Genomic DNA, 72,089 nt, shown 5'->3' with positions numbered 1-72,089 from the left:
TTTCAGGAAAATAGTCAAGCTGCATTATGAGCGTTTGCTGAAGCTTCATTATATCTATTGGAAACAGAGGTGCACCATCAGATACATTAAGGTGGGTGAAGAGAATTCGAAATTCTTCCATGCTATGGCATCGGAACGCATGCGAAGGAACTCTATAGCCAGCTTGAAAACTGCGGGAATGGTTGATCCGGTTTCGGACCATGAACAAATGGCGGGAATCCTGTGGGCTTCTTTCAAAAACAGAATGGGCCAGGCCCAAGGGATATCTATGGGCTTTGACCTAGCAAATCTCATCCAGCCCATCCAGGGTCTGGAGGAACTGTCTCAACCTTTCTCTGATGATGAAATAAGGAAGGTTCTGAAAGAGTTGCCCCCTGATAGAGCACCTGGCCCAGATGGATTCAATGGCCTATTTGTTAAACGCTGTGGCCGATAATTGAGCAGGATTTTCGATGTCTTATCAAGGACTTCTATGAAGGAAAATTATCTCTTGAGAATATTAATGGCTCTCTCATTACTCTCATACCCAAGATGCTCTCTCCTGAGGGGCCAGATGATTTTTGGCCTATTTCTTTGACTAACACTTGCTTGAAATTTCTTACTAAGCTGTTAGCAAACATGCTGCAAAAAGTGATCCTTCGTTGTATCCATAAAAATCAATATGGGTTCTTGAAGAGTAGATCAATCCAGGACTGCTTAGCTTGGGCCTTTGAATACATCCACCAGTGCAAACAGTCAAAGAGACCCATCATAATTCTCAAGTTAGATTTTGCAAAAGCATTTGACACTATGGAGCATGAGGTTGTGTTGCAGATGCTTAAACACAAGGGGTTCGATGACAAATGGATAAGTTGGGTCAAAGAAATTCTATCTACAGGATCTTCCTCTGTTTTGCTTAATGGCATACCAGGCAAGCAGTTTCAGTGCAAGTGTGGTGTCAGACAGGGTGATCCTCTGTCACCTCTGCTATTTGTAATTGCTGCCGATCTCCTGCAGTCAGTGGTCAACCAGATGTTCTCGCATGGAACCCTAACTCTCCCAATTCCTTCACATGACCAGGATTTCCCTATAATCCAGTATGCTGATGACACTGTCATCTTTTTGACTGCCAAAGATGAGGAGTTGGTGGCTCTCAAAAATATGTTGCTGACTTTTCAACAGTCCACTGGGCTTCGAGTTAACTTTGCAAAGTCCTCCATGATTCCTTTAAATATTGATGATGTGGAAGCTGCCAGGCTAGCTGCCTTGCTTGGATGTAAACTTGGACAACTGCCGTTTACTTATCTGGGTCTGCCACTTGGTACTACTAGGCCCAGAATTGTGGATTTTATGCCTTTAGTTGATGCCTTGGAGAGGAGACTGACAGCTAGTTCCTCCATGCTAAACCAAGGCTCCAGGTTGCAGCTATTAACCTCAGTTTTGACTTCCGTGCCCATATATTTCCTCTGCAGTCTACAACTCCCAACTGGTATCATTAAGCAACTTGACAGGATCTTCAGGTAGTGTTTGTGGAGAGGAAATAGTGATGCACCAAAGCAATCTCTGGCTGCATGGGATCTGGTCTGTAGGCCTAAGGACAAAGGAGGACTTGGAGTGATTAACTTGCATCTCCAAAATAAGGGCCTCCTACTGAAGCATCTTCACAAATTCTTCAATAAGGCAGACATCCCATGGGTTACTTTAATCTGGAATAGCTACTATGATGATGGAGTTCCACATTCTACAGTCCCAGTTGGGTCATTTTGGTGGAGGGATATACTCAAGCTCTCTGATGCATATACTGCAATCTCCACAGTTCACATCAACAGGGGAGACTCTGCCCTTTTCTGGTCTGATGCTTGGGTAATTGGTGGCTCTTCAAGACCTCTATGTTGGAGGTTACCTAGGCTTTTCTCCTTTGTTATTAATGACAAACTCTCTGTGAATGAATTCCTCATCTCTCAGGACCTATACTCAATGTTCTTCTTGCCTTTGTCACATGAGGCTGCTCTGGAGCTGCAAGTTTTGGAAGCTTGGATACTGGACTTACATAGAGACATCACTCTGCCAGATGTTTGGCTATGGCCTGGAAAATCTGGTGAATATTCTGCCAAGAGTTTTTACACTCTTATGCATTCTCATTTGCCAACCATATTGCCATGTAAGTGGTTGTGGGATAGCAAGTGCACCATGAAGATCAAAGTCTTTGGTTGGTTGTTGTTTTTTGATAGACTCAATACCAAGGACTTATTAATTCGTAGGCACTGGAGATCACCTATGGATGACAATCTCTGTGTTATCTGCAATGAGCTAGTCTATGAGGATAGGTTGCACTTGTTTTTTAACTGTAACTTCAGTCGCAGAGTATGGAATTATGTTTCCATTGACTGGTCCAGGGGCTCTGAAATTCAGCAATGTATTCAGCATGCAAGATCAAGGTTTAAGCATCCCTTCTTCTTTGAAGTTATGCTCACTGCAGCTTGGAATATATGGATCCTCAGGAATGGCAGGACTTTCAGAGGAGAAAATGCAACTTTTGCTGCTTGGAGATGTAATTTTGTACATGATCTTACTCTTCTAGCTCATAGAATGAGAGTAAATATTAGAGACAAGTTGTATGCTTGGATTAACTCCCTAACTTAGCTATAGGTAGGTAGGTAGGTAGATTCAGTTTTTTCTTCCTTTTATTTCTTGCTTTCTTCTCTAGCTTGTACAGTTTCTACTTCTTTATTTAATAAAGGGATGTGGAGCTTTGCTCTACAGTAAATATTCAAAAAAAACTCCGGCAATAAAAGAATGATCAAACAAAAAGGGAAAGTTGAAAAGAACTATGGGAGAAGCCTTGCAATGATTAGGTGAAGCTTTGAAATGATATAATTGAGAGAACTTGGAACTCCGGGAAAGTATGAAGCACTTGAACCGAGAATTTAATCATCGTGAACAAACTCCAGAAGAAGGGATTAACATATGGATGAAACAAGAATAAGAATTACATTATGCGTATCCTTCACCAATTAAATGGATGACAAGCAATGGATTTGGCATACTACTTATTCTCGTAGAAAAGATTAAGATAGATATAGCGTAAACTTGAGAAGGTCTTCAATGAACCGCTGGTAGGATTTGGAAAGAACAAATGAAGATACTTGAAGGAATTTCATACAAGAGAACGAATAGATCACGAGCTAATTAGAGAATACTTGAGCGATGCACCGGTAAGATTGGTGAACGAGAGCTGAATGCCGAGAATGAATAAACCTGAAATGATGGCCTCCGGAGAATCAGACTGAAAAGACTCCTGAACTGCTCCGGATGGGTGAAAAGAATTCTCACAATCGAAAACAATTATTAGAGGATGGCATCAAGCTTGAACTTCGCATCTTTGGAAGAACGGGTAAGAATTTAAGAGGAACTCTTCTTCGGTCTTCAAATGTTGAGAATGATGAAGAGAAACACCACCTTGAATTGTTGAGGCACTCCGGGATGAAGAATAGAAAGGTTGAAACAATGATGAAAAGAATTTGAAAGATCTTGGAGGAACACATATGACTGATGATAATTCATTTTTACATCAAACTTAGAAATGAATTTGAGAATAACTCCGGGAAATTAGAAGAGTCAGGTAAGATCCTGGGAAAAGACCTGTGGGTTATGGGCCCACTCAAAAGATACACCGTTCAACGATTACTTGAAAGGGAAATTGCACCAGTAAGAATTAAATGGCATGAATGAGATAACAACCTCAAAAGAACTTGAGCGAACTGAGAATGGAAACGGGAATCTTCTGAGACATCTTCAGCACTCCGGAATAATTGAATAGGGAGAAGTGGATTATTAAGAGGTGCACCGGCATGAGAAAGCATTAGAACCGAGCAAAGGATATGGTCGACAAAGCTTGAATTGAATCCACTGGAGAAGAAAAGAGAACGAAGAATGATGAACTTGAAGCTCCGTTAGTATCTTCCTGAGAATTACCGGATAAGAGCATTGAAAGGAAAGAAAGAAGAGACTTCACATCAATAAGATGGATACTTGATTAAGAAAACCGAGTCCTTGAAGAAAAGGGTGGGAGGGCGGGAAAAACAAAGACAACTTGGCACGGATTAAACAAACATCGTTGAGAAGACTTAGAATTGATCTTGCGAATGGGAAAAAATGATAGAATCATCTTGAAGAGAAACGCACCGGTTGGAATTAGTTGACATGGCAATCTCGATGATCAAGAAGGATTATTACTCCCATAGAAATATGAGAATACGCTTAGGAAAAATATGGAATCAACACTTTCCATCGAAGCAATTCGAATACCATAAATAAAAGAAAACAAAGGATTTGGCTTGCAGAATAAGACGGAAACAAACATATGATAGACCCCATATCATATCATGTCTCTGTTGGAAAGAATTCCTACGAGCTACTTGAATTCCCACTTATAAACTCCCGAAACTTTCTGGTTATGCAATCAGGTGTTGGGGATACATGGGAAGCATAATATCTCACCCAAAACTAACAAATCCTACATCCAGTTGTATCCATCCTTCAACACATAACCAAGAAACCTTCGAAAATCATTTACCTCAACCTTCGAAAAGCATCCGTTATACGAGTTATGTCAATACTCCCGAACTCCCGCCCCAGTACTAGGTGGCATCGAGGTTATCTCACCAACAACTGCATAAAGGAGATTTTTTATGGCGGTGAACTCAGATATTCCAGAACTGCAACGATAAAATTGTGACGACAACACCTCGGAGCTCAACTCCCCGGGACACTGCCACAACCCCTAAATGTCAGGAGGCACCAAGAACAATGTTCTCGTCACAAAACCATCGGAACGATTCCGAGATACCCGCGTGATCCTAAAAAAATTCGTGAAATTTGAGGAGAGAAGAGTCAAAACTTCTACGTCAGGAGGCCTCACCAGAGCGACGAAGGGACTGAGGAGTAAAAAGATCCTACTCTCCGATATATATAATCCTAAGACTCAAACATTTTCTTCTAGACTCAACAACGTCGGCGATTCGATCAAGCAGGGGCTCCTAAGTCGGGGAAGGCTCTGATTACCAACTTGTGACACCCACAATGCGGCTATATCTCCCACGTGTCGAGGCACGTCGCAAGAGGGGTAATCTTTACACATCCCATGTACTGAATAAGAAAGGGGTAAAGAATCAGCTTACAATCGCCACTTCACATAATACATAAATATATCATACATCATCCAGAATACAATCAAGGTCCGACTACGGAACCAAAATAAAGAAAGAAAACCCAAAATGCTAGATCCCCGATCGTCCCAACTGGGCTCCACTACTGATCATCCGGAAAAGAAACATAGTAACAACCCGAATCCTCGTCGAACTCCCACTTGAGTTCGGTAGCATCCCCTGAACTGGCATCATCGGCACCTACATCTGTTTGGAAGTATCTGTGAGTCACGGGGACTCAGCAATCTCACACCCTCGCGATCAAGACTATTTAAGCTTAAAGGTAGGAAAGGGGGTAGTGAGGTGGAGCTGCGGCAAGCACTAGCATATATGGTGGCTAACTTACGCAAAAGAGAGCGAGAAGAGAAGCAAAGCATGGTCGAGAAGCTAATAATGATCAAGAAGTGATCATGAAGCTACTTACGTGCAAGCATAACATGAGACCGTGTTCTCTTCCCGGAATCCGCCGGAAAGAGACCATCACGGCTACACACGCGGTTGATTCATTTTAATTAAGTTAAGTTTCAAGTTCTCTACAACCGGACATTAACAAATTCCCATCTGTCCATAACCGCGGGCACGGCTTTCAAAAGTTCAAAACCCTGCAGGGGTGTCCCAACTTAGCCCATCACAAGCTCTCATGGTCAACGAAGGATATTCCTTCTCCCAGGAAGACCCGATCAGTCTTGGAATCCCGGTTACAAGACATTTCGACAATGGTAAAACAAGACCAGCAAAGCCGCCCGAATCTGCCGACAAATCCCGATAGGAGCTGCACATATCTCGTTCTCAGGGCACATCGGATTGTCCAAGATTCCGGTAGGCCAGCCCAGAGTTGTCCCTGGTGACCACCCGCGGCTGACAGGTTGGACCAACACTCAGAGGAGCACTGGCCCGGGGGTTTAAACTAAAGATGACCCTTGAGTCTGCAGAACCCAAGGGAAAAAGGCTTAGGTGACAAATGTTAAAACCAAGGTTGGGCCTTGCTGGAGGAGTTTTATTCAAAGCGAACTATCAAGGGGTTCCCATAACACCCAACCGAGTAAGGAACGCAAAATCAAGGAACATAACACTGGTATGACAGAAACTAGGGCGGCAAGAGTGGAACAAAACACCAGGCATAAGGCCGAGCCTTCCACCCTTTACCAAGTATATAGATGCATTAATTAAAATAAGAGATATTGTGATACCCCAACATATCCATGTTCCAACATGGAACAAACTTCATCTTCACCTGCAACTAGCAACGCTATAAGAGGGGCTGAGCAAAGCGGTAAAATAGCCAATCAATGGTTTGCTAGGAAAGGTGGGTTAGAGGCTTGACATGGCAATATGGGAGGCATGATAAAGCAAGTGGTAGGTATCGCGGCATAGCAAAAGAGCGAACAACTAAGCAAGCAAAGATAGAAGTGATTTCGATGGTATGGTCATCTTGCCTGAGATCCCGCAAGGAAGAAGAACGAGTCCATGAAGAAGACAAACGGACGTAGTTGAACGGATCCTCACAAACGCGACGTTATTGGAACTAACCCGGAGAAGCAACACCGAAAAGAAGCAAACAACATGGTAAACAACCATCCCATAATCATGGCATGATGCACAACCAAGTATGATGCATGTCCGGCTTAATGAGGCATGGCATGGCAAAGTGCACAAACAATACTACAAATTAAGTGAAGCTCAATATGCAACGAGTTGCATATTGACGAAACACCACATCAAATAATTAGTTCTCTCTTGTTTATGTACCCAACAATATTAAATGTTGTTAAACATGGCAAAAGGTGAAGCATATGAAAACTACCTATCTACGCAAGTTTAAATGAGGCCGGAACCACAAGAAACAAGTCCGGAGAAATCCTCATGAGCATATTATGGATTTGGTACTGTTCTGCCCTATACACAATTTTAGAGTTGTCAAACATGCAAAGTAATGCCACCATGTTAAACTAGGCATTTTTCTACCCCATCTACATATATAATTTATTAAGTTTGGAGCTACGGTTATTAAGTTATGAAATAAAGCATTTTAGCATGGCAAGAGGCAAAATATAAGCAAACATCATTTTTAACATTTTTAACATGGATGAAAGTTGCAAATTCTTGATCTACACAAAATTCTAATCATTTTACATATAAAGTTTATTGGGTTCCAATGCACGGGTGAAAAATTATTATATGCATGATGTTGGAGGGCTTTCTGCAAAACCGCAGTCTCTGGAAAATAGGAAAAACATTCTAAGGAAAAAATACGAAATGGGCCGAAATAGAGGTCGGCCCAACATTGCATAGGGGCGGGGGTGCTCACCAGGCCTCATGGGCCGGACAGTGGAGGAAGAAGTTGGACCGTGGATCTGGGCAGGCTGTGGGGCCCATCCAAGGAGGTGGCGGCACTCGCCGTCTCCCACGCACAAGAGGTCGATCAAGGCCATGGCGAGGCCGGCGACGACTCCGGCAACAGGGAGGCCGGGACTGGCTCCGGGGATGGACGCAGGGAACGGATCCAGGCGTGGGCGGCTCGATCCGGTGGAGGGTAGCGCCGGAGGAGGTCGGTGGAGGCAGATCCGGCCGGTGCTTTGCCGGATCCGGACAACTGCGATAGTTGGCGGGACTCGAAGTGCGGCGGCGGAGCTTCCATGGCAGAGAGAGGGAGAAAGGTTAGAGAGAGAAACGAAGGAGGCAGGAGAAGGAAAGAGCACGGGGGCGGCGACCTGTGGGGCGCGGGCGACAAGGCGGAGCACGACGGCGGTGAGGATCCGGTGAATACGACGACCGGCGACAAGGTTGGGGCAGCGCTGGAGTAGGTAGTGCGGTTCGGGGGCTCAGGGAGGAGCCAGGGGAGCGGAGGTGGAGCGCTCGGGCCCGGATGGGCTTCGCGGTGGCGCGGGGAGACCAGGGGGCGACGTGAAGGCGTGGGACTGGCCCTGGGCGGCGGCGCAGGTGGCGGCCGGCCCTGTGGGACGGCGCCAAGTGGCGAGGAGGGGCTGGAGCAGCGCGGAAATTGATGGAGAGGGGGCTAGAGGTAGGTGGAGGGCTAGGGATGCCCAAAAATGGCAAGGGGGCTGTTTAAATAGGGTAGGGGTTAGGGTTTGGTGGGTTTGAGGCCGTTTCTGGACCCTCCGATCGCAATCAAATGTTTCCGGTCAGAGGGGGGTTAGGTGGGTTCCAGGCAGGCTGTGCAGAGTGTGATGGCTGAGAGGAGACTAGAGAAATCAGCCCGTCAACGGTTTCCAGAGACCGAAAACGTCCGATGATAGACCGGCTACTATTGCCGCTATAGTTATCCGTTAGGGCGTCAAACGGACTCCGAATGCGATGAAACTTGGCAGGCCACCTACTAACAAAAAAACAACACCGCACGCCAATTCTCATCCCATTCCAAGAACATTTCCCGTCCAGACGTGCCGCGGGCGCGTGCAAGTGTGTCTGGACTCAGAACGGACAACGGACAGAACTAGGGGAACCCGGATGGATGCATGTTTCGAAAACTTGCAGATGCAATGCGGATGATGACATGGCAATATGCAACACGCAAGCGAATGACATGGCAACGACAACGAATAACTGGAAGACACCTGGCGCATCGGTCTCGGGGCGTTACACAAGGCTACACTCAAGTCGAGGTTATGGACTATGGTGAGACATATGCCCCCGTTGCTAGACTTGAGTCCATACGCATTTTACTTGCTTATGCCAATCACCATGATATCACTTTATACCAAATGGACATTAAAAGTGCTTTTCTAAATGGTGAAATTGAGGAGGAAGTTTATGTTAAACAACCTCCCGGCTTTGTTAATCCTAAGAAACCTACAAACTTCACAAAGCTCTTTATGGTCTTAAACAAGCTCCTAGAGTATGGTATAAATGTTTGACTAAGTTTCTTATTGCCAAAAGCTTTTAAATTGGGAAGATTGATTCTACACTTTTTGCTAAAAGGGTTAATGGTGAATTATTTGTGTGCCAAATTTATGTGGATGATATCATATTTGGTTCGACTAACCCTCACTTTAGTGAAAAGTTTGGAAGGCTAATGTCGAAGAAGTTTGAGATGTCCATGATGAGTGAACTCAAATTCTTTCTTGGTTCGAAAATCAAGCAAACTAAGGAAGGTACCTTTGTTTCTCAAACAAAGTATACCAACAATCTTTTCAAGAAGTTCAACATGCAAGAAAGCAAAGGTATGAAAACATACATGCCTACTAGTGGACATCTTGACTTGACTAAGGATGGTAAACCGGTTTACCAAAAGGTTTACCGCTCTATGATTGGTTCATTGTTATATATGTGCCTCCCGTCCCAGTATTATGCTAAGTGTGTGCATGTGTGCACGATATCAAGCGGCCCTAAAGAATGACATCTTAAGGCTGTGAAAAGGATAGTGAGATACTTAATCCGTACATCAAACTTTGGCATTTGGTATCCTAAGAGGTCATCTTTTGATCTTGCTGGCTACTCCAATTCGGACTACGTCGATGAGAAGGTTGATAGAAAGTCCACTTCGGGTACTTTTCAATTTCTTGGTAGATCCCTCATGTCTTAGTCCTCCAAGAAACAAAACTCGATATCCTTATCCACCGCCGAAGCAGAATACATTACCGTTGGATCATGTTCTGCTCAATTACTTTGGATGACCCAAACTCTTAAGGATTATGGGATATATGTGAAACATGTTCCATTGCTTTGTGATAATGAGAGTGCTATTAAGATTGCTCACAATCCCATGCAACACTCTCAACTAAGCATATTGAAGTTCGTCATCATTTCATTCGAGATCATGTTGCTAAGGGAGATATCACTCATAAGAATGTTCGTACCGATAAGCAATTGGCGGATATATTCACCAAACCACTTGATGAGAAAGTATTTTGTCGTTTGAGAGGTGAATTGAACATCATTGATGCCTCAAACTTGGAGTAGAAACTCCATTTGGATACATGCAAGGCATGAGCCTATTATGACTAATCCTTGATACATCTCCTATGAGGATGATCATATGTCTTGGATCTATATGTGTACCCTTGCATGTTATCTAACCCTTGTTGGTACTTGGATAAGACCAAATCTATGAGATTGTAAGTCACTCACATCTTGAGCAATCTCAACGTCACCAAGTTCCTAATATATGGTTGTTGAATACAAGGAAGCATGAATCCACTCAACATATCCTTTGACAATTTCTATATATCAAATTTCATTTTATATCAAGTTTCATGATTGTCATATTGGATACACAAGTGCTCTTCCTTGCAAAACTAACCCATGTAGCAAGATCAACTCAAACTACAACTGGTGCTCCAAACTCTTGATGAACTACATCAACCTTGAGCATCCAACACAAGTTTGACTACATGATCAAGATCAACACCACCCAAGGTATGTTATTCCATCTTAGAGAAGCATTACTCCAAGTCATGGGTCAAAGCAACTAGTAACTCAACGAGATGTGAATACATCAAAATGCTTTAAAATGGTAACCCCATTTTGAGCTTAAACGATGAGTATGACCTACGATCAAGTGTTATCACTTGACTCCTCAGTCAATATACTCTAACATAGGTGACTTTGTCGCCGACCCCTTCTAGATGAAGTTCTCTAGTGTTTCTTTGTTTACTTACTCTGTGTTTTGCATACGTTTCTTGCTATCTTGTTCCCTTATCAAAAAAACTTCATCTAGATCTCTTTTCTTATGTATGTTTTTTTCTCTGCTTTTTCCGTGTCAAATTAATTGCAAATCTTTCAGAAAATTCATTGCAAATACTTGTGAGATTTAATTTGCCAAGTGAGCTGAGTTGACAAAACTTTTCCTCTGCATTGAACTCGGACTCACGATCCAAGCCTATCAGCTAGACCAAACTACATGAATATCTTGTAGACAGTTGATCGGTACAACCGACGCGGACTAACCTGGTCTACCCGATATGCATCATCTATGGCACTGCCAAATCAGTATCACCGAAGACCACGGATCGGCGTTACTGATTTCACTGCTAAGAATTTTTTTTGCCATTACATATTTCAATTCTTCTCTAGCTCCACCCAATGATTCTTATCCTCTACTCGCATTCTAACCTACATGCTGCTTTGCAGTGTGCCTCAAGGACCAAACCTATTTGAACATGCTCCAGAAGTTCCCTTCTTGGAAATTGATGTCAAAGGGGGGGAGAGAGCACATCAAAGCTAATCATATGGGAGAGAGCACATCTTAGCTCTTCCAGATGCTAGTAAAACAAGAGGAGAGAAGTTACATGTCTTTAAGAGGGGAAAGACATGTCAATATGTGTGTTTGTGTTTGCACCATTTCATGCTCTGATTTTTTTTCTTGCTCTGATTTTCTATTACCCTACTTTCTCCCATTATCCAATATCAGATTCAGGGGGAGAAAGAGTCCATATCTAGGGAAGAAAATTTCTGGAATTCATTGCATATCTTTAATCTTTGGGGACATGTCTATATCCAAATGAAGTACTAAGTACTCACCCATTACATGTCATCCCAGTCTTGGTACTCTTGTGGTTTCCCGAAATTGCTTTAACTAGAATGTTCTTGTGTTATCTAACCCTGTTTTCTCAAGTTCACCTATTCCAAAGCCAGCTCAAAACCACAAGGTAAGTATATGCATCACACTCGTGTGCATGATGATATCTTGCTAATGTACATATTGTTTGCAAGAAGGATTCATGAACATGAAGTTATGTAGGGTGGAACCCTAATCGGTCGATCTTTCATGAAAGGAGAGGATCCCGCGAAGAACACGAAGAACACGAGGGGAAACACAAGGGGAAACACGAGGAGAAACATGAGAGAAACACTAAACCAACACAATAAAGTCACACATGTGCTAGATCCTCGAATACATGGAACGATACACGGTACATGATCAACTAGGGACGATACAATGGTAATGGTCTTCTCCGTGAGGATGTCTTGAGTTCTTCCCTAACAGGGGTCTTGAATCCGCTTGGGGGGTCTTCTCCGGTGGAGGCTCGAATCTCCGTGGAGAAGATAACCAAGTGGATGAGCAAAGCTCTCACACAAACATGACCTAAACCTTTGCTAACCCTAGAAAGTTGGGCGAGGTGGAGTATATATAGTCTAGGGGGAGAAGGGATACACGGGCCTCGACCCTTCACTGTGTGCAGACAGGGGAGGCCGGATGTCCGGGCTGGTCGGGCCGGATGTCCGGGCTTTCAGGCAACGCCGGATGTCCGGGCTGGGGAGGCCGGATGTCCGGGCTGGAGTGGTGGCATTTGTTGCTGTCGGGTTCGGAGGGGCCGGATTTCCGGGCTGGCGACCGGATGTCCGGGGGATCGGGAGAGGTCGGATGTGCGGGCTGTCGAGGCCGGATGTCCGGGGCCTATAGCTTCTGGCGGTTGTGCTGCTGTAGTGGATGACGCTCTAGGGGCCGGATGTCCGGGGCCTTGGCCGGATGTCCAGGGCCTGGAAGATGCTCTTGGCTCCTTCCGTTGGTTCTCCTCATCCGTGGACTTGGGGACTTGTACATCTTCATGCGCATCTTCGGGAGGGTCCTCTTGGTGCCTAATCATGCACAACACCTCGGACTTAGGTAGTAGCCATGTCTCATGCATATAAAGTGGAAGTTTAGAGAGGAGTGAGCTCACCTTATCTTTGATAGCCTTGGCTCGGGCTCGTGTCGTTCGTCCAAGTGGTGTCGTTGGAGGTGTAGGTGCGTCCATGGGGATGATCTTGGGATGCTCCGCATCATCTCCCCTCCCTTGGGGAAGATCCGTCCTCGGATCGAAATCCTCATCACCATGGTAGGGCAAGAGATCTTTGATGTTGAAGATGTCGCTCACGGAGTACTTGTCACGAGGGATGTCGATCTTGTATGCGTTGTTGTTGTAGCGTGCAAGCACCTTGAATGGTCCATCTGCGCGTGGTCAAAGTTTGGACTTGCGTTCTTGGGTAAAGCGGTCATTGCGAAGGTGTAGCCACACGAGGTCTCCAATGTTGAATATCATAGGGTGCTTGTTGATGTTGAGCTTGGTCGCAAGGCGTTGTACTTGGTGGTCGATGGTGTTTCTTGTATCTTCATGCACCTTCTTGAGATGGGTCGCTCGTGCACTTGCGTCCAAATTGATGTGCTCTTGGAGTGGTAGAGGAAGAATATCCAATGGTGACAAAGGGTTGAATCCGTAGACGACCTTGAAGGGGGACTTGCCGGTTGTTGAGTGTCTTGCTCGGTTGTAGGCGAACTCGGCGATAGGTAGGCACTCCTCCCACTCCTTGATGTTCTTCTTGATGAGTACTTGAAGTAGAGCGGAGAGTGTGCGGTTTGTCAGCTCCGTTTGGCTGTCGGTTTGAGGATGGTAAGCCGTGGAGAAGAGTAGCTTGATTCCGAGCTTGGCGCATAGGGTCTTCCAAAAGTAGCTAAGGAACTTGACGTCGCGGTCCGAGAGGATAGTCTTTGGCACACCATGTAGACGCAATATTTCCCTACAAAAGAGATTAGCAACATGTGAAGCATCGTCTATCTTGTTGCAAGGAATGAAATGTGCCATTTTTGAGAAACGGTCCACAACGACAAATATGGAATCTTTCCCATTTCGAGTCCTAGGCAAACCAAGTACAAAGTCCATGCTAATGTCTTCCCATGGTTGGTATGGAATTGGTAGAGGCATATAGAGGCCATGAGATTGAGCTTTGGACTTAGCTTTGCGACATGTAGAGCATCGGTTGGTGAAACGATTGACGTCCCGAAACATCTTGGGCCAAAAGTAGTTCTTCGAGAGCGTGGCGAACGTCTTGTCGCGTCCGAAATGTCCCATTAAGCCTCCTCCATGAGATTCCTGCAAAAGCAACAAACGAAGAGAAGACTCGGGGATGCAAAGTTTGTTAGCTCTCATAAGATATCCATCTTTGATGTAATAGCGTTCCCAAGATGTATGCGACAAACACTTGGCATAAGGAGTAGCAAAAGTTGCATCATGCTCATACAAGTCTTTGATATGCTCGAAGCCAATGACATCTAACTCAAGTTGTGTAACAAGCATGCATATGCGGGAAAGAGCATCCGCTACGATGTTTTCTTTACCCTTGATGTACTTGATGACATAAGGAAAAGACTCAATAAATTCACTCCATTTAGCATGACGCTTGTTCAACTTGGTTTGACCCTTAAGATACTTGAGAGTCTCATGATCGGTATGAATGATAAACTCATGGGGACGAAGGTAATGTTCCCATTCATGCAAAACGCGGACTAAAGCATATAGCTCTTTGTCATAGATGGGGTAATTGAGTTGCGCTCCGGAAAGTTTCTCACTAAAGTAAGCTATGGGGCGCTTCTCTTGCGTTAACACACCTCCTATGCCATTACCACTAGCATCGCAATGAATCTCAAAAGGCTTGTCGAAGTTGGGTAAAGCAAGCACGGGAGCATGAGTAAGCAAATTCTTAAGCTCATTGAATGCGGTATCTTGGGATGGTCCCCAAACAAAAGGCGCATTCTTCTTGCTCAAAGCATGCAAAGGCGAAGCAATGGTGCTAAAATCCTTCACAAAGCGACGATAGAAACCCGCAAGGCCAAGAAAACTACGCACTTGATGCAAGTTGGTTGGTTGCGGCCAAGTCTTAATAGCATTGATCTTGGACTCATCAACATGAACACCCTTAGAAGAAACAACAAAACCCAAGAAAACGAGCTTATCAACACCAAAAAGGCATTTCTCCATATTAGCATAGAGGCGCTCTTTTCTAAGAGTTTGCAAAATGGTGCGGACATGGGTGACATGCTCTTTGATAGATTTGCTAAACACAAGAATGTCATCGAAGTAAACCACAACAAATATACCAATGTAAGGGCGAAAGACATGATTCATAAGGCGCATAAAAGTACCCGATGCCTCCGAGAGACCCACAGGCATGACTAACCACTCATACAAACCAAACTTGGTTTTGAAGGCGGTTTTCCATTCATCACCCTCTTGTATGCGGATTTGGTAGTAACCACTCTTAATATCAATTTTGGAAACGATAGTGGCACCGCTAAGCTCATCAAGCATATCATCTAGGCGTGGAATGGGATACCTATAGCAAACGGTGATAGCATTGATAGGTCTACAATCGGAGCACATGCGAAAGCTACCGTCACGTTTTGGCACAAGAATGACCTGGACGGCACAAGGGCTCAAACTTTCACACACATGTCCATGGTCTATGAGATGCTTTACTTGCCTTTGTATTTCTTTGGTTTCTTCGGGGTTGACACGGTATGGAGATTTGTTCGGAAGAGGTGCTCCGGGGATGAGGTCGATTCGGTGCTCAATGCCTCGTAGAGGAGGTAGACCCGGAGGTAGCTCATTGGGGAAAACATCGTGAAATTCCTGTAAAAGAGAAGACAACACTAGAGAAAGAGTGTGAGAAGTGTTAGTTTGTGGTGCATTGTCCTTGCACACGAGGACGTAGTGTAGGACACTAGATGGGTTCTCACACACTTCTCTTATCTCACGTTTGGTGGCAAATAGAACTAGGTTCTTGTTTTCGCTCATCATGGAGGCACTCGATTTGGGCTTGTGGCGCTCACTCTCTTTTTGGTGGCTCGCTCTCTCACTATGATCTCCACGATGGGTGGCTTGCTTGTCAGCGATCACTTGACTTGGCGACATTGGACGGAGGACGTACTCCTTGCCCTTCATCTTGAAGATGTAGTGGTTCGTTCGGCCGTTGTGGACGACTCCTCTATCGAATTGCCATGGCCGTCCAAGGAGAAGATGACAAACGGTCATTGGAACGACGTCGCACTCCAAGGTGTCTTCGTAGGCGCCGATTTTGAAGGAGACTTGTACTCGGTGCTCGACTTGGATGGTGCCGGAGTCACTAAGCCATTGCACTTTGTATGGATGTGGATGCTTCGTCTTGGGCAATTGGAGCTTGGAGCAAAGTTCTTCACTTGCAAGATTATGACAACTCCCTCCATCGATGATGACCTTGACGGATCGTCCATTGATGCCGGCCTTGGAGTGGAATATGTGGCATCTTTGGTCTTCTTCTTGGTGATGTTGGAGAGTCAAGACTTTGGAGACAACAAGGGCGGGACTTGAGTCTTCATCGCAAAAGACTTGTTCTTCTTCATTGTTCACTTGGCGGTGCATGGCGACTTGCTCAAGGGCTTCCATTTCGCCTTCACTCATGGAGTCATAAGTGCCATCGTCGTTGAAGACCATGGTTCGCTTGTTGGTGCACTCATAGGACTTGTGGCCTCGGCCTCCGCAAGTGAAACACTTGAAGGAACTCGTCTTGACGGTCTCATCGGTTGGGGTTGATGATGATGAAGCTCTCGGCTTGAAGTTGCTCGTAGTAGGATGGCTTGTAGTTGACGAAGCTTTCTTGGAACTCGACTTGTCGATGTTGGTAGTAGAAGGCTTTGTAGTCGGTGTTGGAGTCGTTGAAGCTTGGTTGTTGGAGAAGCCGTAGGACTTGGATGAGAACTTGGCATACTTGAAATCATCTTGCACTTGGCGTTCCGCTTTGGTAGCTTGGTGCACTAGCTCGATGAGATTTGAGTATGGTTGGAAGTCGGCGATCTTCTTGATGGGATGATTGAGTCCATTCAAGAAACGTGCCATTGTTTGCTCATCATCTTCCGTGACATTGGCTCGTATCATTGCAATCTCCATCTCCTTGTAGTACTCTTCAACGCTCTTGTTCCTTGCTTGAGTTGTTGGAGTTTCTTGAAGAGGTCGCGGTTGTAGTAGGTAGGTACGAAGCGTGCTCTCATGACATCCTTCATTTGCGCCCAAGTAGTGATGGGTGGTTCACCTCTTGCCTCTCGGCGCTCTATGATTTGTTCCCACCAAATGAGGACATAGTCTTGGAACTCAAGGGATGCCATCGCGATCTTCTTCTCTTCTTCATAATTGTGCAAACGGAAGATCTTGTCAACTTTCAATGCCCATGAAAGGTACTCTTCGGGATCGTTGCTTCCGTTGAACTTGGGCATGGTGAACTTGAGCTTGCCATAGCGTTGCTCTTCATTGTGTTGGGGTCGGGGATGATGACGCCCATGTTGTTGATGATTGTTCAACTCGTGGTGCTCTTGGCGCGGAGGGTTGTCAACCTCTTGTTGCTCTTGTCGTGGAGGATCTCCATTGTCTTCATGATCTTGAGGAACTTGTTGTTCTTGACGTGCTTGTGGAGGAGCTTGTCGAGCTCGAGGAGGAACTTGACGGTGCACGCGAGCTTGATAAATCCTCTCGCGGACTTCTTCGCGAAGTGCTTCGGCATGTTCATGAGCTTGTCGGCCTCGGTCGGCTACGGCTCGACTTGAATCGCGTAGAGCTTGTTGTGCCTCAAGTACTTGAGCGTCACGGAGTTGTTCTTCTTGACGTTGTGCCTTGACATCTTGAGCATTTTGGTGTAGACGCGCTCACTCTTCCTCTTCATGTTGTTGTTGTCGTTGCCGTTCTCGTGCTAGTGCAAAGGCCTCTTGAGTTTGACGTTGTCGGCGCTCTTGAGAGTCGGTGTCGCGTAGGGGATTGAGGCTTACTTGACGATCGTTGCACGCGGCTTGGCGAAGAGTGTTTGATGTCGGTGTACTTGAGCCGGAGAGGGTGAAGTCGGAGTGGCGGCTTGAATGGCTCCTTCTTGAAGTGGAAGACGAGCGGTTGAGCAACAAAGCATGAATTTCGTCCATCCTTGCGTCATTCTCTTGCTTGTGATCGTCGAGCTTGTGGTCGAAGTAGTCCCTTGTACGTTGCTCAGAAAGTCGCAAGTCGGCGGCAAGGTTGTCGATGCGTTCACTCATAGCTTGTTGCTCTTGATGCAAAGCATGTTGTGCACCAAAGAGGTGACTCTTGGTGACGAAGGAGTTCATGTCGTCGTCTTGCTCCATGAAGAGTGGGTTGGTAGAAGTACTTGGCATATCCATCATTCCAAGACAAATGTGAGTGGTAGAAAGAGAAGAACGAGTACCAAATGTACCTTGACCGAAGTTGAAAGTGGATCGAGGATCACTCCAATGTAGGACAAGGAAATAGCACAATTGGTACTAGCTCTTGTCGGTTTCTCACACCTACACAAGTAAAAGCTTTTGGTGGAGCTTGGTTAGGATGGTGGCACAAAATTTGATGCAATTGTAAGTGAGCTTCAATAATGTTGGAAAAGATTCGCAAGATGCAATGTAACAAGTAGACCAAGCATATAAGGTACACGGAAACACACACGCAAAAAGATAAGTGGGGTCGTGCAACCAAGGTTGAGCCAAAATGTGGAATCCACAAAAATGCTCTTGTTGCACAACACTAGAGAGACGCTAGCGCGATTACACAATAGGCGGATACAAGAACTTGTGCACAACCTACTTAGCAAAAATGCAACGACTTCTATCCCAAGTATGCTCTATGCAAGGTGTTGCTATGATATGATCCAAGATGATCGAGTATGACAATCTTAATGTTGTAAGATGCTATGGTTCTTGCTTAAAAGCTCTTTGCTTATCTTTCCTCTTTGCTTAAAAGCTTGTTTGGCTCTTTGATGGTTGAGCTCTTTTCCCATGCAATGCTTGATGAACCGATATAGCAAGTGAGTATGCGATGACAACTTTGTGACACAAGAGATGATACCAATATATGCAACAATGATATATGGATGATATGAGAAGTATGATCACTAATGTGCACAAGTCTCGTTGCCAGTAATACTCAATGGCTAGTCTCGATGGGTAAGCAACGCAAAGGAAGAAGGCTATAATGGCTATCAATGTAATGGCAAGAGTAATATGTCCAATACCAAGATGAGGTTACCGGTCTTGCTTCCGGTATGGTGTCAAAATGGTGGCACGAATACCAAGGTGTAATCGAGGTGGTCGTTGTTGATGACGATGTAGGACGGCAGTGATGATGTAGGATGGCGGTGATGATGTAGGACGCGTTCGTGGCGAAGATGAGCGGCGGTGATGTCGATGTCGAACCGTACCTAGATAGCCGAAACACAAAAGGATACGGTACCGCAACTCAAATTCTCAAACCTTGAAGTAGCAAATGTGTCGGAGAGCGAAATGGTCCAAAATGGTTGGACTATGCGGAAGCGGTGGAGGTATGAAGAAGTATATGTGGTATATGGTGGGCACCGGAACAAAATTTGGTGAAAATGGATTGAAAACGGGGCGGTGGATGGAGATGTTGCTGCCAGGGGTCGGATGTCCGGGTGGAAGACCGGATGTCCGGGCTTGACGGGCCGGATTTCCGGGCTCTGGATCCGGGTACGAACGGGATGAACACCGCGTGGAGAGGTCAAATCCGGGCGAAATTCGGAGGAATTTGTGGATGGAAATTGGGGGCAAATGGATGGGAAGCTAGATCCACTCAAAACAAAGCAAATCCACGGATCCAAACCAACAAAATCTCAACACACCAACAAATCACAAAAAAAATTGGGGGCTATTTTTGGTGGGGAATTTTTGAATTAGGACGAAAAACAACAAAACAAGGCTAGATACACAACGGGGAGGCTCTGAAATCATGATCAACATGGCTCATGATACCAAGATGATGTAGGGTGGAACCCTAATCGGCCGATCTTTCACGAAAGGAGCGGATCCCGCGAAGAACACGAAGAACACGAGGGGAAACACGAGGGGAAACATGAGGAGAAACACGAGAGAAACACTAAACCAACACAAGAAAGTCACACATGTGCTAGATCCTCGAATACATGGAACGGTACACGGTACATGATCAACTAGGGACGATACAATGGTAACGGTCTTCTCCATGAGGAGGTCTTGAGTTCTTCCCTAAAAGGGGTCTTGAATCCGCTTCGGGGATCTTCTCCGGTGGAGGCTCGAATCTCCGTGGAGAAGGTAACCAAGTGGATGAGCAAAGCTCTCACACAAACATGAGCTAAAACTTTGCTAACCCTAGAAAGTTGGGCGAGGTGGAGTATATATAGTCTAGGGGGAGAAGGGATACACGAGCCTCGACCCTTCACTGTGCGCAGACAGGGGAGGCCGGATGTCCGGGCTGGTCGGGCCGGATGTCCGGGCTTTCAGGCGACGCCGGATGTCCGGGCTGGGGAGGCCGGATGTCCGGGCTGGAGTGGTGGCATTTGTTGCTCTCGGGTTCGGAGGGGCCGGATTTCTGGGCTGGCAGCCGGATGTCCGGGGGCTCGAGAGAGGCCGGATGTCCGGGCTGGAGTGGTGGCATTTGTTGCTCTCGGGTTCGGAGGGGCCAGATTTCCGGGCTGGCAGCCGGATGTCCGGGGGCTCGAGAGAGGCCGGATGTCCGGGCTATCGAGGCCGGATGTCCGGGCTGTCGAGGTCGGATGTCCGGGGCCTGTAGCTTCTGGCGGTTGTGCTGCTGTAGTGGATGACGCTCCAGGGGCCGGATGTCCGGGTCCTAGGAGATGCTCTTGGATCCTTCCGTTGGTTCTCCTCATCCTAGGAGATGCTCTTGTACATCTTCATGCGCATCTTCGGGAGGGTCCTCTTGGTGCCGAATCATGCACAACACCTCAGACTTAGGTAGTAGCCATGTCTCATGCATAGAAAGAGGAAGTTCGGAGAGGAGTGAGTTCACCTTATCTTCGATAGCCTTGGCTCGGGCTCATGTCATTGTTCCAAGTGGTGTCGTTGGAGGTGTAGGTGCGTCCATGGGGATGATCTTGGGATGCTCCGCATCATGAAGGTATTCTTCCTTTATCTACATCATTTGCTCTGTTGCATATAGCCAAGATACATGTAACTCATTGCTTGCTCTAACATGCTCATCCATTCACATGCTCTTATATTCTATCTTTACATGATTGCTTTCCAAAGCTTTACTTGTTACTCTTCATATCTTTCCAAAGCTTTACTTGTTACTCTTCATATACATGTAACTCATTGCTTGGCCTATGCATGTTACATGTCTTTCCAAAGCTTTACTTGTTACTCTTCATATCTTTATCTAAAGCTTTGATGTATGTTGTCATCAATTATCAAAAAGGGGGAGACTGAAAGCACAAGTTCTCCCTGGGTGATTTTGGTAATTAATGTCAACATATCTCTTGTTGGACTAATGTTTTTATCTAGTGTATTTCAGATCAGTTCAACAATGGCATGGAAAGGACAAGAGGATGTGGAACCCCTTTCAAAATGCTAAGGACAAAGATTGGCAAAAGCTCAAGACTCTTCATTTCTATTTTAGTGATCCAAGATCATATTGAGTCCATAGGAAAGCCAATACTATTAAAAGGGGATGAGGTGTTGCTTAATGGTCTACTTGCTTAAAGTGCTTAGTGATATTGCTCCAAAACCCTCAGCCACTTTCTCATTTCCACATATATCCAAAACCCAAAGTCAACCTCAGCCCTACCAATTGGATCTATCCGGCGCCACCGAGTTCATTTGACATAGCCACTTCAAGAAACCCTAGACAATTCGGTCTCACCGATACGAATCTCGGTCTCACCAATACGGATCTCGGTCTCACCGAGATGGCCTTGCAATCTCTCTATTACCTGTTGTAATCCGAAATGTGCAATCGGTCCCATCGAGTTTGTTTGACCAACTCTCTTTTTGCTCTTTGCTGAAATCGGTCTCACCGAGTTCAAGCAATCGGTCTCACCGAGATGAGGTTTTGCCCTAGCCCTAGCACATCGGTCCCCCCGAGTTGATCATGTCGGTCCCACTGAGATTCCTAACGTTCACATTTTGAACTAAATCGGTCTCACCGAGTTCTTCTATTTGGTCTTACCGAGTTGGGTCAAATGTGTGTAACGGTTGGATTTTGTGTGGAGGCTATATATACCCCTCCACTCCCATCTCCATTTGTGAGAGAGCCATCAGAATGTGCCTACACTTCCACTACTCATTTTCTGAGAGAGAACCACCTACTCATGTGTTGAGACCAAGACATTCCAATCCAACCACAAGAACCTTGATCTCTAGCCTTCCCCAAGTTGCTTTCCACTCAAATCATCTTTCCACCATAGCCAAATCTGTGAGAGAGAGTTGAGTGTTGGGGAGACTATCATTTGAAGCACAAGAGCAAGGAGTTCATCATTAATACACCATCTATTACCTTTTGGAGAGTGGTGTCTCCTAGATTGGTTAGGTGTCACTTGGGAGCCTCCGACAAGATTGTGGAGTTGAACCAAGGATTTTGCAAGGGCAAGTAGATCACCTACTTCGTGAAGATCTACCCGAGTGAGGCAAGTCCTTCGTGGGCGATGGCCATGGTGGGATAGACAAGGTTGCTTCTTCGTGGACCCTTCGTGGGTGGAGCCCTTCGCGGACTCGCGCAACCGTTACCCTTTATGGGTTGAAGTCTCCATCAACATGGATGTACGATAGCACCACCAATCGGAACCACACCAAAAATATCCGTGTCTTCATTGCGTTTGCACACTCCAATCCCATCCCTTTACTTTCTTGCAATTGGCATGCTTTACTCTTTCCGCTGCTCATACTCTTGCCATGCTTGCTTGAAATGTATTGTGAATGCTTGAACTTGTGCTAAAACTCCTCCTGAACTTGAAGAACTTAAAAACTGCTAATTTTGCTTGTTGAGGTTCTAATCACCCCCCCCCCCCTCCCCCTCTAGACACCTCTTCTCAATCCTTTCAAGTTGAAAACAAGAGCAAAAGTGTTTGAAAAATAGATAAATTGGAGACGTATCAGGGTTCTTTGTATGGGGCTAGATCCATTGTCTGGCTCAGGGTGTGTCATCGGATCCTGACTTATGGGCAGATCCGACGAGCGATTCTCGCACCTATTCTGGGTCTGATACGTTTGCATCGAAGCGAGTGCATCTTGTTGCTCCTCAGTCTGGTCTAACACCCAGCTTGAGAAGACTAGTTCTCCGCAAGAATCCGTGGTGTACTCCAGGTTGCCGAGTCTGGCGAGTTGGCCTGGAGCAAAGGTCTCAACATGGCCTAGGTGGTCGGTGAAGTCAGCAAAATGGGCGATGTTGCCGAAGACAAAGATCTGGCCCGACACGAAGGTCGTGTCGATGTCAATCTTCTCGCCGATCTTAATCCCCGTCGAATCGCTATGACTACGTAGTGGGACCTGCATGGGCCACCAATGTCGGGATCGAATCCGACAGATGTCGGGTAGAGGGCCCCGAGCTAGTAGTCTTGACATGATGGTAACAAAGAACGAGTTTTTACCCAGGTTTGGGCTCTCCTTAAAGATAAAACCCTACATCTTGTATCGATTTGGGAGGGAGTACAAAGTACATGTGATCTACCACGAGATTGTTGTTTATCGTCTACAAGCCCTGCCCCTCAGTTTATATAGGTACCGAGGGGTCTAGGGTTATAACCTAGTCGTCTACGTACATAGAGAACGTGTTATAGACGACTATATGTCAAGTTTTCGGGAGCCTTCCTTTTATACACCATGGGACACCTCGATGTGGCCCACCGGTGAATGGATATGGGGTCCACGGTTTGGCCGAGAGATGACGTGATGAGTGACCCCCAATTCGAGACACCGTTAGAGGGGTAAGAAGGTTTTGTGGCGTCGCTGACCGGCTTGAAATGGCAGGCGTCCCGGTAGGTGGAGCAGCGGCTTGAATGCGGGCGCACGGAGTTGGCTTTTGTTCGCCTCATGAGGTTGAGTGTCGGGCAGGTGGATTACAGATCAACCGACTTGAATGCAGTATGGAGAACAAGCGGACAAGATGGAAGAGGCGGCTTGAATGTGGGCCCTCAGAATTGGCTTCTCATTCGCCACGAGAGGTTTTTCTGCATGCGTCTGTGTTGTCGAATGCATCGTGACGTCGAATGCATTCGTGACGGACGTCTGCACTTCCCCAAACCGCCCTTTAATTTTGTTCCGATTTATGTGATTTCAAACGTCCGAATAATCTTGACCTCCGTTGGATGACAAAATTGTTCAGACTATCTGGTCCGGACATTTAGGGACAATTTGGTGATCCGTCTTTGAATTGCCCTTGCTGCAAGACTTTTATTTTGCTAGCTTTCTAGTGCCATGTTTCTCCTATCACAAGGCCATGCACTTTTATTTTGCTAGCTTTGTAGCTTTTATTTTGCTATAAATTATGTGCCTTATTAAAACTATATTAGTGAAAACATTTTTTCAATATGAATTTAACGGTATAACTTTTGTTACACATAACTCACATTTAGTTGGTTAAATATTGACCAAAGTAAAATTTTGACACGCCATAATCATTCAAAGGGAGTATGATAGGTGGAGGTGATCCCGCTAGTTGCGTTGTTCCTTTGAGCCTTTGAGCGTCCTGTAAATTTGTTTGCTGACTTCTATAAAAATTATTATGCCAACGGTGTACTCTACAAAAAATATTTACATGGAATTATATGCATAATGAGTGGATGGACATCACTTAATAACCTTTTTGTGTACACTTTCTCTTGTACGCCTAAAAGTCCAGTACAACAAATAAGGTAATAATTGGAGTGTTTTTGTCACGACCCGATCAAGAGGGGATTGAGAGGGGAAAGGAGATCAGGGGAAAGGAGGAGGAGCAGGGTAGGTGAGAGCGAGGGAGACGTGAGGAAGGGGAAAGTAGTTAATCTATTTGCTCATTGCCATCGTCTGTTCACTCACACGGTTACAAGTAGGCTACAGCTGGCGTAGCACACACGCACACCCCTGGCAGGTGGGTCCCAGCCCAGCCTCCCCGCTGACTTGGTCGTTGCAAGTTCAGGTTCTGCACTTGCACTCTTCAGTCCGCTGCAGGTCCATCTGCAGGCGTGACAGTTTAGACAACAATTATGGTTTATGCTGCGCACGAATTGAAGCCCGGGCAACATGATGAGCAGCTGGAGCTTTCTCGTTGATAATAATTTGTTCTGGGAAGTCCACACGAATTGACTTGAACTTATAGCGCTGTTTAACATGGAAGAAAAGACCATGTAAATACTGAGCATAACAGGTTATGAAGCTGGTAACATCACCACAAAGAACATTACTAAGCCATATTTTCCTCGACTACCTTTATTCAAAAACAGTCAAATTACTACTCATTCAGAAATGTGATGTTGATTTAGATTAGTCAAGTGAAAATAGCGTCTTTATATTCATTCAGAAATAGAATTTGTAATGTTTAATAAGGTGTTCATATGAAAAGAATCGTCAATGTTGCATGCTAGAGCCCCACAAAAAAAATGTTGCATGCTAGAGACCATGTCTATGAGACCCAGAACAGCATGTATTGGTGAAGAGGGAGTAAAATGGACAGTAGATTTGTCCCCTCCCCCACGTGAGATTCTGAAATAAACTCAGGTGATTGGGATTTCACAATTAGGAATGATCTTTGTAATCTAGTTGCTGCAGGAACAGGTTATCCGGAGCACGTCTCCTGTGCACTACACGCTGAAGCCCTGGCCATGTTGCACGCTATAAATGCTACTGCAAGAATGGGATGCAGTCAAATCATATTGGAGACCGACTAAAGCAGGTGGTTTCAACTCAAGATTGCAATTCAGCTGCGCTAGGTTCTCTGTTTCAGGAAATAAAGCTCTTGATGTTGTTAAATTAGGTACTTGCCCAAGATCATGTAATGTTGCTGCGCACAATTTAGCTGCGTATGGAGCTGGGTTAGGGAATGGCAACTTTGAAATCTCGGTTGGCCATTTTCCAGACTTTGTAACGAACTCCGTAGCCGGCGACTCTGCCGGCATGTATTAGTTTAATCGAATACTAGTTGTTCCTTTCAAAAAACATGAGTAATGAGAAGAAAAAAACTGGCAGAAGTTTAATAATAGGTTTATGAAGAGTTAACAGGAGGATGGTATCAAAGGTATACCTGTTCTTTCCAAGATATATCTAGGATTTTGTAGTATGGTTCCAGCAGTACCACTCGATCGCCTTCTTTAATCTATGGCATACAAGGATTACACTAGAATGGTTACATAAAATACAGTACCAGCAAGAGCAACTTGGGGAACTTCAATATCGACGGGCTTGGTAGCTATTTAAAATGTAATGAATTCTGGAACAACAAAAACTATTGGCACATGAAGGACATTGGATCATACTCCCTCGTCCGGAACTACTTGTCGCAGAAATGGATGTATCTAGACGTATTTTAGTTCTACATACATCCATTTTTATCCATTTCCGCGACAAGTAATTTGGGACGGAGGGAGTATGTTTTAAGATTGCTCTTAGTAATCCCAATGGCGTGGCACTATAACAGCATAGACACCAGTTTATGTTCCATACATTTGACGCTTAAGCATGCAAGCACAGCTACACCCACTAGGATAAAATCATGACGCAGTATCTCAATTTCTCATATAAAAATTATTCAGAAGTGATATGAGAGATCTTACTGCTTCGTTCTGTAGCCCGTAAACTGATAGTATGAAATAAGACTGATCCAAGTCACATGTTAAATAATACCTGAAAGACCATAAAATTGTTGTCTCAGTGGAGTGTAGCATATAACTTTACGTATGAGATAAAAATCCATGACAATAAGTTACGCGTAAAGAGCGGCCGATGGGCTATGCCACCTGGATTTTTTACTGTGTCGAATAGGAATAGACAAAGGAGGTGAAAATGCATCGAACCATCGATCCTATTCCTGTCCTCGTCTCCTCATTCGCCTCTCTCGTTTTCTCCTCCCTCTAGGAGTGGCGGCTAGGGTTACCGCGACCACCGTTGCCGCCGCCGCCGGCCCATTCCCCATCCCGTGATTCCTCTCCTTCTCCCTCGTCTGCCGCTGCCACCCACCACTCACCAACCCCATTCCCAACAGCCACCGCCACCACCGGCGCCCCCACCCCTTCTCCCCTCCCCTCACGCTCTCCCCATCACAGGTGGCCTCCTCCTCGCACTAGATCGAGCAGCTGGTCCAGATCCGATGCAGGCTCAGATATGGTACACCCACAACGCTGCTTCAGCTTCGCCCCGTGTTGCATCTCCGCCTCCCAGCAGCACCACGATCTGGTCCTCCCCGTTCACGGCTATCGGCAGGAGGCGGAGCATGACGCTGCCAGCAGGAGAGGCGCCCTTCTGCGCGAGCGTGGCCACTTCTCCCCGGACGTCTACTTCGTCGAGGAGGTCATCACTGGATACGACGAGACCGACCTCTACATGACATGGCTCCAGGTACATGGTCTACACAGACACACAAATCCCATACTTTTTGATTTCTCTGGTTTGCTTCAGATTTATTGATCGATATGTTGGATGCGTCGCAGGCAAATGCAATGTGGAGTCCGCAGGAGAGGAACACACGGCTGGAGAACAGTACATGGGGGATCTGGAACCTCGCGTCACCCACGTCGACCAAGGCGGCCATCATGGTGAGTTCGACGGGAGCCGCGACACCGACGACATCCAGATCAAGCCCGGCTCCTCCTATATCTGGATCGACCGTTGCTCCCTCGATGACTACGACGACGGGCTATTGACATCATCAGCCAGAGGCGACGTTGTTGTTTTCCTTCCGGGACTCCAGAGTTCAGACGCCCATGGGCGTGGACTTGTGTGTGAGTGATCATGAGCTCTACTCTTCTTGAATTTTTATTTGGTGCATTGGAGAGAGTTTTAGACATGCCGGGCGTCATGCCTGTCAAACTGGGTGAAGCGTTATGCACAAATTAAGATGCTCACGTTCCAGTGATTTGCTAGAAGCAGCACTAGCCAATTTTACATAGATTTTCAGTGCATCAAGATGTGATGACTTGAACCAAAACCCGAACAAAGCCAAAATGTGATGATACATGTTTTGCTTCGAGACCAGTCTTGCTGCTTAACTTGAAAAATACCTATATTTTGTCACAAACTAGATGGGTTGAGTGATTCTTTGTTGGTGAAATGATCTGCCCAGATAATTAGATAGTGATAGTTAAAATTGTGTTGTGTTATTATTTTTGTTTTATCATGGGAAGAAGCCAAGCTTAGCAGGCGGGCAGAGGCATTAACGCAACATCAGTCTCCTAATCCACGTTTTCTAGAGTCGCCTGGTCCGCATTAACACAACCCACGCAAAAACTCGGCTGCTAATACAACGATGTTCATGTACACAGGTCAAAGTAAGCCACAAACAAACCAGCCCAAAATAAGCCAAGGCAAAAGACCGCCACATGACAAGGTATGTACAGCGTCTGGATTCTTGGGTGGTTTTTGACTGAATGTTGGATGGTGCTACGTGCAAGATGTTGACCTCTGAACTGACACTGGGTTTGATTTTTCTCTGTCACGCTTTCTGCAGGATCTAGCACTGGTAATATCATGCAGGTGTTGGAAGTGTACCTGCCAGTTTTGCTCGGATTGGTTGAAGAGGGTGAGTAATTGCTGCCATTTTTGGTTTTTTTGCTGTTTTGGTTTTGATGCTCGGCAATTCTGTATATTTTCTCCTTTCAGTTATCGTGTAAAATGCGCAGGTAGTGAGTTCAGGCACAGTGTGCAGTTTGTATGGAGTAATCAAGAGGACAAGGTCGAGCTACTTGCTTGCCCATGTCAAGCTTTGACCAGTATTTACTTCTGTCTTCAGCTCTAACATGGATCAAATTTTTGATTGCAGGAGGCGCTGTCTGAGCTGCACTTAATGGCCATGGTCTGCTTGCTGCAGGCCAACTCCCTGCTTTTTCCAAGGGCTTACGGCGAGGGTATAGCCCACGGGTCTCTGAAGGCAGCCTTACTAACTTACTATAAACTGAACTGCATGTAAACTCATGGTCTGGCAAGTTTATGCATTTATGAATTGGAGAATGTTCATCACCTGATGTGTGCTTCATGCCGATAACTAATGCATCATTTCTTGATAATGTACATACAGAGCAAACGTGCCACGGTAGACGTTTTCTTGAAACCATCTGGCTACTTGGATTGCGCGATCAAGTGCTCCAACATACACCATCAGAATTAAGGTAATCTACTCTTAAGCAGCTCGCCAGATAAATTGAAGATTTTTCTTTCCACATTTTAAAATATAATTATCTCGTAGCTCTGAATCATTGTTTATTTTATACAACTGAGAAGGATGAACTCCATTGTGCTGTCAAGCATTACAACAAGATGAACCCACTAATCTATGTGAAGCTGTACACACACCAGGTAATATTTCTATATGTTCTTGGATGATTTTCTTTTTTGCATGGAACACATTTTATCTCAACGAGTATTCTGCTTTGAGTAATCGGGTTTCAATTCCGTATTCATCGATGAAAAATGGTGTGCTTGATCTGAGGACTATTAGTTGTACACCTTTAAACAGCCAGTTCTCTTCATGCTAGATTTGCAGTTTACTTGATAAAATTAGGAAAGACCGGTTATTTATGACTTGGCACTAGCTGGTTATCCCATTTTATTTTGGCATTTTAGCAGTGCCATTTTCCTGTTAAAATCTAGGCAACCTTTTCTAAATAGCATATTATCATGGAAAGGTTTTAAGAGCAATCCAGAATAGAGGTCCAACCCTTAATCATGGTTATATTTCCTTCTATGATCTTCCAAGTTTCATGGCATTTTTTGTGTTGTGCCTGTTCCAAGTTTCATGGTATTACTATTTTTGACATATGCAAGAACACCTTCACCAACTGATGTAGCAAAAAAAAGTATGTGGATGATATGTACTTTCTGAAAATAATTCCTTCTGTTCTGTTTTTTCATTATACATTGATTGCTATTTATGCTTCTTTAGCAGTGACATTAGTCAATTTGCATTTTCTATCTTTTAGCTACACTGCCAAATCCAACGACTTTCATTTGTTCGTACCATTAGGCTGCAGGGAAATATTACTTTATGTAACATGCATGTTTTTTTTCTTAATCTGTTGTTGTTGCTACTCATTTCTGAAATTTTCTTGATGCAACTTCATTCGGATTTATGTGAATAAAAGCGTAAGGGGTTCAGTGGCAATGCTACAAAATAATTCCAGACGTGAGTATCTGGATCGCACTGCTGTTGGTCGTCTCATGTGCTTCGTACATCGGGCTTCTGACAGATCCAAGTCATGGCCTCATGGGGTCCCTTTCTTCAGCCAACTGAAACACTTCTTGTTAGCTTGTCTTTGCTTTTGGATTAATTGTAATGCATCATCTCACCCATTTATGATCCATGGGTGAGTCCTACATATGCCTATGATGGTTCTAACTCAAATAATATAGTTAGTTCTAAACTCAAATAATATAGTAGTATTTGTATGTTTGATCGATGCGCTAATAATAAATCCTAATGTTATAGCATACACACATATTAATGTACATAAGTGAGACTAGGACACATGACAGGAGATTGTGCCGACACAAGATAAGTGCGCACAAGCCTGCCTCAGGTGACGCCCCATCCTCTAGTAGGAACAAAAGAGATGCAACAATCTTGTACAGACTTTGTGAAGGAACAAAGTTGTATAGATTCACATACCTAACTCTATTGTGCTTCGACATCATAAAAAGGGTGCTGAATCTTATCGACAAATATTAAAGGGCACACAGCTGTGCAATGGATTTTTTTTCTATCTTTCTAGTTGAACAAAGATAATAGCTTCTTTAATCTATTCAGAAATACTATTTGGCTCTGACCATACTATATTATTTCCTCTAATTTGCAATTGGTTGCATAATAACTATTCTGGAATATTTCTGTACCACATTTGCTACCTTGAGCATACTATCTATTTGTGAATCTGTGTACTGCGCTTCAAAATTATGTAGTTGTATACGGATTTTGGCATAGCGATCTGAGACCTTGTTTTTTGGTCTTGTGCTTCAGCCTTTGGAACTTCTTGGCCCCTAAAAGCACACGCCCAAAGACACACACATTGCTTTTTGATGAGCATGTGAGAAGGACTTCTAAAAATTGCACTAGAAGCAAAAAAATAAACACTGATCTTGGTGCTTCCTAGTTGCCTCAATCCCTCCCTCTTCGTGCGCGCGGCCACAGGCCGAAGCTTCATCACATCATGTCCGATTATGACTCCGCAAATAGGATAGATGATGAGCAATATCCGCCCATATCCGTCTATCTAGGTTTGTGGAACTATTTGTATAATTTCATATAGGATACTGAAGTGGAGCTAACTTGCTCAGCAATCCCTTGTGCCCGCCCCTTCGAAGACTCATCCAACCGGCTCCTGTACTCATGCCTTAGGTCATGTTGTACTTCTACATATTTGTCATGAGAACTTACTTTCAGAAGGTGCCCTCTTATTTCCTATGGATTATTTTGTTTGTTGTGTAACTTAAACTTGGATGTGTTATTTTCTTTTAGCTTGGAACAATTACTTCGTCTTGTAACATTCAACATAGAAAATCTCAGCATGTGATTGATGTTTGAATTCTTGTTGTTTTATATGCGCAGTTGTCTATCTATACTTATCATGTTTTATTGTGTGATTTGGTCATATGCATTTTGTTGATAGTCTAATTTGGATCTGGCTTGAGGGGTCGCCCAGATTATTTAATTTTGGTGGTCAAGCTAATTGTTTGAGAATGCACACATGATTGCAAGTACAGAGGCTAGATGCAGCAGGCTGGACGTAACAGAATTGTGTGTTAGAGCTCACGCATGGAGAGAAAGAAGGAAAGAGGTCTGGTTTGAAAAACTGAAGTTGGAAAAGATTTTGCATAATCAGCTATTCTGCCAAAACAGAGCTAATATGGAAAGTCTACTAGTATTGGGCCCAGGCTGATGCTTTTACAGATATAGACGAATTAATTAAAGATTAGGAAAAGCCTTTTTGGCTTATATGCCAAGGAAACAGCACGTCAGGAGTCCTACTCCAATTTGCCAAAGGCCACGCATACCCTTATATATGTGGGTACATGGCCGATTGAAGAATCAATCGATCCTTTTACAACCTTACGTTACTTTTTCTCCTACATTCTTTTCTTTCCAGCACCTAGCCCATAGCTTCTGCCCAGCCCTAGCAACACTAGGGTTTGGCTAATCTTTGATGTTTTGCATTGAAAAATGGTCGGTGGAGAGATGTGCTCCCGCGACTCGCCCCCTGCGCCCTCGCCGCCGGCGCCCAGTTCCGCCGCCACCCCGGTCTCGCTCCCGCCACCCTTGGCCCCCGCCTCCCCTGCCTCGCCTTCCGGCCATGCCCCGGTGCTCCGTTGGGCGGACCTGGCCGAGCAGGAAGATGTGGCATCCGGCCTCCCGGTGGTGCGCCGCGACCCACCGGCCCAGCCTCCCGTGACTCACTGGGAGAGTGCGCTGTCGCCTCAACGCGGCAGCCCCCCGGACCTCTCGCGGTCGCGCCGGCCTGCCGGTGCTGTCCCCTGGACCCTGCCCCGACAAAAGCCCTCCTTGGGACCCCGGGCCGCTCGCCGCCGCCGCGCTCCGGCGTGAGGCGTCGCGGGGCGGTCCGACCAGGGAGGCGCCCGCGTCTTGTGGCGTTCCTCGTCAGCGTCTGCCCCCTCCAGCTCGGCCACTTGCCCCCATCGCAGCCCGGTCGCTCCGCCGGCGGGCTTCCCGATGCTCCGGCGTGTGTCCCCCTTCCGGCCTTTCATTGCCGCATTCGGCTCGTCGTCCCCCCGGCTCTCGCCCCTACGCACCCCTCGACGGTCCAGGCCCACCCTGTCTTCGGCTCTGGCACCGGCCGCGGCGGAGGTGGCGGCGCCGAGGGAAACCCTCGCGCCCAACCTCCTGCCTCGCTGGCTGGGCCGGTCACGACCTGGGCCGGGCTCCACCTCGCAGGCCCCCACTCCCTCGCGGCTGGGCCTGTTCCCTGTGCCCACCCAGGAGACGGCCCACTCGGTCGGTTCGGCCATTTGGCTGCCTGCCGGCCTCCCCCGACACCCAATTCCGCACCGTCCCCCTGCTCCCACCCCCGAAACCCTACCCGCCGTCGCCCTCGCCCCCTGCGCCCGCCGCCGGCCCTCCCGGCCTCCTTCCAGCCTCGCTCGAGGCTCCCACCATGCCGCGCGCATGGGGCGACGAGGGCTCGCGCCCCAAGCGTCGGGCAGACGATTCCCGTGACCCCGCCCATCCATCCCCCGACGAGGTCCGCCACGAGGCTGACCTCCGCCGCCAGTTGACCGCGCGCGATAGCCGCCGGTCCCCTCACCGCTCCGACCGCCGTCCCCCTCCGCCTGCGGTCCGCCGCTCCCCCGCTCGTCGATCCCCGACCCGGGCTGACCGCCGGGACCGTTCACGGTCCCGCTCGCCCGTGTCGGCCGCTGACTGAAGATACCTGTCGACGTTCTGGGAACGGGGGTCCCCAGACTTGCTTGCCTGCGGCCTGCGGCGTGGCTTGAGTGGGGGCCCAGTGCGGCCCAGCTTCATCAGCTCAAGCTCAAGACACTCACAAGGGGCCAAGCCTTGCAGGGCGGACGACAGGAGGCTTCCTCAGGACCAACCTCATCAGGCAGGCTCGCGAGGAGGCGGAGAGATCAAGGCAGGGGCACCTCGCGAGGAGCTCGTGACGCAAGCCATGACGATCGAGATCAGGCGGGCGCCAGGCGGGCGTCGGCCTGCGCAGTGTCCTTGTTTCCCCTTCGGTGCAAAGGGAACAAGCACAGTCCAAGGCATCGGGCAAAGGTTACCATTCCGGTGCAACGAGACCAAGACCAACAGAGCGGCAGGACGGAGGTCACCGTGGAGCCCAAGACGGCGTCATCACCAGTGCTTTTGGCAGCCGAAGACCACCTTTGGTCAGGATAACTTGTACTAGATGTTCCTCTTCAAAATGGCCGATTGTTGGCGCCCTTCCCGCTCATTATTTGGGAAGAGGACCAGGGCCTCTATAAATAGGACTAGCCCCCGAATAGAAAGAAGAGGGAAAGAAAGAGAAAGAAAGAGAAAAGAGAAAGAGAGAGAGAGATCCGGACCAAGTAGAACACGCTTCACCAGCTCAAGAACACCTCTCGTGAGGCCGTTCTTCCCCCTATATTGTTCATCATCAGCCCCTGAGGCAATCCACCACACCACACACTGGAGTAGGGTATTACACCACATCGGTGGCCCGAACCAGTATAAACCTCGTGTCCTTTGTGTGTTCTTCTTTCCAGCCTAGATTTCTTGCGAGCCATAGAAGCGCGAGTCGGTAGGGGAAGGATATCCGTGCGCACCCCAGAGTTCGAACCTTAAGGGTCTGCCGGAACCCGAAATCCGACATTTGGCGCGCCAGGTAGGGGTGTGCTGGAATCCTTCTTCCTCCGTGTCGCGTTTCGTCGCCTCGCCGTTCAGATGTCAAACGACCCGGCTGCCAACGCCGACCGCTGGGCGGCGTGGCCCGCCCATGCCGTGTCGCCGGCTCAGGGCGACCTCAACCTTGCGCCTCAGGCAGCCCGCGCTCCGCAGGGCTCTGCGGGGCGCGGGCGACGCGGCCAGTCGCCGCCTGCCCTCACACCACGGTAGGTGCGGGCCGCAGCAAGGGCCTCAAACCACGCCGCGGCCACAGCGCCGCACACTCGACGGGAACAGGCGAACTCCAGGGCCGCGCTCACGGTGGCCCGAGAGTTGCTACGGTGCCGGCTGCTGGAGGGCGGCCGCGACGTGTTGTTGGAGCGAGTAGCTGAGCTCCTGGACGCCGCCGCCTCAGGAGCAACTCCTTTCTGCGTCCAGCTGCCGCCCCAGATCCAGGGCGGGCCGTATGGCGGCATTATACGTGCTCACGCAACTTCAAGCGGACTCCAGGGCCTGTTCAGCGCCAACGCCTCCGTCGACACCGGGCGACAAGTCGCGCCGGCCCCATCTCCGGCCAGCGAAGGGGTGCACGCCGAGGCCTTCGGCTTCGGCGGACCGCCGCGCTATCACCCCCAAGACGACGCTCCAAGCCAGACTACGTGGCATGCGGGGCGCTACGGCGAGGCCCACGAGGCGGTGGCCCCAGAAGCTTATGTGCCCCGCATGGTGGATCAGGGGTGCGCACTGGAAGAAGATCATGGCTCATTCCTCGGGCCAGGCTGGGGCGAGGAGGCGCCAAAAGCTAAGCTCTTTCAGGAACCCCAAGAGAGCCTCGACAACCGCACCGGCGACAGCAACTATCGAGTACCACTCATTCCTCAGGAGCAAGCTTATGCTAACCATGGATCGCAGGAGATACAAGTCGCCGCAGCAGATGGCTGCCTCAATGCTGCAGCCTCCTATCCCTCAGGAGGAGGGCGTAGGGGGCTGCAGGAGAGGGGCCGAGATCCGGGTTCGCCCCCGCGGCGGTCGGAGCAAGGCGCTCTCAGGAGGTAGGCCCTCTGCCGGGGAGGTGCCCCAGGGCCTCCCGTGGTCGTCGGGGGAACCGCTGGCGACCGCTCTACCCCATTGGCGTCGTCCTTGGTCTCCGGCCGCCGTCAATGGCGGTAGAGTGAGGCGCAAGGCGGGGCCCTCGTCAGGCGATATGAAGCAAGGCCGGTACCTATGAAGAAGGCCCAGTGCCTGTGAAGCTCGCCGCCCGTGACACTCTCACGTAATAATGAGTGGGGCTATACATGCCCCGGAGTCTCCGGAGAGCCGCCCTCGGGCCTCGGGGGCTCCCGCCCACGCCCAATGGCAGCACTTAGCTCCGCGCTGGTGAGAAGACGTCGAAGACTAGACTAGGTGCCGAACGCGGCCTTTTGCTTTTCACTTCTTCCTTGTTGACAAGTTTCTTCGGTTTGGATTTAAGTTGGATTTGAGCTCGAGACTTGCGTGTGTTTGGGGAAGGGGTGTTTAGTCTCGTTCGAGCAATCCCCGATTTCGGCTTTGCGTCCAAAGTTAGCGTCGGCTGCCCCCCCCCCCTCACGAGCCCCTCGCGAACCGGGCCGGGCCAGGCACGTCTACAGACGGGACCGCTGTCACCGCACCCTCTCCGGAGGTTCTCATCGCAGGATCAACAAGATAATCAGAAGACACCCGAGGCGCGACGGCCCCCGCAGGCCCGCTCGGGACTCGTCGGAGTCGAAAGGTAAACAAGTCAGCTGACCCATCACTGGGCTAGCAGCTAAGCTCACACGCAACGTTATGTTTACCAGGGTACTGATCGCAAACCTTTACATGAGGGCCTCCCCTCCCAAAATGCTCTTACATTTTTCAGGGCCGAGCCCGAACCTTCTTCATGCAGGTAAACGGCAGCGACATACGGTCAGTCGGACATATCACTCACCGCGTCTTCTGGGGCACCCCCGGAGGAATCACTGGCGTCGCTGACATCGTCGCCGCCACCGCCAACACCTCCGACAGCGCCAGGCTCGTCCACAACGCCGCCTTCATTGGCGGCCACGATCACGCCGTCATCGTCAGACGCAAAGGCCCTGACGAGGGCGTCCACGTTGTCCTCCACCCATTGCACCAGGTCACCCCGGACGGCTATGGGCACGGGTGCGATGGCAGCGTCGAAGTCGAAGTGGGGGTCCCTGCCCTGCAGATAGCTGAAGACACAGGAGAAGGCACGCCCGAGCAAGGCTCGGCTCCTCTCTTGGACAAGCCAACGGGACCTCTCGGAGCGGTTCTCCAGAAGCGTCACCACGTCGGTGAAAAACTGGAGGTTGCCGGCGTAGCTGGCCTCATGAGGCTCCTTAGCGGTAGCCTCGCAAATGTTGCCCAAAGCTGTGTTAGCCCTCTCCTTGAGCGTTCGAAGCATGAGGGCATGCACGTGTTCCAGAACCCGCCGCTGACGGATCTCGTCCTCATTCCGCCGCGCGATGGCCTCGGCGTCATCAACCCTCTGTTGGAGAAGAAGCAGCTTGGCCTGGGAAGAGGCTAGCTCCGCCTGCGCTATGCCAAGGGCGGCTGCGGATGAGTCCGCACGCCGCGTCACTTCAGCCAGTCTGGCCCTGAGGGCCGCAGTCCTACCCTCAGCCTCGGCCCTGAGCAGCCCCAACCTCGCTTCGCATTCGCGCTCGAAGGCTGAGCGAGCTTCCGCCACGCGGCGGTCAACCTCTTCCTGTGCCCGGACTTCGCGCGCAGCAACGTCATCCTCTGCCTGGGCCACGAGGTGCTCCGTCGTCTCCAACCGCTCAAGGTCAAGGTTGCGCTCGGCGGCCTCCAACATCAGCACCTCCTCGCGCTTCAGCAGCTCCGCCTGGTCGACGGGGGCCCCCTTCAGCGACTCAAGGGCCGCCTGGCGCAGTTCCACTTGCTGCTCCAGGGAGTTGCTCTAGGCTTGGAGCTCCCATGCGCGCTCCTCTGCATCTCTGCGCCGATGGTCTGCTTCCCGCGCCTCCTCGACGGCCTGGGAGCAGGCCTCCCGCGAAGCCACCAGCGATGCTTCAGCCTTCGCGTTGTCAATATCACGTTGGTGACGCGCAAGGGCGACGGCTACCTTCAGTTTGCGCCTCTCGTCAGCAAGGTGCAAACCTTCGGCCTCGAGGCGCGCATCCTCACCAGCAAGCTCTGCCCCGATCCGACACACCGCATCCGCCGCCGCCTGGAGGAACTCTTGGCGAAGGGCGCGACGCTCCCGAGCGCGCCTGAGCACGTCTTCCGCATCACCCTCTTCCACCAGAGTATGCGGAGGGCCCCGAGGCGGCATGCACCCTCCCGGCGCGGGGCTGGGGGCTGGCGCCCTAGCCATCGCCGAATGGACCCCTCTGGGAATCCAGCCTAGCGTCGGTCCACCCACGGAGGAGGAGCTGAAGGCAGACTTCAACCATTCACCCTCTATGATCAGAGGAGGAACGCGGGGCAAGCCAGATGTGCCCTAGGAGGATTCATGAAGAAAGGACAGCGGGCGCGTAGGCTCAAGGTGCCCGGTGGAACGGACCACTCCACCGATCGGTCCAGCGGCGGGGGTGCCGCTCGAGCTCGGCGCGCCCAGAGCCAGCGGAGAAGGCGAAGCTTTGGGGGCTGGCTCCCGGGCCGACTCGGCGAATTTGGCAGGATGGGGCCTGAAAGGCCACAATCAGCCGCAGGGATAGTAAAGTAATGAGCAGAGAAAGAAGAGGACTTACTCGTCCATGGCGAAGTACTTCCTGCGCTTCAACAAGCGGCAAGGGCGGTCGTCGCCACCCAAGGCCTCCTTCCGCTTGCGGAGGGCCTCGAAATCTACACGAAACCGACCTAAGCGCCCGACGCGGGGGTCAGCCTGGGGCGTGGAAGAAGCGTCAAGATGATCGGCGCCGAAGGAGCCGGCCTGGGGGACGCCATCAGGCGTCGCCTCGCGAGGAACGGCCGGGGCCTCGGGAGCCCCGGCCTCAAGAGCCGAGGGCCGCAACTCCGCGCCAGCTGCCGCTCCAGGGCGGGCCTCGGGAGGCGCCGCCTTCAGGGCTTCTCGCGGCATCGGCGCCTCGACATCAGTCGCCTCAGCTCCCGCGGCTGGGTTCTCGCGGGGCCCCGTGAAGCCAGCCGGGCACAGCCCCCGCTTGTCGAAGCTGGGCATCTGCCTCACAAAATCGGCCCTGCCAGAGCAAAGATACAAAAGGGCACCATCACGCCGAAGGCTGCTTGGGGAAGGATCGCCAGTCAAGACCCTTAGTACCGTCCGCAGCACTTCAGGCGCCAAGTCCTCCTCCTGAAGTCGCATGCAGTCTCTGTGCCCCGCAAAGTCCCACATCCGACAAGAGTGGCGCTGGAGAGGAGCAATGCGGCATTGGAGGAACTCCTTCACCACCTTGGGTGCAGTCACATTGAGCGCCCTCAAACTCTGGAAGCGGCACCAGACGAAGGCGAGCCGAGGGCTCGCCTTCGTCTCATGGTCCCAGCCCGAGTGGGGAACAGCAGGCGAGGTCGGGTGCGAGAGCAGAGGGTTGGGCACTCCGACGTCCACATACAGCCACCGCTCTCTGAACCTGGCCTCAGAAGGAGGAAGGCCGAAGTCGATCCCTGAAGCGGCCGTCTCTGGCACGGCAAAGAAGCCCACACACCCTGAGCACTGAGTGGGGTCGCTCAAGCGCAAAGAAAAGAAGTGGCGCGGCAGGGCAACGGAAGGAGGAATGCCTCGCAAACAAAAGCAAAGACAGCCAGAAGGGTAATGGACTCAGGCCCGAGGTGCATCATGCAGATCTGATAATGGGAGAGCACCGCATTGAAGAAAGTGGAAAAGGGGGAACCAGACCCGTCCACAGGGCATCGACGAAGAATCGGACCTCCGTGACGATCCTATCAAGGGAGGTATGGGACGCAGGCCAGACTGTGGTCCTGCCGCACTCGTTGAAGATAGTGGCAAGGGCAGAGCGGACCTTGTTCAAGGCTTCTGGATTGAGTATGATCGACCGATCAACGGCGGGGGCCGTCACCGGAGGTGAGCGAGGCGAAGGCGCGGGCTTCTTCCCCTTTCCTTTCTTTGTTGGCGCCATGGCGATGGAAAAAGGGAAGAGCTCGAGCCGGATTGGCGGCGGAGGTTGGAGCTCGAAGAAGAAGGAAAGGTAGGAGGCAAGCGAGCAGCGGAAAGGGGAACAACTGTGTGCAACTACGGGTCCGCTTAGCCGGGCGCGTAACAAGGCGTCGTGGGGAAGCGCAGACGCCCGCGTCCAACCAATCGACATGCGGCGCCCAAGGCCGCAGGCTATTGGGGCCCGCGGCGCTTCGCGCTTGCCCCTTCGCTTCTCTGCTAAGCCAAGCCCGGGCGCGCCTTGGGCCCGAGGGCTACTGTCAGCGTTCTGGGAACAGGGTTCCCCAGACTTGCCTGCCTGCGGCCTGCGGCGTGGCTCGAGTAGGGGGCCAGTGCGGGCCAGTGCGGCCCAGCTTCATCAGCTCAATCTCAAGACCCTCACAAGGGGCCAAGCCTTGCGGGGCGGACGACAGGAGGCTTCCTCAGGAGCAGCCTCATCAGGCAGGCTCGCGAGGAGGCGTAGAGATCAAGGCAGGGGCACCTCGCAAGGAGCCCGTGACGCAAGCCATGACGATCGAGATCAGGCGGGTGCCAGGCGGGCGCCGGCCTGCGCAGTGTCCTTGTTTCCCCTTCGGTGCAAAGGGAACAAGCACAGTCCAAGGCATCGGGCAAAGGTTACTATTCCGATGCAACAAGACCAAGACCAGCAGAGCGGCAGGACGAAGGTCACCGTGGAGCCCAAGACGGTGTCATCACCAGTGCTTTTAGCAGCTGAAGACCACCTTTGGTCAGGATAACTTGTACTAGATGTTCCCCTTCAAAATGGCTAATTATTGGCGCCCTTCCCGCTCATTATTTGGGAAGAGGACCAGGACCTCTATAAATAGGACTAGCCACCGAAGAGAAAGAAGAGGGAAAGAAAGAGAAAGAAAGAGAGAAGAGAAAGAGAGAGAGATCCGGACCAAGTAGAACACACTGCACCAACTCAAGAACACCTCTCGTGAGGCCGTTCTTCCCTCTGTATTGTTCATCATCAGCCCCTGAGGCAATCCACCACACCACACATTGGAGTAGGGTATTACACCACATCGGTGGCCCGAACCAGTATAAACCTCGTGCCCTTTGTGTGTTCTTCTTTCCAGCCTAGATTTCTTGCGAGCCATAGAAGCGCGAGTCGATAGGGAAAGGATCTCCGTGCGCACCCCAGAGTTCGAACCTTAAGGGTTTGCCGGAACCCGAAATCCGACAATACCAGCGCCGCCGCTCCCCCTCGCCCCTCCGTCGTCGGGAGGGCGACCGCTCTCCGGCCCGTGCTTCTATGGCTCTAGTTCCTAAACCGGTTGGTATGTGTACTATTTCCTGATGTTGGTATGTGTACGGAATAATTTCTGAGGGTGTGCAGTAACCGGTTTCAGAGTTCAGGGTTGAGTCTTAAACAAAGCAGTAACTTGAGGGTTAAAAGGTGGACTTCTCTCTTCTAAATATAGCTTGTTCTAACCAGAGGTGGCTCTGACAGGGCCTACACATAGCAACATAGGAGGGGCAGCCACAGCATGTGTGTTGCTCACAGGTGGAGAGGCGTGGTGGTGCAGAGACATGCAGGACACAGGTGGTGGCGGTGGAGGAGGCATGGGGAGGTTGTCACAAAAAATAAAAAACCTAGGTGGCAAGGTGGGTGTGTGGAAAGGCTCCAGCCAAAGTTCCACAAGTAGTGGTGGAATGGGTGTGGGCTCGGTGTTAAGTGCGGGGCTCAGAACAGAGCACTATGTACTGCATTGTATACAGCTGCAAACTCCTGTCAGTTTTGAATCTGTACTGCTCTTTATATGAATTTTAGGGTTACACATTTTGCCAAGAAAGAGCATAACTGCCACCTACCGTGGGGATGGCCTTGGGACCATGTGGATTATTGTGGCGACCAAATAGCATGATGCAGCACAGTGAGTCGCAGTGCATCGACAGTATTGATTTATACTAGTGCAAATCCTGCTCCTCATCTTTACTATTAAGCAGAAGTTCTTAGCTGTATTTAATCTCACTTATGAGGTGGAGGATCAGCATATGTGGACACCATCTTCTTCGGGAGACCTAACGACCAAATCAGCGTATCGTCATTTCTAGTTACACTAGTACAAAGAGCTCAAAATCCGTACAAACTAGATGATGCATCATAGAGTAATTTCTGTACTGAAGCTGCTGGTACAGCAGACTGTTCAAGCATACACAATAAAAATTCATGTTTTATTTTTTTAGATAATTCCAAATGTTCTGAAACAACGCAGTATGATGATAACAAAAATCAAGTTATAATGGAGCAAGCATAAGAAACTTATTGAATTTAAGGACTGAGAAAACTTACAGTGGAGCATCATCGTCATGTCTTATCCAAAGAACCACTTTACACACAACAGCAACTGTCTTGTTCAAACCTCCTGATAGGATGCTTATGGTTGCTTTCTTGTGGAATAACTTGACTATGATGGCATAGAGGGAGAAGTTAAACAACAGTAGAACAATTTTAACACAGTATACAACTTCAATGTTTGCAGTGCCAAAAAGAGTATTACAATTGACTTCATTCAGAGATGACACCAATGATGCTGATCTCTTGGGTCGTAGTCGTCCCTGTGAAAGAAGTCATAGGTAGAAACTTTTGCACCAACAGACAAAAAATAGTTTTGAAAACCACAATAATGGTGTGCTTTAAGTCATTGCATTAGCATCGGAAATAGTTGGGCGAATAAAATTTGAATCGTGGAAAGCATGTGTGCCACTTAGGGCTGTTAATGGTTTGGGCTCAAACCATGAACCAAACCCAGACTAAACTTCCTTCGCAGTTTTCTAGGACCAAGGTCAAGGTCGTGTCAGAACCACTGAACCCATCTCTATCCAGGTGATCAGCCTGCTAATCAGTGGCACCACGGACCTTGTCCACCACGACAGCGGCAGCTACCAATCTCCTCCACCACAGCCTCAAGGGATGATTCCTTAGACTGGTGACTTTGCCATTGCTGCAGTTGCCACTGTAAGATCTTGTTCCATTGTCGCATTCGCCACGGTGAACGCAAAGATGTGTTGCTAACACTTAAAAGGTATGAGTTATGGGCAAGCTGAAACTATAAACCTGACAAGAGCACTCTCACACTAAAACTGAGCATGGAATTGATGTTGTAACAAATGTTATCGTATCATTTCATCTAGGTTGTACTGAATCCCATGAAAAAATTTAACTTCTACATACATGCATAACCATTAAGTAGCATCACACGATCGAGACTAAAGCTCAAATGAGACCAATGAGACAATTCTGTTAGTTCATGTCCAGTGCTGCAGTTTGCAAGTGCACTTACTATAGTTACAGAAGGTACCTTCGTTGCATTCTCTAACTTATCAAGGAGATTGATGATCTTCTGAACTTCTATGTCAGCCCTGAGAGCAGGATCTTTTAACGCAGCAGCTTCAAATCCGCGAAGGGCACTTTCATAGTTCTCTAAGTATTTGTAAGCCTGGAAGGAACCAAAAATATTATGGAAATGGAAAGTATTGGTGGAATTTTTAGCTGACTCTGCTACCCATTAAAGATCTGGCTACTCACTGTGGCACAATTATAGTAGAGGTCTGGATTTAGTTTCATAGTTTCATCCTTCTCCTGAAACAATTTATTGAAACAACATAATACATGCTTTACATTTTGAAAGAATGGAAATCGATATAAAAAAATCCATCTCATAATTTAAGAAATTACAATTTGCAAACTAATAAGATGCGCAGAAGTATGACATGCACAACTTACAGCATTTTGATATGCTTTGATCGAATGATGAAGCCTAGCTTTGTCCCAGGCTCCGCTCGCAAAGAAGCTTGTGAGGTATGCATTACCCAGATTATCTATATACAGGAAAAGGCAAGTGAACGGTTGTTGAAATGGTAACCTTGCTGAAAAAACTGAAATTACATCTCAGAATAGTCAGTAGAAGTTGTTTCAGCAAGACAATCATTGGTCATTACATAATGCTAGCCTAAACAAGCGGAGGAAAAAACAGATTTAATGTACTCATAAAGCAAAAGAATAATTTATCTTTTGTTTCTTTCGATACTACTAGTGACCCTGCCTTGTTAGCTCCCTTTTTCTCGAACGACCTGTTAGCTGTTTTCATATATATAACTTCTAGTAATGCCAGGAACAGAAACCTTTCGCATTTAAATGTGGGCTGAGTACCACTTCGGCTGCGTTTGTCATTGCAGTTAGTTGAAACTATCTTTTGTTTAGAAAGAATTATTTCAGCACAATATAGTTCAGCAACCACAAACTAAGCCATCATCTAGAAGTGGCGCCTAACTTAAAGAAACTATTCATATGGAATATTCACATATGGCATAATTTGTCCGAGGAGAGATGATTGAGAGAAGGAATATTAGTATTAGCATTGGGGGGTGTTAAGGAGTATTAGTATTGGTCTATTGAGTCTGTATTAGTCCCTTGTCCTTCATGTCTTGTGTAATATATTATACATTATGCCCCTTGGGCTATGCATAGAGATAAGTTGCATCCATAACAACCCCTACTACTTCCACAGCCAAAGCACCTTCCACTTCTGCTTCTCGGTAGTGGTGCATAATTCTCCTTTACCAGTGCTGCTCTTGCACAGAAAATCAAGGAGTAGCTACCCTTCCTTCCCGCCGAGAAGGTCTCAAGGGTTGTGGTGTCGGGCAAGTTTCACTCTGCGAGCACTCAAGTCAAACCTCTTGCCAAGGACGTGAAAGCCATCAAGGCACGGATAGAGTATGATGAAGCTGCCATGCGATCTAGCGATGATCATGAGCATGATGACATCATGACAGTGACCTGCACCTAGAGTTTGTTGGTGACCACCACCTCCTTTGGCAACCGGATTTTCTTCGGTGACTATTCACCTCTAGTTCAAAAAGATCCCCCGTCAGCCACCACTACCGAGATCAAAGCCATGACCTTCCTCCGAACTCCTTCCACGATCATCAACAACGAGACTGCCGTAAGGGCATCTTCGCCTCCGGATGTTGATCAAGCTTAGTCTAGTGGGATGATAGTCCTCTCACTTTTTGGTGTCTTGATGCCAAAGGGGGAGAGGGTGTAATTCTAGACTAGTTTCGTGCTTTTTGGGAAAGAGCTTTCCAAGGGGGGCAGTTGTTTAGGAGTTGGTATTGTTGAGTGACCAGTCTTGCTACTTTAACTGATTCTTATGACTTGTAAACTCTTAAGTTCCATGTTATGACGTTGTAAGCAACTTTGCACTTGCGCTTTATGCTTATGCTTTAGTGCATCTTTTGAGGTCATTAACAAGTGTTTTATCCCATGTTTGTTGCGTGGTAGAGAGCATATTTACATTCTTGTACACACTATGTATTCTCACGGATTCTATAGTATAGAGAGTTTCTCACATTCTCAAAAGATTGTTGTGCATTTGCATTTCAAAAGCAAATTCTAAATAATGCACAATTTTGGGGGGAGCTCCCATATATCATATATATGTAATTATAACTTTGTACACTTGTTGCATATCTTTCGCGAAACTTTAATAAATGTCGTCATCAATGACCAAAAACAGGGAGACTGAAACTGCATCTATTGCCACCTAGGGGGTTTTGCATTATATGACAACATGATTAAAGGGACTAATGGTTGGTGACCCCCACTTCTTCAAGGACAAGTGTTAGCAAGGCTAAGGACAAATTTTTAGTTGTTAGTGATCCAAGATCACATTGAGTCCATAGGTATGTCTATACCATCAAAAGGGAATCAAGTATGTGTAGTGATGAGCTTCTTGCTATGTGCTTAAAGATCGAAACCCAAAATCACCCAAAAACCTCAACCATTTCCCTAATATTCTCGCTCTCTTTACACTGTTAGGAGCCACCAAGCCAGATTCATTCAGAGAGATAGTCGTTCCAAAACCCTTGCCCATCAGGAGCCTACATGACAACTCCACTCAAAGCCACCAAAGCACTCGTGCAAGCCTCTGTACATCGGTCTGAACCTATGAACCATCGCCGATCGGAAATTCCGAATGAGGTCCAGTAGCGCGCGCAGGTGTGTCAATGCCAGTTGAAGCCTCTGGATACTTTCTACTCAGACACTCCGAGCTATACAAAAGTTGCCTCTTTGCAGTTCAGTCGGAGCCTCCATGCTGATCATTCGGTGCCTCTGAGCTGTACAGAGAAGTGTGCAACAGTCAGATATTTTAGGTCTAACCTATACATACCCTAACCCTGTCCCACCAAGTTCACTCAAGCGCTTCAACTCAAACATCCACTTCTAAGAGAGAAGTTAAGTGTTGTGAGGACTTGTCTACTACAGTTATACTCACAGCCCCCAGCCACACCTCCTCAAGTAACAGAAAGACAAAGACTGATCATCAGACCTCACACACGTCAATTAAATATCAGCTACTCCCTCCGTCCGAAAAAACTTGTCCCAAGCCTGTTCCTCAAATGGATGTATCTAGCACTAACTTGGTGCTAGATACATCAATTTAAGGGACAAGTTTTTCCGGACGGAGGGAGTACATTCAATTCTAAGAACTTACACTAATGCTCATGAGAATATGACTCAACTAAATCAAATATGTTTATATTACTCCCGCCGTTCCTAAATATAAGTCTTTTTATAGATTTCAATATTGAGTACATACGGATGTATATAAACGTAGTTTAGAGTGTAGATTCACTCATTTTGCTCCATATGTAGTCCATATTGTAATCTCTAAAAGGACTTATATTTAGGAACGGAGGGAGTATTAAGGAATAAAGCACCTAGCATGGACGAGAGGGGCAAGCACTGCAGCATGAGCAAGCATACGAGGAATGAAGATGGCCCTTCTAGTGAGGATAAGAGGATTTCAAGACTTTGCGTCCGCCATGATGACACATGGAAACATGGATGAAATATACAAGACGACACTTCATAACTTTGTCCATAATCATCCATAGGTGTTGTGTGACCTCGCTTTTAGGCCAGGCCCACAAAATAATGAAATACAGAACAATAAGCAGTTTTTAGAGTCCGTATTAGTGGAGAAAACGGACTTAGGGTTGATTTCGGCACCCTCCTTGGGCTGGCCGAATTTCCCCTTTGTGCCACCAAAAATACCACCCCTAAGGCATCGTTTAGAATTGGGTTTGGTTTACTCAAAAGCCAGCCAATGTTCCAACTTCATGTAAACTGACATGTCCAACGCCATTAGCGAACCGCATTTGGAACCCCAGTTTAATCAATCCTTAGTTTGCAATACTTAGATTGCTATTCTTAGTTCTCTTTTGTTCTCGGTCAAACACAGGGGATTAGACATTCATGGGCAGGCTGGACGTGCCTCTGACATCATCGGTAACCCCAAGGATACAAGTCTAGCGGTAGGGTGCACCATCTAGTGTCTGGTGTAGTTAGGTAGTCAAGGACCTAAAGGTCGATTCAACGCAAATCGAATAAGTGCCTCCCACCGAAAGATTAAACACCCTTGTGGCTATCATTGCGCTGAGTTCAAAAAGCATTCTACTCCAACATCCACGTCAAACCTTTGAATATCTTCTCTCCTATTTGCTCTCAAGTCTATCTTTCAAACATCCAAACTCTCCAAATCCAAAGATCTATCCTATGACAGTTTGAGTGTGGAGGAGATTATCTTATGAAGCATAACCAAGGGATTCGTCAAAAAAGAAAGGGCAGCCCGGTGCACGTAGCTCCCGCTTGCGCAGGGTCCGGGGAAGGGTCTGACCACTTTGGGTGTATAGTACGTAGCCTTTCCCTGCATTTCTGTGTTTCCCAGGACTCGAACCCGTGACCTCATGGTCACAAGGCAACAGCTTTACCGCTGCGCCAAGGCTCCCCTTCAAGGGATTCATCAAAGGCAACCTTATATTGTAAACTTTTGAGGGTGTGCGCATCCTAGATCGACTAGGTGTGCTTGGGAGCCTTCAAGGTGTGAAGGCACCAAGAAATTTGTGAGGGCTTGGAGATCATATCCCGAGTGAGACTTGACCTTTGTAGTCTATAAGCCACGGTGGAATAGATTGGTCTGCGCTTGGTGGGCCTGTGGGCGACCGAACCAAGACCTACAACATGTCATGCAATCAGATGTTCTGACATGCAAAACTGAAGGTTAGAATTACCATGTTTTAATAATTTCTAGAGAATAAGAAAATAAAAACTAAAAGCAATTTATGCCCTAGGAGGCAGAACATGCTTAAGAACATATTCCTGGTCAGAAAATAGGTTAAAGATCTTGAGTGGCCATTTTAGATTTCTGATTATGCATCCATACAGCTAACTCGAGCTCAAGGTCATAAAATGTATTGATAATATGCAAAAATCACATAATCAATGCATCTTCAACTCAAAAATCACCTACTATATTTTATCAGCAAACTAACATCATGGAATTAAAACTACAATACCATCTCTAGCTAGGTAAGAGCACAGAACATATGCAAATATATTTAGAAACAAGGGACTCGTACACCAGGAATTTCCATCTTTTATGTCCAGCATTACAGCTTCTTTTGCATGATTAATGCTCTCTTCCACTAACAACACTTGGTCTTCACTAGCTGCAGATGCAAATAGAAAATACATGAGTGCAACGAGATGAAAATTTGCCGACACCAAAAATCAGCTTCCATCAAACTAGGTGCAAAATATTATCTAAGAGAAAAAAAAACTCATGCACAGAAACAATCAACAATAGATAATCCAACACATCAGAAAATTATGTTGAACTTCCCCAAAATAATAACTCTTAACCAATAATGCCTAGTCCTTTTTGTAAAGCGGATCAGTGAGCAAGAGGCTAATCTGAACACCTATGAGAGAAAAGGACATACCATAAATTAAAGCTCAGGGACCACCCATGAAGTTCTCAAATTCTACTCAATTTAGTGACAACTCCATCAAAAAGGAAACTAACCAATTCAAGTCAAAGTCTGTTAGCCTAAGTAATCTCATGCAGTAGTGTAGTTTTTCTTTCTGTTGTGAAATAATGCATGCTTGGACATGTACGTAGTGGAGAGCTGCGTCTCTCCGTAGGATACTCCCACCTCCTGGTCATGGTCTCTGGTCGATCCAGTCGCTGGATGGAGCGACACTTGCGGATCGCAGCAGCCTGGCCGGGAGGTGGTTAGTGGAGTCCTGTATGATGCATAAGATGAGGAATAACAGAACAGAAAACGCTGCGCGTTGTGGCAGCACAAAACTCTCTCTCTCGCGCAAGGTCATCTCCTTCCTCTCTCTCTCTCTGTCTCGTTGGCAACTACATTTGGTATCAGAGCCTAGGCGTTTGATCCCTGGCGCGGCGGCGATGTGTGATCCGTCGTAGTGATGTCCGGTGACGAGTCAGACGGGAAGAACAAAGGCGGTGGCAAGTCGCCGCCGAAGACGCCAACATCCACAGCTCCGCTCGCGCGCCTCACCGGCAGCGGCGAGATCAGGGAGGTTGAGCACGTCGTGCGCGAGGAGGCGGGGGCGTCCATGATGCTCACGCGCACCAACTACATGGAGTGGGCGCTTGTGATGCAGGTCAAGTTGCAGGTCGCCTGGGTCTGGTCCGCGGTGACCGGCGACGTCGCCGACGAAAACGACGACCGGCGCGCGCTGCAGATCATTCTCACCGGCGTTCTACCGGAGATGCTGCGCGTGCTGGCCGCCAAGGACACGGCGAAGACGGCGTGGGAAACGATCCGGACGATGCGGATGGGCAGTGAGCGCGCCCGCGAGGCCAAGGCGCAGGTGCGCCGGCGAGAATTTGAGGATCTCCGGTTCAAAGACGGAGAGTCCGTCGAGGATTTCGGGCTGCGTCTCGCCGCCCTCGTCGCAAAGTTGTTCAGAAATTTCTTCGTGTGGTGCCGCGGAAGTATCGCCCGATGGCCATGGCGATTGAATCACTGATCGATATGAAGACCATGACGATCGAAAAACTCGTCGGGCGCTTCTCGGCTTGCGAGGATCACTACGACCTCGACTACGCCACGCAGTCCACTGGGCTGCCTCATGCTGACGCACGAGGAATGGATGGCCAGAGAAAAACAAGGCGGTGGCGGCGGGTCGACATCCAGCGCGGGCAGCGGCAAGAACAAGTCACCAGCTAAACCCAAAGGCGCGGGCGGCGGCAAGCCTGCGTCAGGAAACCAGGGTGCAGGCATCGGGCGGCTCAGGCGGCAAGAAGAAGAAAGGGAAATGCCATCACTGCGGCATCCCGGGGCACTGGAAGAAGGAGTGCCGGACGTGGCTCCGTGAGCAGGAGCAAAAGGGCACCCAGGAGCAGGCAAACCTGGTGCAAGCCGGCGCAGATCACGACCCAGGTCTGTACATGGCCGTGGTCACCACCGTTTCCACGCCTCAGATCGCCGCGCCGCAGGAAGTCTTCCTCAACGAAGAAAAGGTAATGCCAATGCCCTCGCCGAACGGAGTGTGGTACTTCGACACCGGCACCAGCAGCCACATGACGGGCGACATGAAAGTCTTTGCGTCGCTTGACGAAACTGTGCACGGCACGGTTAAGTTCGGCGACGGCTCTGTGGTGGCCATACGCGGACGCGGCTCGATGGTCTTCCACTGCCAAGGCGGAGGGCAGCGCGTGCTCACGGGTGTTTTTCACATCCCGAGCCTGCGCACGAACATCATGTCAGTTGGACAGCTGGACAAAGCGGGCTGCATCGTCAACATCCAAGCTGGCGTGATGACCATCCAGGACCCAGGACGGCGCACACTGGCACACATCCATCGCTCTGGAAATCGTCTGTACATTGGCGCGCTCGAGATCGACGCGCCCAGGTGCATGCTGGCGCTAGGAGACGACGTGACCTGGCGTTGGCACGCGCGCATGGGGCATCTGCATTTCCGTGCTCTCCGCACTATGTCATCGAAGCAGATGGTGCAGGGCATGCCAGTGATCGACCGCGTCGAGGAGTACTGTGATGGGTGCGCTCTCGGAAAGCAACATCGCACGCCGTTCCCACAAGTCGTCGCGTACCGCGCAGAGCGCGGGCTAGAGCTCGTGCACACTGACCTTTGTGGGCCGATCGAGCCGACCACACCTGGAGGGAGCAAGTATTTTCTGCTGATCGTGGACGACTATAGTCACTACATGTGGTTGGAGCTGCTCAAGTCCAAAGATGAGGCCTTTGCAAGGTTCAAAAAGGTGCAAACTCTCGCGAAGGCAGAGGGAAATTGCAAGCTGCGCGCGTTCAGATCTGATCGCGGCGGCGAGTTCAACTCCGGCGAGTTCAAGGTCTACTGTGAAGAGATCGGTGTCAAACACTACACCACTGCTCCGTACTCGCCGCAGCAAAATGGAGTGGTAGAGCGGAGGAATCAGACGGTCGTGGAAATGGCCAGATGCATGTTGAAGAGCATGGACATGTCGGCGTACTTCTGGGCGGAGGTGGTGAGAACCGCCGTGTATGTGCTCAACCGCGCGCCCACGCGCAGTCTGGAGGGTGTCACGCCTTATGAAGCGTGGCACGGCCGTAAGCCCAACGTGCAACACTTGCGCACGTTCGGGTGCACGGTTCATGTCAAGAACGTTGGCCCCGGCGTCACCAAGCTCAACGACCGCTCAACGGCAATGGTGTTCATCGGATACGAGGAAGGTTCCAAGGCCTACCGTGTGTACAATCCTACAACGAAGGTGCAGGTAACACGAGACGTGATCTTTGAAGAGAGCAGGCCCTGGACATGGCGTGCACCGGGGGCGGCAGAGAATCGTGCCGCGCCGACCACCTTCACAGTCGTGTACACCACTGCCAGCAGGGTCTCCGGCGTGTGCCTCGACACCGCAACGGTCCCCATCGCCAACAACACCTGCATTTACGGCCTCTCCTGCTGGGGCGATCACGCCCGCCTCGAGTGCATCAGGGACATCACAGTCCGCTCCGGCGACACCTACAGCAGCAAGCGAAGATTGCTCGGCCACGCCTCAGTCACACGACTCCAGACACGACGCGCCAACAAGACAGCCGGTTCGCTACCGGAGCTTCACAAGTGTGCTGGAGGAGACTGAAGATCAGGCAGTGCGCGAACAGTTTGAGCGCTGCCTGCTCGTGCGCTGTCTGTTCAGCGCGGAGGAGCCACGTGAAGTGGATGAAGCGCTAGCCAGCAAGGCGTGGAAAGGCGCCATGGATGTCGAGATGCAGTCCATCGTCGACAATGGCACATGGAAACTCGCTCAGCTCCCGGCTGGACACAAGGCGATAGGACTGAAATGGGTTTTTCGTGTCAAACGTGATCCGGCAGGCAATGTCGTCAAGCACAAAGCTCGCCTCGTCGCAAAGGGGTACGTCCAGCGTCAGGGGGTGGATTTGGAGGAGGTCTTCGCCCCCGTAGCTCGCATGGAGACAGTTCGACTGCTGCTGGCCCTCGCCGCGCACTCTGGCTGGGAAGTTCATCACATGGATGTGAAGTCAGCCTTCCTAAACGGCAATCTCACTGAGGAAGTGTACGTTGCTCAGCCACCCGGGTATGAAGTTGCAGGCCAGGAAGGAAAGGTACTCCGTCTGCACAAAGCACTGTATGGTCTGCATCAGGCACCGCGGGCGTGGTATGCAAAGTTCGATGAAACTCTCACCTCCCTTTGTTTCACGCGGAGCGCTCTGGAGCATGCAGTGTACCGACGAGGTAACTCACAATCATACTTGTTGGTTGGAGTGTATGTAGATGATCTGATCATCACAGGAACCGCAGCAGCAGACATTATCTCTTTCAAAGAGCAGATGCAGCAACTCTTCAAGATGAGTGATCTCGGGCTGCTAAGTTACTATCTGGGCATAGAGGTAGGACAAAGCAGCAGTGGAATTACTCGAGTCAGAAGAGCTATGCGGGCAAGATTCTGGAGATAGCAGAGATGAGCAACTGCAACAGTTGTCACACGCCGATGGAGTGTCGCCTGAAACTGAAAAAAGAAGATGACGGTGAACTGTTTGATGCCACTCTGTACCGCAGGGTGATTGGGAGCCTGCGCTATCTTGTGAACACGAGGCCAGACATTGCACATTCAGTGGGTATTGTAAGCAGATTCATGGAGAAGCCAAGCACTCATCACTGGGCAGCAGTCAAACAGATACTAAGGTATATCAAGGGCACAATGCACTACGGGTGCAGCTACAGGAGAGGACATGGAGCCGCTGAACTGATTGGATTCAGCGATAGCGATCATACTGGGGACGCTGGAGATCGGAAAAGCACTTCTAGACATGTTTTCTTCCTCGGTAAAAATCTGGTTACTTGGAGCTCTCAAAAGCAGAAGATTGTTGCTCTCTCTTCCTGTGAAGCAGAATACGTTGCAATAGCAGCTGCCACTTGTCAGGGACTGTGGCTGAGCCGGCTGCTGGAGGACATCGTAGGTACCTCGCCAGCGAAGTTCAAATTACTGGTGGACAACAAATCAGCCATAGCTCTGAGCAAGAACCCAGTTCATCATGATCGAAGTAAACACATCGACGTTAAGTTTCACTTCGTGCGAGATTGTATGGAGAAGAAACAGGTGGAGATAGATCATGTTGGGACTCAGGATCAGCTGGCCGATGCACTCACCAAGGCGCTCGGGCGCGTTCATTTCATCGAGATGCGGCAAAGACTTGGGATGATCGGCGTAGTGCAGTGAGATTAGGGGGTGAAATGTTAGCCTAAGTAATCTCATGCAGTAGTGTAGTTTTTCTTTCTGTTGTGAAATAATGCATGCTTGGACATGTACGTAGTGGAGAGCTGCATCTCTCCGTAGGATACTCCCACCTCCTGGTCGTGGTCTCTGGTCGATCCAGTCGCTGGATGGAGCGACACTTGCGGATCGCAGCAGCCTGGCCGGGAGGTGGTTAGTGGAGTCCTCCTGTATGATGCATAAGATGAGGAATAACAGAACAGAAAATGCTGCGCGTTGTGGCAGTACAAAACTCCCTCTCGCGCGCGCAAGCTCATCTCCTTCCTTCTCTCTCTCTGTCTCGTTCGATCGGCAACTACAAAGTCAAGATTATCTATGGAGCAAGGCTTATACAACGGAAATGGGACTAAGCAAAAAGCACAAATTTAAACTATCAAAGTCTGATTTGTGTTAAGGAGTATTACTATTCGTCTAGGTGTTCGTATTAGTCTAGATTTCCTTTCTTGTACTCCAAGTCCCCCGTACTATATATTTGCCCCTTAGACTATGCAATAGATGCATTCATAACATCCTATCATGCACCCAGGTTTAGGAAAAAAAATCAGACATCCGCAACTCGTCCTCTCGATCACCTCCCTCAGCCTCTCCCCCGATCTCATTCTTATCAAATGGATTCCACTCCTCCCTATCGATTCTTTTTTCGGTCCTATGGATGATCCCCTCCTCTCCGGCATGAAGCGGCTAGCCCGTTTTTGTACTCAATCTCGACCGTTTCCCAGTCTTCCCCCGTTCCCATCATTTTTCACGGTCCAAGCTTCCAATGGCCATCTCCTTGACTGGATCGACATCATAGCACATGGGTGCTGGAAGCTAGAGTCCCTGGGTCGAAGCCATCTTCTCCCAAGATAGTGCTAGGATCAAAGAGCCCCTGGATGATGCCTCCATTGATAGTGCTAGGATCAAAGTTGTCGGAAATCCAATGGAGCACATCGATGCTCCACTCTGGTGTTGTGTTGAAGCAAGAGTCCCCGCCGAATATGTGATGCCTTGGTCGCCACCACTCATCATTCGCATCTTCAGGCCGCCCTCATCCACTAGGACCTCATGCCACCTCTAGCTAGACATGTGTCGTCGTCGCCGTCCCTCCCTCCATCCCTCTGAATTGCAAGATCCTCTTTGTGAGTTCCTTCCTTGTCTTTCTGGAGAAGGCTAGATCTATTTTTCTCTATCTTTGGCTTTGGCGGCATCGGGTGGGTCCCTAGTCACACCTTATATACTGGCATGGCTAGGGTTACACAGCTTGACCCGGGATGGTTCAGGGCCTCGAGACCTACGCAGCTTCACATCTCGGGTCTTGTATCTTGTCTGCATCTACTTCGGGCTCGCGACCCTCTCCGGGCTGAGTACTCTAACTTCATCTGTCATGGGATCGCCCTTTCAAAGGGACCAAGGGAGCCCTCGGGATCATGTCTCGCGTTCTTTGCTCTACAACCTCATTAGTAGCCCTCGAGTGCTAGGCGATCTTTTCTTTGCAAATTGTGTGGGACTTGTTGGAACTCCTTTACACAACTCTCGAGCCTTTTGGAGAAACCACTGATTTTATGGATGCAGCTTATCTCTATTGCATAGCCCAAGGGGTATATACATATTACACAAGACTTGGGTACAAGAAAAGAGACATAGCCTAACAAGGACTGCTAGACCAATACTGATACTCCTTAACATGGTGGGATCGCATGGCATGAGAAATATAAAAGCACAACAGACTTGGTAGACACAATGGAAAATAGAACAAAGCTACTCCCTCCGTTCCTAAATATAAGTCTTTTTAGACATTTCAAATGGACTACAACATACGAATGTATGTAGACATATTTTAGAGTGTAGATTCACTCATTTTGCTCCGTATGTAATCACTTGTTGGAATCTCTAGAAAGAGTTATATTTGGGAACGGAGGGAGTAGAAGCTAGGAAGCACACATGAGACAATGATACATGAGCCATCGTGTTTGCAAAAGAGGCTACGTAGGAGGTAGTGCGGATAAGATGCTTCCGAGGAGCAGCGGAAAAGAGCAACTAGCGGACGAGCGCCCAACACCAGTGGAAGGTGCATGTGCGAGATGGAGTCGGCAAAGAAAACCGTCAAAAAATGACCAAGCGTCGAGGAAGAAAGACAGTGCCTCATGATGACATTTTTTCTTGATTTTCTTAGAATATCGCCCAACACAGATGGACATGCAATCAGGAGAAAACAGGTGACCAAGAAGTAACAGGCCCAAGCACTAGCAACACCCAGCTAGCACAGCCGTACACAACATCGGGGGCAACTTGAAAGGAGATTCCTAGCAATGGTGGCGGTGGCCGGAAGGGCAGAAACAATCTGTGGGGCATCGATCGGGGCAGGAGCGACATGGATGGCGGAGAAGGGCCTAACTGGCGTGTGTAGGCAGTAAGCTGGTCGCATTCGTCGATTTGGGAGATGTTGGGCGGTGGAAAGGAGGCGGCAGCCCACGTCTGACCAGTAGGGCACACGTCTGGAAGTGGGCACACGCTTGAGCAGGGGTGAGCACGTGGCGTTGAGCCCAGGAGTCGTCAACTCGGGTAGGAGTTCCTCCCTCCCTCTCTCTCTCTCTCTCTCTCGTCCATTCCGACTTCCCCCATGCTCGTCCCTCCGAACAAACTCGACATCCTCTTGACGGTACTGCCGAAACGAATCTATATTGGCCTATGTCTCTTTACTTATTTGTTTTAGTATAGATTTCCTTCCTTGTACCCCAAGTATATTGTACTACATGTTTGCCCCATGGGCTATGCAATACATCTAAGTTGCTCCTCTAACAACAGGCACAATGGCACAATAACATCAGCACTACAACTAATAGCCAATGCTTCGATACAATACTAAGTCTCGTGATAGTCTTGTTAAAAACTTCTTTACTTATCATCCAAGTAATGCTATAAGATAATTTGAGCAAAAATGGCAGATTAATTTTATTATCTCACACAAAAAAGAGCAAAAAAAATTCTTGTAATTGTATACAAAAAAAAAACAGATTATGCATGCCTAGCTATTCATCGGTGGAGTTAGGACGGTGGCATAGTTTGCAATAGAACTTTGAACTTTGAAAAACCATCGGTTGAGTGATAGAAGACATCCTTACATTGAGCCATACTCCTTTCAAGCATTGAGAGTTGACATAGTATTTTCTTATCTGCGCCCTGCCAAATGAAATTATGCTCTGGAGAATTAAGAAACATATAAGAACAGAATAAGTAACTACATCCAGATTAATTTACCTTACTTAGTGCTAATAAGAAACAGTTCCTTGCTGATGCCAAATTCCCCTTCTTCCAGATGCAGTTACCCAAACATAGCCATGCATCCACAAGAGATGGATTCAGCTTTACCTATCCAGGAGCAACAGACATTATTTAGGATTCTAACCAGGAAAACTCCAGGAGCAAGAGAAGGAATTGTTTAATCTTCTGCTACGTACTGCTTTGGATAAATGCTCTTCAGCCTCCTTACAATAATCTGGGAAGACATCGAGTATTTTTCCCATCAAAAATTCATAAATAACACGCTCTTCTGGGGATTTTCTTTGCTCTGTAACGTATGAGAAACTAAAATTAATACAGAAACAGAGCATGGCAGGAACATTTCTACAAGGGTGAACTATTACAAGAAATCTGATGAAGATACATATGCACATATTTATATGAATAGGCGTAAAAACAGTTCGAATAGTTTCCAACCAATCTGAACTCTTTCTTTAAGAAAACCAGTCAGATAATTAGTTTACTTTCCTTTGAAGAAAAGGTAGACCATTGTCTACCTTATGCATTCAAAACGAGCCGTAGCCCAGGTGACCAGAGGTCAATTATGTGAGTTTGGTGGAACAGAGAGCTAGGCGGAGCAACATCCATTCTAACTCTCTGGAAGCCATTGACAAGATTTGGGTGCAGGTTGTGTGCCAAAAATCCTTCTCAACCTGAGAAGAGACGTTGCAGGAAGGGTCTCAAGCAAAAGAATAGAGTACGGGGGAAATCAAGTGCAGCCTGCCCAGGGGTGACTATTGATCATGCCAGAAAGAGATGAGCGAGCCATTACGTAGCACACAGCAGGGAGATTGCAAAACCCACGGGATGCAGGATTTTAAAGTTTTCCAAATATTAGTTGTTGGAATCGGGGCTATGGGGACCCAAGAAGGTTCGAACTCTGGGGTGCGCTCGTTGCCTACGTTCCGCTCTACCTCGCGACCCTCAACTCGGTGGGCTCGGTGATGACCTCCGTGCTGGCGAGCCCGTCATCTTGGTCTTCTTGCACCGAACGGGTAACCTTTGGGGATTGCTTTGGGAACCGGTGCGCTGTCCTTGCTCCCTTAGCACGAAGAGGGAAGCCTCATCATTCGCGTCTGTTGGCGCCCCTCTGGCTCCGCACGTCGCCACGTGCATCACCCACGTAAAGACGCAGGGCCGCGTGACTCCGCCGTGCAGCCCTTGACTCGCATGCCCCCGGGGCCTCAGGAAGCCGCCCCGCAAGAGGGCCTCGCGAGGCTCATGGTGACACTCGATGACGCATGCCTCGCGAGGCAAAGCCCTCGCGAGGGTCTTACTCGTGACGCCCTGGAGGTGGGCCTGCCTTGGGCCTACAGGTGGCGCCGCGCTCTGGGCCGCAGGCAGACGGGCATGGGTACCGCCAGTCCCACGGGCCCGAAAGTAGCACCCGCGCCTGCGGCGTGCACGACTCTGTCTGCGGAGGGAGGGGGCGAAACGGCGCGGGCCCCATTCGCCTGCGGGCCAGGCTCGACACATGGCGCACGACGGGGCGCAGGACGCCCCCACTTCCCCACGATGCCTCGGCAACTACCCGGGCTAACATAAAGCTTGTCAGGCGCGGCGCGGCGCCATCATTGCTCTTCCTCTGTTCTGCATCCATCTTCAGAAGGCGAAGGGGCACGGACCGGCCCCCATCAAACGCTATATAAGGGCAAGGGGACGGACCCCTTGGCGAGGGATGGCCGGACCGGACGAGAGCGACGAAGATCGGCGACTGGTGGCCGGATCCGGTGAGGGACGGCGAAAAACGAGGCCGGCGGCGGAAGATCGATCGTGGGCGGACACTCCTGTGCGGGCTTGATCTGGATCGATCGCGGGCAGAGACTCCTGTGTGGGCTTGATCTGGATCGATCACGAGCAAGAGGCTCTTGGAGCTGGCTTCGATCTGAATCGATCGCTGGAGGCTCGCTTCGATCTTTTTTTTTAACCGGGCATAACCCCTTCCCATTACTTATCATAACGGAAATACAGTAGTTCGAGCTTAAGGAAGCTAGAAAGGGGAAAGCGAGTTCAAGGCACCACTATGAAACCCACTGTAAGCACTCGTCATCGAGCAGCTCATTATGGGGCGAAAACCCAGTGACACCTAAATACCAACTAGCCTAACCAACGCAACGAGGGTACCAACAAACAATCTCCAGAGGGGGTAAGGCTCACAGGATGAGCAGAAAGCAAAAGCCCACGCAAGTGCAATGATCAAAGTCTAACATAACAGCTGGGCATTTTTTCTGAGGTAAGGCAGGACGGCAACAACTCGTCAGTCCATCGTAGGTTCAGCTGGGGCCGCGCAGATCCTCATCATAGTCGCAGCGTTGGTCTTGAGCATCTTGGCGCCACGTTCCATTGCATCGCGGTCAACTCCAGCCATCAAACCTGCCCGGTAGTTCAAGAAACCACACGCAGAGAAAACCACATCAAAAGGAGTCTTTAGCTTTTTAGGTTCAAATGTGGCCCTATTGCGACAGTTCCACATAGCCCAGCATATCGCAGCAAGGCCAAAGGTATAGAATTTAGATCCACCCGGCAAGAAAATATAACACCAGTAGAAGTATTGCCACAGATTGTTCGGGCATAATTTCGTGCCTAGGACACCCAACGGTTCTCCAGACTACCCTGGCGACAAGGCAGGTGAAGAAAAGGTGTTACGAGGTTTCTCTATCCATACAAAAGGAGCACTTCGGGTTTCCAACCCAGTTTCGTCTGCTCATGACATCTCGTGTACACAACATCCTGGAATAATTGCCATAAAAATATTTGAATCTTAAGAGGGAGTTTAGCTTTCCATATCCATCTATAATCACAGCCAGCTAGATGCTTTTTCATGTATGCGTATACAGACTTAGCTGTGAAGCGTTTATTCTTCCCAAGATTCCAGACTACTTGGTCCGGCTCATTGGAGAGTAACCATGAACCAACCACTCGCTTGACTTCCCCCCACTGATCCAGCAGCGGAGGGTGCAAGCGCCTCCTAAAGAAATCGACGCCAACATTTTTTTTTGAACTCGGCAACTGTAATCTCCTGATCATTGCATATACTATAAAGTTCAGGGAATCTATCACGCAAAGGAGGATTATTGGCAATGGAGTCAATCCACATTCTAGCAATGTTGCCAGATTTCAAGACCACCCCTCTTCCAGCCAGATAGCACTCTTTGACCTTCATAATGGCTTTCCAAATCGGTCAATATCCGAATCTACTTCTCACCGATGTTACCGTATCTTTTTTCAAGTACTTAGCGCGAATCACATCCTGCCACAACCCTTGTTGTGTCTCGAGTTCCCACCACCATTTCGTGAGTAAGCTAATATTTTGCTTACGGAGATCTTTACCGAAAAAGGCTTTCGCCCCGCTTTATAAATAAAGCAAACCGCCACAGACCACCAAGTATCACAAATGAGTCCACAACACACACACCCAAGTCTCACAACATAAAGTACAAGAGGTTCTGTCGAGGGCACAGCTCAACAAGCCCAAAGAAACAAAAAAAGGCCGGTAACATCGGAGAGCCAAGGAGGCACTAATCAGGCTCAGGAGGTGGCGGAGGAAGCGGCGGTGCCAATCGGAGAGCCATCGCACGAAGGTCGGAGATGATGACGGTGATGGCGTCCTGGTCCTGGGGGCGGCTAAGAGGCCGCCAAAGCTACAAGAAACCACAAAGTTTGAACACTGCGTCAATAGCCCGTCGAAGGGGAATCCGCTGGATGACTAGCTTATTCCGAACCGTCCAAAGCGTCCAGGCAAGGGCACCTATGGTCAGCCACCTAATGTGGCAACACGTAGGGGGCGAGGCCTGGATCTTGGCGAAGAGGTACGAGAAGTTGGTGTGGCACCAACTTCCACCAAACGACTCGCGCGCACAACTCCAAAGAAACTGGGCCGAGACACAAGAGAAGATGTGGTTCGAGTCCTCGGGGTCCCACACAGAGGGCAAAGCCCGTCGCCAGGATTCATCCCGCTGATGGCCGTCCAGGACAGATCTAATCGGGTTGGTGCAGTTAACTTGCGAATGACTGACGATGCCGCAATTGAAGCAAGTCACTTCGGACGCCGCGGGGTCGGACACGGGAGGAGCGGAGGCACCGGGGGCCAAGGGGGCGGTGGCCGCCACCCGGGTCTGTCCCCGACGCTTCTTCTTCTTGGCGCCCTGCCGGCCCCTGTTAGGGCCATTGCCCGCCCCGGTCGGCAGTGGCGCGATGAGGCGGCTGGTACCGGTCAACCGGGGGGGACTGGCCAGAAGGGGCCGGGCGAGCAAGGGAGGTTCATCCACGGCGCGGCGGGGAAGCGGAGCGCTCCCGGCGACGAGTGGGGGAAGGGGAGCAACGACGGGAGGTCCGCCACTCCGCGTCCGGAGGGAAACGCGAACGGGAGCGGCCCCGACGGTCAGAGCGAGTGGGAGAGCGATGGTCAGGGGAGCGTTGGTCAGGGCGAGGTGGAGAGCGACGGCCGTCCTAAGAATCACGGGCGTCGCGGTTGGAGAGCTGACAGTGGAGGTAGGAGATCTTTCACCCCCCCCCCCAATCCCCCTTTATTCTTAGATCTACAGATCCTAGTCCATTTCACAAGATGATGTCGTTTCCTGCCATTAGTTTCTTGCCAGAAGAACTTTTTACGATGTTTGTCTAATTTGTAGATCACCATCTTAGGAAGTAAGAACATAGCCATGTAGTAATAGACAATGCTAGAAAGGGAGGAATTTAGGAGTATAGGTCTTCCTCCCGAGGATGCGGCATTACCAATCCACGATTCACAACATTTTAGGAATTTGTCATCTACAAAACTCCAGTCCAGGCTGCGCAAGGTGGAGTAGCTTACCGGCACTCAAAAGTATTTCATCGGGAAATGCCCAATTTGTCAGCATAGGAAGCTAGTATATTATCGTCTCCCCCAACACACAAAATTTCACTTTTAAGTTAGTTTATTTTGAGTCCAGACATAAGCTCAAAGATATATAAGAGGAGTTTCAAATTAACAGCAGCTTCCTCATAATGTTCAAAGCAAATGACCGTATCGTCAGCATATTGGAGGATGGCCACGCCACCCTCTATGAGGTCCGGAACGAACCCAGTTATCATTTTTTCTTTCTGAGCATTGTGAATCATCTTAGAAAGTGCTTCTACAGCAAGGTTAAACAGAAAAGGGGAATAGGGATCGCCCTGGCGAACACCTTTGTTGCTCTGGAAATAAGGTCCCATCTCGTTATTGAGTTTTACGCTTATTGTACCATTATTCAGGATTTTTTTTCACCCAGCCACACCAATTTGTCCCAAACCCTCGGTTACTATGGCATTCAAGGAGGAAATCCCAGTTTATCTTGTTGCAGGCTTTTTCAAAATCTAGCTTAAGCACTAGCCCACTTTTTTCTTTTGATGAGTATGGTGTAGCACCTCATGGAGAGTGAGGATCCCATCCATAATATTCCTGTGCTTAACAAAAGCATTCTGGTGTTTGTTGATAAGCTTGTCAGCAAAAATAGCTACTCTGTTATCCATCACCTTAGTGATCAACTTATAAGGACATCGAAGGAGACAAATAGGGCGATATTGTTGGATTTTCTTAGCACCATTCATTTTGGGTATCAAGGTGATCACACCATAGTTTAGACGAGCCACATCCAGAGTGTTATTATGAAAAGCATGAAACAAACGCATAATGTCAGATTTAACAAAATCCCAACAATGCTTATAAAACTCAGCCGGGATATTGTCTGGGCCAGTGCCCTATTACTATCCATGCCGAACAATGCTTTTTTCACCTCTTCCTCTGTGAATTCACTGGTTAGGAGTATATTATCCTTTGCAGTGAGTTTCTCTTCTTCCGACCAGGCATAGGCAGATAGGTGAAATAAATTCCCCTGGCCGGACCAAAAAGTTTTTTGGCTCGCTTCGATCTGGATGGGAGGGAGTTGAACGGCAGCGTCACGGACGTGCAGGGAAGGAGAGGAGCGGCCTTGGGTTGACCGGCTGCTACGATGGAGAGAAAAAGCAGCGGCGGCGGCCACGGGGGATCAATAGCACGAGTTGCAGCGTGCAAAAAAATTGACCTAGCTCTAATACCATGTTAGAAAATATGCAACTTGTATTCCCATGGTGCCATGGTCCAGTATATATACATGTACTGGTGTAGGAAATATGCAGAAAACCCCTTATGCAATGGGGTAAATACAAAAGGCTACATCGTTATATATATAGTACTCTAACATAACTTTCTTACACAATACAGTAAACCCTCTTCTGATTTATTGCATGCCAACAGGACAACCGAGGTTCCACGGTTGTACAATTAGGCCTCCTTTGGTTTGGAGGAATTTCATAGGAATTCTAGAGGATAGGATTCTTATAGGATTTTTTTCTTTAGAGCCCTTTGGTTCATAGGAATGGATTCCTATTCCTATATAGGATTGGTTCCTATCCTCCACATTTCATAGGAAAATAAAAATGAGCCTAGACTCAATGGAAAAATTCCTTTGGTGTCAACCAAATGACATCTTGTTTCCTATTCCTACTCATAGGATTTGAGATACATGTCATCTCATTTCCTACAAGATTCCTATTCCTACGATAATCCTATCCTATGAACCAAAAGAGGCCTTAATTTTTTAAGCGTGTTCTGGCTAAGGTCAGAAATCATCATATACATACCAATGGTATTCAAACTGTCATCTTACCGTGATCATCACTATCTTACCCCAATACTGGTTTTGTCTGTTTTGTACCATGCACTCCCCCTAGTGTATGTCATGCCAGCGGCCAGCCACCACGCTTAATAGCTCCCAGACCCCGGCACCACATATCTACAGAAGCTGTTGACACCCATACTAGAGTTTTCTTCTAAATTAGAAGTATCAATACACGTGACAGTAACAAAAATAAAGGGGCTGGCTAGAAAACAAGAATATTAACACGAAGATGAATAGTTTGTTTGCCGGTTGGGGGGTGGGGATGCGTACCGGGAGGCAGGGAATCGAGGACTCCCAGGGCGGCGTCGGCGCAGGCGCGGAGGGACGCAGACTTCTCGGAGGGGTCTCGGGGGAAGAAGGTGTCGCGGAGACTGTACAGCTCCTCCACTTTATCCGCCACCTTCTCCAGCGGCGTCCACCCCGCCTCCTCCCCTTGGTTCCCCTGCCCCTGCTGCCGCTCTGGCTCGGGTACCGGGACAGAGCTCACCGACGCGCCGCTGGCCTCGCGGCTCATCGTTTCCCTGGGCGGCGATGCGATCTGTGAAGGCGGAGAGGGCATGCTCGGTAGGATGCCATATGCCCGAGACAATTTGCCACTAGTTGGATGTGTTTGGTTGCAAGAATCGTCCAGGTTAGGTCGGGATGGTACCAAAAAAAAAGGTTGTTTGGTTATAAAACAGATGAATGATCCACCCTAAAAAAGAGAGTATCCATCAAAGATGCTGGACCGATCCACCCCACAGAATCGGGAGCGGCCCGCTCCCTCGCTTCTTCCGCACGTGACAAGCACGCGCGCCTCGGCCTCACCTCCCGTTCTCTCCCTCGCTATCGCTCACCCTTCCGAAACCCTCGCTCTCTCCCTTTCCAGTTCAAAACCCTAGGCGGCGGCGCACTCTCGCCCTCCTCTCTCGTCTCTCCACTCCGACCGCCCCATCTCTTCTTCCTCCTGCTCTCACCTCACGCGGCAGCATGGAAGAGGGTGTGACCTACTGCTTGTTGGAGTAGGAGGGAGGCGGCTGGGCTTTTGGAGGGCGACCCCGACCAGGCGACCAGGACCTCCGGCGACCACGACCAGGACCTCCGGCCACCACTACCACGACCTCCGGCGACCAGGATCTGACTCAGATCGACGACCAGAACCACCACCACTCTGATCCACCTCGGATCCAAAGGTAAGGACAGAAAAACACTATGCTGATAATGTGTTTTTGTGATTCCCTAGATGTTTGCATGTATGATAGATGGACCTTTGTGTTTTACATCTTGTGTTGTAGATGAACAAACAATAGAAGTTGTTTGTTTTTGGTGCTGCAGCATATATGATAGCTTCAATGATGATGATGATTGTTCAGTCTAGAAAAAGGAAAAGGAGACAGATGAGAGAATGTATTACCTATGGGCCTATAGAGGAAAGGGATAGGATGAGAATTGAGTATCTTGACAATAACATATGGAAGAATGATACAAACTGTATTAACATGATTAGACTTGGGAGAGCTCCTTTCTTTCGGTTTTGCAAACTTCTGAGGACTCGTCAGTTGCTTCATGACACTACACATATGTGTGTGGAGTAGCAAGTAGCAATGTTCTTGAACACCGTTGGACATAACTTTAGAAATAGGTTAGTTGGCACCAATTATGATAGGTCCGGTGAAACGGTTAGTCGGTATTTTCATTTGGTCCTTCATGCCATTGGTGAGCTACGGAATGAACTTATTAGGCGACCGTCATTGTCGCCCCCAACTAAAATTGAAGGCAATCCACGCTGGGATCCATACTTCAAAGTATATAAGATCCCAAATCATCTTCTATATATTTTCTTGGTTCATAGTTTCAAATTCCCATAAGTTCTAATCCTCTTGACCAAATAGGATTGTGTTGGAGCTATTGATGGAACACATGTTCGAGCTTCTGTGGATAAGGACATGGAAGCCGCTTTTCGTGGTAGAAAATCCTTCCCTACCCAAAATGTGTTGGCGGCCGTAGACTTTGATCTTCGGTTCACATATATCTTGGCTGGTTGGAGGGAACAACACATGATGCACTAGTTTTACGAGATGCTTTAGAATGGCCAAATGGTTTACGTGTTCCACAAGGTAATATAGCACAAACACTAGCAGTAGATCTCAATTCCATTTGTTGTTATAGCAATCACCCACTTGTCCCTTATATGATAGGAAAATTCTACCTAGTTGATGCTGGATATGGAGCCAAACCAGGGTTTTTGCCTCCTTTTCGTGGTGTGAGGTATCATTTGAACGAGTGGGGAAACAATCACGTGCAAAACGAGAGAGAATTGTTCAATCTTAGGCACTCTTCGCTTCGTGTGACTGTAGAGCGTGCTTTTGGGTCACTCAAGAGGAGGTTCAAAGTTCTTGATGATGCCACTCCATTCTTCCCCTTTCCAACTCAAGTTGACATTGTTGTTTCTTGCTGCATTATTCATAATTGGGTTATAGAAGATGGGATTGATGAATTAATCATACCGGAGACTGAATGGGCATCTAATCCACTTCCTGCTACAACATCGGCCGGCCAAGCTAGCGAACATGCATACATGGTTGCATTCAGGCAGGGAATAGCCGATGCCATGTGGGAAAACCGGCAGAATCATTATGCAAACTAATATGTAATATTATTGTGTTGTTCTCATGAACCTTGTGTGTTGTAATATCCCTTGACATTATCTGCAAACTTATTTTGTATTTGCTGAACAATATTGTAGTTGATGTGACTATATATGTTGAAATCCTTTTGGTTGTGAATTATACTTGCTGAATGGGCATTTGGTTGTGAACTATACATGATGAATTCATTTGGATGTGACTATACTTGCTGAATTTATTTGTGGTAGGAAATGGAGAACCAACAAGTTGGAAATCACGGTCTTCATTGGACATCCTCAATGTCCACCTATATGCTTACTCACTTTACCAACGTCGTGGCTAATGGCACTAAGACATCAACATGCTTTAAGACGGTGCATCACAATGCATGTGCTAGAGATTTAAATGATCATTTCAGGCTTTGTTTGACTGGAGGGCAGATTGCCAACCATCTGCGCTATTGGAAGAAGAAGTGGGCAAAGATAATTAGACTTAAAAATTTCCTAAGTGGTGCACTTTGGGATGAAGTTAACTTTATTATTGGACTTGATCATGAGCACTATACTGAGCATATTAAGGTATTATATTGTTGCCTTGCTGTAATTCATTGTATATACCTTTTAGTTGCTGAAATTCATCTATATATGCATAATACTTGTTGAAATCAATTTATATACGAGTTTTATTTGCTGAAATCAGTTTGTATATGAGTTATAGTTGCTGGAATCAATTTACATATGAGTTTGAATTGCTAGAATCCATTTGTATATGACTTATAGTTGCTGGAATCAATTTGTATATGAGTTTTATTTGTTGAAATCAATTTGTATATCAATTCGTATATGAGTTATAGTTGCTGGAATCAATTTATATATGAGTTTTATTTGCTGGAATCCATTTGTATATGAGTTATAGTTGCTGGAAACAATTTGTATATGAACTATACTAGCTGTAATTCATTTATATATGCACCTATACTTACTAATGGTTGTTATTGCTTGCATGGACACACAAGGGAGATGTTGAGTTCCTAAACAAACCCATAGAGCACTACACTGAGATGGCCGCGATATTTGGTAACAGTTTGGCTACCGGACAGTACGCTAAAGGATCAAATGAACTTCTAGCGAAAGGTGCTCTAGAAATTGATGATGATATTGTTGATGAGGATGCTCCAGCTACACCAACTACTCCAGCTACTCCATCTTCAACTGTCCGTGACCCCTCGGTCCCCAAAGCAGCAAAGAAAGCAAAAACTTATGCACAACAAAGCAATGATAAGCTGATGGCAACATTCACGGCTATTGGTGATACGATTGCTAATGCTATAGTTGCAGCTGGTAAGTCCGATGATGAGTTGCCTGCTGGACTTTGGAACAACATCAAAGACATTCCTGGTTTCCAACCGGCACATCTTTCTCACTACTATGCGCATTTGGTTGAGAATGTTCGAATTGCACGTGCTTTCCACTCACTGACTTTGACAACAAGCTGATCTGGGTTGCTAGGTATGTTGCCACTACCTTTGGATGCTGAAGGCCAAGACTTAGGTTGACCGTATGACCTCTTTTGCTTGTCACATATATATAGTTAATTGTGGCAAACTCCTAACAGGCTTGTGTGCTTTTGGTTCCAGCCAGAGGCATTGAACTCCACTCTATTATGTATCGTTCTGTACTATGGCTTTTGTTTTGAGCCAATGACATTCAGTTTGTATGTACTAGGTTCTAGACTATGGCATGTATTGCCTCCTGAACTATGACTATGGCATATTTTGCTTCCAATACTAATATGTGAAGCAATTACCAAGGATTGCCATGAAATGTTGAATTATGTGTATGTGGGTAGCACATGTGTTATTTGTCACAAATGCAATTTATGTGAAGATTTGTATATCATGTGGTTATTTTGCAACTCAACTGGTATACATCACATTGTTGCACTGTATGGTGGTATTCTTACCATATAGATGAGAAGGTTACCAGAACCCAACTGCCCATGTTTATTTATCAACCAAACACAACAGTTGGCTCATCCAAACCTACTATATTCCTCAAACCAAACAGAAAATGGGTTCATCCCACCTATCCAAACCAAACACTAAAATTGAACCATCCCATTCACAAAATCCGGACGGTCCCAACCCACCCATATCTACACCTTCAACCAAATACATCCTAATACATCATTGCAGCAGCCGGGTTCGCAGCATAGTTTAAAAAACCGACCGGCAAAAAAACCGATGAGGCTATCGGTTCAGAGTTTTACTAGTCGGACCACATGTGTTCATTTGCGACAAAAAAACAGAATATTTAAGGTAATTTCTCAAATTTTTGACATCGTATTAAATGAATACACTTAATATTAAATGCAAACTATTAATAAATCACAGTGTTATTGATCTATTCCTGCGATCCTAAATATTTTTCTTTATAGAGATTTCAACAAGTGACTACATACAGAGTAAAATGAGTGAATTTACACTCTAAAGTATGACTATATGTATATATATGTGTGTGTGTGTATGTGTGTGTGGTAGTTCATTTAAAATCTCTTAAAAACAAATATTTAGAAACGGAGGGTGTAGTTGGTTATTGGTGCTTTAGCATGCCTTGCCTCAAGATTAGGTATTCCATACCTTATTGATGCAATTCTTTTTTAATATATATTTTGTCTTTTTACTGAGAGACCGGTACATCTTTAAAAGCCAAGTAAGCCGCTAGTTCATGATGTTTTTCGATCGGACTACCGGTTCGGTTTTAAAACTATGGTATGCGGATCAAGGGCGTGTTCCTTGAGCAGGTTCAATCGACACATGTGGTTTGTCATCCCCTCGCATAGTTTGTCAACTTATTTTTTTCGGCAAACAAAGGCAACCCATACTTCTATATAAAGGATGTTGGAGCACTTGTCTTTTGGTAGCCTTCTCACTCGGGAGTGCCCTTCGCGCTATCCTTTTGGCATTGGCCTCCCGCGGCCAGTTTCATGGGGCTCTCTCAGCCGTTTGATCGGCGCGGATGCACCGCATCCGGATAGTTTCCCCCAGGAGTCCATGACAGGAGCACAGTCGTGGCAGGGACCATCGTCATGGGGTGTTTTCAGCCGCATGCGTCGTCCCGACCGCTGTCCCGCGCGCGATGGGCGAGCCGGATTCGCCTTTTGGCATCTTCGGACCTCGCCTGACTGATTTGGTCGCATTGCACTCGCTTTGATAAAGGCAATGGTGTCCTGATATTTCAATGAAGGATAACTATTGTTCTGGAGGAGTAGACTTTGATGATCCCGCTACGAATGTGAGAGGACGTCACGCCTTAACAATCGCTAAACCAACTCCCAGAGGTTGTTGACCACGCTTGTCGGTGCTAAAACCGGCGGATCTCGGGTAGGGGGTCCCGAGCTGGTAGTCTAGGAACGATGGTAATAGGGGGAAACAGGAGACGATGTTTAACTAGGTTTGGGCCCTCTCGAAGAGGTAAAACCCTACATCCTGCTTGATTATACTGATGTTATGGAGTATCAAGTACAAGATGATCTACCTCGAGATAGTATGGTTATGTTCTAAACCCTAAGGTTGGTAATCGCGCCTATAAAGACTAAACCCCACGACTTATATATGTACCAGCAGGGGTACCTAGGTTACACATATGGTCGGTTGCCAATCATGACGGCTAGCAAACTATCCTTGCAGTACATGCAAAGTCTTTGGAGGTTTCCATCTTGATCATGCCGAGGTTCATAGCTTCCTGGAGTCCTTCCTTGTGGAGATTGGTGGGCCGTAAGCTCGGCCCGTGGACTACATGTCGTATAGGTTAGTACCCTTAGTATACGACACCGTTAGTAGCCCTGAACTTGTCTTCGAAGCCGAGGATGAGGCTTCATCATCGGACCAATGTTTTCGGCTTTAAAGTCTTCGTCTTGGCACACGAGTTCTTTCTTTATTAGTTTGTGCTTGAATCTGAAGAGTAAAATTATTGGGTGTCCTTTTACAGTTTGACCCTTTCGACCATATGCTTGAAGGGTCATACTTCGGCATCCGAAGTCTTGAGATCTCTTAGCCTCAAAGGCTTGCCACACAGGTGTGAGCAGGGGGTTTTATCTGACAACTTTTATCAAACCGTCACCGCCCATAATGCTAATTGAGCCAGTTATTGCGAATCGAATTGCGGCCCGATGCATCTTTCTCATTGGCACATCCTATCAATGCACATATCGTGTTCCATTTTTCAAGGGTTGTCAACAACGAATTGTTTTCATCGATGCACGCCTAACAACACAAAGGGTTGAAAGGTGGCGGCGATTCATGCGGCGCAGTAAGGGGACTCTTGGTTTTTCACTGGCCTATAAAAGCAAAGGGTGGTAATTTACTTTCCCCCACGCTTCCATCTCCCACGCCATTGCCTATAGCCTCTAGAGCTCTAGAGCTCGGAATAAGAAGGAGGGGGGCTCTCTCTCCCTCTCTCCCGGTGGCGCCGGAACGCCGCCGGTGCCATCATCGTGGCGGCGACCTACACCAACAACTTCTTCGTCGTCATCACCAACTCTCTCCCCCTCTTTGCACGGTGTAACCTCTCTTTTACCCGCTATAATCTCTACTTAAACATGGTGCTCAACGCTATATATGATTTCCCAATGTTGTATGGCTATCCTATGATGTTTGAGTAGATCTGTTTTGTCCTATGGGTTGATTGATGATCATGATTGGTTTGAGTTGTATGTTTTATTATTGCTGTTGTCCTATGGTGCTCTACGTGTCGCACAAGCGTGAGGGATCCCCGCTGTAGGGTTTGCAATATGTTCAAGATTCGCTTATGGTGGGTTGCTAGAGTGACAGAAGCTTAAACCTGAGTAAGTAGGTTGTTTGCGTATGGGGGTAAAGAGGACTTGGTACTTTAAGGCTATGGTTGGGTTTTACCTTAATGATCTTTAGTAGTTGCAGATGCTTGCTAGAGTTCCAATCATAAGTGCATATGATCCAAGTAGAGAAAGTATGTTAGCTTATGCATCTTCCTCATATAAAATTGCAATAATAATTACCGGTCTAGTTATCGATTGCCTAGGGACAAATAACTTTTGTGTGACAAAAAGCTCTCTACTAAAACTAACTTAGTTGTTTCTTTATCTAAACATCCCCTATCTTTTATTTACGTGTTCTTTATTATCTTGCAAACCTATCCCTTTACACCTACAAAGTACTTCTAGTTTCATACTTCTTATAGGTAAAGCGAACGTTAAGTGTGCGTAGAGTTGTATCGGTGGTCGATAGAACTTGAGGGAATACTTGTTCTACCTTCAGCTCCTCGTTGGGTTCGACACTCTTACTTATCGAAAAAGGCTACAATTGATCCCCTATACTTGTGGGTTATCAAGACCTTTTTCTAGCGCCGTTGCCGGGGAGCAATAGCGTGGGGTGAATATTCTCATGTGTGCTTGGTTGCTTTATCACTAAGTAGATTTTATTTGTTGTTCTAGGTTGTTCTCTATCTTTAGTTATGGATATGGAACATGAAATAGCAAAAAAATAGGTGTACTTGCTACTCATGGAGGTGGGGAACCTCCTAAAACCCCCGATGCTCACTATGTGGAAAATATTAAACATTACTTTGATAATCCTGAGAAAACCCCGTTCAACTTGATAATGGGAGACACGTTGGACCAACATGAATACTTTAGGGACTATTGCTTGGCTCTAAAAGGGAAACTATTATGGGATCAAATTCATATGTTGCATTGGTATGCTTGGAATTTATGCCGGAGATATGATTATACTTGCTGCTCTAGGATGAAGGCTCCATGCCTTCCATTTTAATGTAAATTTAATGATAATGAAACCTTGGCTTCTTATGCTAATGGTATATATGATTACTATGATGTGGAACAAATAGAATAATTCATTGCTTTTAAGGGTGCTTATGAAATTAAATCTTTGTTTGAAAAGTGTGAAAATCTTGATGATGTTGTTTACAGAACTGAAAATTTTGCTATACTTAAATATTGCTATGAGAATTATGAATATAATGCTGATATTAATGATTTTATTGAGAACGTCTTCGCTATCCAAGAAAAGACTAATATTTTGCAGGAATCTATGGAAGAAGAAATTGATGACACTGTGAGCTCATTAGATGAAAAAGATGAGGAGGAGAGCGAAGAACAAAAGGAGGAAGAGCGGATTGATCACCCGTGCCCACCTTCTAATGAGAGTAACTCTTTATCCCATACATTGTTTAATTTCCCTTCATGCTTACCGAAGGATGAATGCTATGATGATTGCTATGATCCCCTGAATTCGTTTGAAATATCCCTTTTTGATGAAATTGATGCTTGCTATGCTTGTGGCCATGATGCCAATATGAATGATGCCTATGGATATGAACTTGCTATAGTTCCTTATGTTAAGAATGAAATTGTTGCTATTGCACCCACACATGATAGTCCTATTATCTTTTTGAATTCTCCCAACTACACTATATCGAAGAAGTTTACGCTTATTAAGGATTATATTAATGGGTTGCATTCCACTGTTGCAACATGATGATTTTGATAAATATAATATGCATGTGCTTGCTGCTCCTACTTGCAATTATTATGAGA

The 72,089-nt window shown here is 47.8% G+C and overlaps 1 protein-coding gene across 9 annotated transcripts; it reads right to left on the bottom strand.

Annotated features, from left to right (window-relative positions):
* Window positions 1-24,442: 24,442 nt before the first annotated feature.
* On the bottom strand, window positions 24,443-63,528 carry LOC123061212 (tetratricopeptide repeat protein 5). Of its 9 annotated transcripts, none has more exons than XM_044484199.1 (14): window positions 63,163-63,468; window positions 62,901-63,030; window positions 56,374-56,483; window positions 56,174-56,284; window positions 56,038-56,095; window positions 47,748-47,837; window positions 43,051-43,145; window positions 42,853-42,906; window positions 42,608-42,763; window positions 41,825-41,882; window positions 41,617-41,731; window positions 26,454-26,523; window positions 25,925-25,996; window positions 24,443-25,005 (listed from the first exon to the last, which is right to left on the bottom strand). In XM_044484199.1, exons 2-14 carry the CDS (start codon window positions 62,929-62,931, stop codon window positions 24,889-24,891), a joined length of 1,137 nt encoding a protein of 378 aa, XP_044340134.1. In that variant the 5' UTR covers window positions 62,932-63,030; window positions 63,163-63,468; the 3' UTR covers window positions 24,443-24,888. The 9 variants fall into 9 exon arrangements, 7 of the variants coding, with proteins under 7 accessions (XP_044340134.1, XP_044340136.1, XP_044340131.1 ...); XM_044484201.1 differs by having other exon boundaries at window positions 62,901-63,015; XR_006428769.1 differs by lacking the exon at window positions 62,901-63,030 and having other exon boundaries at window positions 24,443-24,861; window positions 25,925-26,017; window positions 63,163-63,527.
* Window positions 63,529-72,089: the final 8,561 nt, after the last annotated feature.

This window comes from Triticum aestivum, chromosome 3A (genome assembly GCF_018294505.1).
Source record: "Triticum aestivum cultivar Chinese Spring chromosome 3A, IWGSC CS RefSeq v2.1, whole genome shotgun sequence".
In the NCBI taxonomy this organism is placed as follows: domain Eukaryota; kingdom Viridiplantae; phylum Streptophyta; class Magnoliopsida; order Poales; family Poaceae; genus Triticum; species Triticum aestivum.
The sequence above is the reverse complement of the archived record's forward strand: the minus strand, read 5'-3'. Positions and strand labels throughout refer to the sequence as shown.

Coding starts and splice junctions, on each gene's coding strand:
- LOC123061212 (XM_044484194.1), bottom strand. CDS start 63,451: ATGCCCTCTCCGCCTTCACAGATCGCATCGCCGCCCAGGGAAACGATG. Junction 47,838..56,037: donor TGAAAGGAGTATGGCTCAAT/GTAAGGATGTCT, acceptor TTGCATCTGCAG/CTAGTGAAGACCAAGTGTTG. Junction 41,883..42,607: donor AGGTACCTTCTGTAACTATA/GTAAGTGCACTT, acceptor CTTCTTTCACAG/GGACGACTACGACCCAAGAG.